The sequence below is a fragment of the Colossoma macropomum genome, unplaced genomic scaffold, assembly GCF_904425465.1.
Source record: "Colossoma macropomum unplaced genomic scaffold, Colossoma_macropomum, whole genome shotgun sequence".
Lineage (NCBI taxonomy): Eukaryota > Metazoa > Chordata > Actinopteri > Characiformes > Serrasalmidae > Colossoma > Colossoma macropomum.
The window spans coordinates 12237791-12293962 of NW_023494791.1; the positions used below are offsets into that span (position 1 = coordinate 12237791).

The 56172-nt window shown below is 41.0% G+C and overlaps 1 protein-coding gene across 1 annotated transcript; it reads left to right on the top strand.

Moving 5' to 3' along the window:
• The first annotated feature begins 306 nt into the window (after window positions 1–306).
• On the top strand, window positions 307–53758 carry kiaa1109 (KIAA1109 ortholog). Its single transcript, XM_036573915.1, is given in 89 exon segments — window positions 307–437; window positions 2846–2894; window positions 3020–3122; window positions 3313–3429; window positions 3516–3594; window positions 4974–5038; window positions 5825–5999; window positions 6260–6341; window positions 6626–6819; window positions 9629–9708; window positions 9917–10064; window positions 10171–10327; window positions 10433–10511; window positions 10655–10746; window positions 10829–10946; window positions 11064–11219; window positions 11492–11589; window positions 11740–11921; window positions 12034–12140; window positions 12749–12942; window positions 13129–13338; window positions 13473–13610; window positions 13706–13882; window positions 13968–14096; window positions 14233–14352; window positions 15429–15709; window positions 15810–16054; window positions 16157–16352; window positions 16441–17236; window positions 17329–17399; window positions 17485–17658; window positions 18335–18455; window positions 18601–18747; window positions 18838–18959; window positions 19668–19852; window positions 19988–20088; window positions 20090–20210; window positions 20361–20572; window positions 20655–20806; window positions 20924–21074; window positions 21162–21314; window positions 21404–21644; window positions 23131–23276; window positions 23371–23596; window positions 23717–23881; window positions 23985–24163; window positions 24707–24885; window positions 26232–26950; window positions 27609–27854; window positions 27934–28027; window positions 28605–28655; window positions 29694–29900; window positions 30065–30300; window positions 30692–30936; window positions 31061–31166; window positions 31329–31426; window positions 31675–31860; window positions 31947–32115; window positions 32212–32423; window positions 32604–32802; window positions 33499–33558; window positions 33651–33877; window positions 34589–34816; window positions 35685–35815; window positions 36343–36466; window positions 36555–36664; window positions 36760–36847; window positions 37986–38060; window positions 39494–39729; window positions 40351–40551; window positions 40703–40883; window positions 42197–42380; window positions 43996–44157; window positions 44301–44437; window positions 44917–45115; window positions 45465–45668; window positions 45794–45970; window positions 46313–46450; window positions 46550–46765; window positions 47548–47695; window positions 47878–48035; window positions 48163–48349; window positions 48602–48819; window positions 49053–49304; window positions 49532–49735; window positions 49839–50033; window positions 50278–50412; window positions 51235–51406; window positions 52619–53758. Coding segments are annotated over 88 exon segments (15129 nt in total). The 5' UTR covers window positions 307–437; window positions 2846–2864; the 3' UTR covers window positions 52839–53758.
• Window positions 53759–56172: the final 2414 nt, after the last annotated feature.

The following is a 56172-nucleotide window of genomic DNA, read 5'->3' on the forward strand; positions in this document are numbered from 1 at the left end:
GCACTGATTCTAAAATAGTTCATAAACAACTATTGATGTTTCTTCTGAATATTGTTTGTTTTTTAATTAATATTTTTAGTATTCTAAAATTACTTTGTTAAAAATGTAAAAAGTAACTGTATTCTAAATACTGCCTTTACGAAATGTAACTTGGATGCTTAATTTCTGTATTCTGAGTAGAGATTAAATGTGAATTGTGAAGTGACCCCTGCCGGTAGCGAATGGCTCTTCATACACTAATCCACATAACGGCCTATTGGTTGAAATATACACGTGACCAAAATAGGAAAAAAAAAACAGGAAGCCCAGTGGAGTCTATGTAAATATATGGTAGAGAGGCTCTCTGCTTGGAGATGTTGGTGCCGTCAGCAGAGAGTAAACAAGAGAAGCGCCTGTTAAGGACTGTTATGGCGACGTGACATGTAGTTCCACAGTCTGTAAGTCAAGGCGAGTTTGTTTATTATACGTTTTTGTCATGAGTGTCTGACACAGAGTGCGTGTTCATAAAGCGAGGCCTCAGCTACAGAACCAGGGCTTCGCTAGCTGTTAGCTAGCTGTGTGGCTCTGTGTGTTATGGCTGTGGTTAGCTGTTAGCTCGGTAGCAGTTAGCTTGTTGACTAGCCTGGATCTGCTGAGCTGTCAGACACTCACATCACGTCGCGACGACAATGAATCTGAACTTATATGATTTTGTTAGACGCAACGTTTAAATCACAGTCTAAAGGAAGCGCTGGCGGGTGGACGGAGAGGTGTGGTGTTGTTGACTCTTCTCTCGTTTTTCATTTAGCTACATCGACGTGACAGCTATCGTAGCTAAAGTCGCCCTCGTAAAGCTTTTGCACTGTAGTTGTTGACAACAGCTTAGCGCGCTGAAAACCTCAGAAACAATAAACTGCATTCTAGAGGTGGGAGATATAGCAATATGTAGCATCGCGATACTTCAGGAAGGTTTATTATGCACGATATGTCATGCAATGTAGCTATTGCTTGTGACATCTGATAAGCTATAACAGACAAAGTGTTGCCACATTATAAAAATATACCAATTATTTGTATTCAACATTTCACACATTGAAATGTTCAGTTAAACGGGGCTAGTTACGCTCTCCTTGTAATCAAACATGCTATTGGTAAGTATTTTTAACTACTGACAATATCCACAATATGCTCAAAAACATATTGTGATGCAGCTTATTACGATAATGATAAATATTATTGTATTGCCCAGCTCTGCTAGGGTCCATCAGTTGACCTCTGTGGTACCTTGACTCAAAATCAAAACAGATTGTTTTTGAAGTGCAGTTATGTGACAGTATCACAAACCTCGATATGTGTTGCAGCATTAAGCGTTGCCTTTATATGTTATTAACATCATAGCATGCTGTCGTAATGAGACATGTACATGATGTTTATCCCAAAGGTATTGGATGAACCTCGATCATCACAGAGAACAGAGTTCCACTGCTCCACAGCTCAATGCTGGGGGGCTTTATACCCCTCTAGCTGATGTTTGGCATGGGACATGGTGACCTTGTGCTCATGTGTGGCTGCTCCAGAGTGTCTCATTCTATTTGCTGTGCTATTCTATGGATATTATACAAGCTGTTTCTTTATTGCCTGTGTCAGTAAGTTATGTTTGTAGCAATTCTTCTGAAGCAACACTTTCCTCCTCGATTTCCTCATTATGCAGCAAACACAGGGCTTTCATACAGGCTAGTTTTGTGTAATCATGTATGCGATACTTTGTGTAATATTCAGGCCACATGTAACTCTAATTTTATACCCTTAATATGCATTACCTGCTAATGCATTTCTGTGTAAGATAACTTTTTATATTTATACTACAGCTAGGCATGGCAGTCACAGTGATGTCTGAGTTTGCAGAGGCCGCTTTTGCTTCAGCCTTGATCTGTCTGATCTGACAGTACTGTGTAATAGTGTACTCACATAGAATTCAGCTCTAAGCTCAGTCTAGTAGTTCAACGGCTGTTGCAATAAAATGAATTTGCACTGATTGAGCAGTTGCGATTGTATGTCTGGTGATCCCTGGCTGGAATTCTGCTGCTTCCCTTTAGAATTGGAATGTCTGTTATTCCCTTTCGGACTTTAAAATCAGCCTCTGCTCTCATACTCTTTATAGTTCTGTCATATTTGAGGGGATTACGCAAAACCCGTTATAGCACCAACTAAGTAGTTTACCAACAAACCAGCAGTGTACCAAAGTTACACAAACAGGCCTGTCAAGAGGCTCACAAACTCACATGACCACAGTGGGATTGTATTACTGACATTGCACATTGGTTATTTCTGTAATGCATTGCAGGTATTTAATGTATTTAATTTAAATACATGCATTTCATCTTTTAAATATTTGCTTTACAGGGCAATAAAGAGCAGAAAGTTGGCCCATGAGGACTTGATTTGGCCTGTCAGAAAGTTGCCCTAACCCTTCCCTCTCACCCAATAAGAGAAGAGGCATAATTTTTACTGTATAGTGTGTGCAAAAGTTTGAACACCTCTGGTCAAATTATATGTTTTGGTGAAAACATTCTCTGCAGGGAACAAACTTCAGTTTGGCATTTTCTGCAAATTTCGTTTCTATTTATTTTCTGAGAAAAAAACTTTATTCAATATTAAATGTATTATAACTTTTGCACCGACCACATTTTATGTTGATGATGATGTGTTAACTTATTTTCTAATCATTTTTATTTTGAAAAATCAGGAAAACATGTATGTAACATTTAAATTCTTGTTTTTTTAAGTATATTAGTCACAAAATATAATGTTGGTAAGTAAAAAAAATAAAACCTACCTACTTTCTTTACTTGCTTTGTCTTTTTAGCTGTAACCCACCACAAACAATGCGCTTTATATCCCGCCAATATAAAAAGGTTGAGCACCTGCTTACTACTACTAATAATAATAATAATAACAATAACAATAAAGAATCAACAACAATAATAAAATTATTCCTGTTATTTTTATTGATCATTGTTATATTAACTTCTACCTGCAGTGGGGTCTAACCATGGAGCCCAACAACAGTTTGGTTCCTAGTTTCGGTGACTTGGATGATTACCTCAACAAACACAATTCCAACTTAGTCTGGCTACTTGTGGGTAAGACAGCATTTACAGCTTTACTGCTAACTCATCCATATTTTCTGTTATAATATAACAAAATACATACAAAATACATCTAAATAAAGACCTAAAGACTCCAGGTTCCATGGAGCATGCCATCTGTGTTTTTTAACATGGAAATCAAAAAGAGACTGAACTTAACTTTTTTCCGTGTGTATTTTTTCAGCCACTATTCTGTCCTGTGGATGGATCATATACTTGACATACTACAACTCTCGGAACATTGGACTCGTCCTTACTCTTATTATCAACAGACTCTACAAAAATGGATATATACACATTGGTCAGTGAATGTGTGAAAGTGTGATAGATGTACTGGAGAGCCATGCTTTAATGTGTTTATTGAGGTATTTGTATATCATCTTGCAGGCTCGTTTTCCTTTTCTGTGCTCTCTGGGAAGGTCATGTTCCGAGATGTCTACTACATCAATGAGGACATGTCAATCAGGTATGTCTGCCTATGACACATTTTTTACCTTTTCATTCACTGTTCGCAGCTGTACGTCAGCTATTTTCCTTTGCCAAGTTGGACATGTTTAGTGAGCATGCTGTTCTGTATTAGCCTGTCAGTCCATTCTGCTCCATTAATTTGGGTTTTGTTCATGGCACAGACTGGGCTTTTATGTCTGAGATGGTCTAGGTTATTTAAAACATGCTGTGATGTTCTGGTTGTCCGTCATTACATCAGTGAAATTCTGAATGAGTCAATAGGCAAATGTACTTTTATTGAGCACTTTATTAGGAAGAACTGTAGGCCTGGGCGGTATCTAAAAATGATATTTTCTGGTTAGGAAATTGTGATAATCGATAATATCAACCACCAGCTGTTGATGGGGATCCAAAGAACTTTTTTCTCCTTGTCAGAGCTCTCTGCTCTATGGTAATATCAGGGATGTTATAAAGGAGTTCCAGATCACGTAGGCACTTATTTTCGATTCCATTAACTCAAGCTAAACTTATTATTAACTTTTAGACATCGCGGTGGGGTTACTTGTCCGTCATCGACAGTAACGATCGATTACATTGCCCTATTGCCCAGGCCTACTGTACACCTACAGAAAGGCAATGGTAATGCAGATAACCTGTACAATTATGAAAAGCATTCCAGAATACAGAACATGTCAAACCGTGAGGCGGATGGGCTGCAAAAGCAGATGACCACATTATTTCACTTCTGTCACCCAAGAACAGAAAGCTGAGGCTGCAGTGGGCACAGGCTCACAAAAACTGGACAGTTGAAGACTAGAAAAATGGTCTGATGAATCTCTGCTAAGGTACACAAATGGTAGGGTCAGAGTTTGGTGCCAATAGCATGAATCCATAGACCCAACCTACCTTGTGTCAACAGTCCAGGCTGGTGGAGGTGGTGTAATGGTGTGGGGAAAGTTTTCTTGGCCCATTTGGGGCCTGTTAGTACCAATCATTGCTTGAATGCCATAGCCTATTTTAGTATTGTTGCTGACCATGTGTATCTGTTCATCGCCACAATTTACCCGTCTTCAAATGGACCATGTCACAAAGCAAAAGTCATCTCAAACTGGTCTGATGAGCTTATTGTCATGTTCAACATTCTTCAGTAGCCTTCCCAGTCACTGGATATGAGTCCAGTAGAACACAATTGGTATGTGATAGAATTAGCAGCATTAAAGGACAATTAATGGACCAGAATATCAAAGACATGTTTCCAACATCTTGAGGAATCCATGCCACAGAGCGTTGAGGCTGTTTTAAGAGAAGTATTAGTATGGTGTTCCTCATAATGTGCACAGTGTGTGTTTATTATAGCATGAACGTTTTACTAATCACACCATCAAATGTTTTTCACAGAATTCAAGATGGCTTCCTTATATTTCGATGGTGGAAGATGTATAACCCCAAACAGAAGCAACATGGTAAATACCAGACACAGAAATGTGCTCATATATATATATCTTTTATATATATCTATTCTTATGTCATTTTGTATTTTTCTTTTTGGGTTCTTTTATGCACTGTAAAGCACTTTGTAAACTTGTTTTGAAATGTGCTACATAAAGGTTATTATTATTATTATTATTACTATTATTATTATTATTATTGTTGTTGTTATTACTATGAATAATAATAATAATAATAATAATAATAAACGTTCCTCAAAAGCGTGCACTGAGCTTGACTGTCTAATGAAAGGTAGAAGTCAAGTTCCACAGTTCAGAAGCAGAATAACCGAAAGAGGCCTCTTCACGTTTTCTGTATTTTACTGAAGGTATTTGCAGAAGGCCAGTATCTGCAGATCTAAGATCGTGTGCTCGAACATAAACAGACAGACACTCTGTAATGAAAGCGGGTGCTAGGTCATTTAGAGCCGTAAAAACTATTAGCAGAACTTCTGTCTATCCTGAAAGATACAGGTAGCTAGTGCAATTCTTGCAAAAAAGGAGTGATGCCAGCTCTGTTTTTTGATTTGTTAGAATCCGTGCTGCTTTATTTTGAGCTGTAGAAGATGGAATGTTTTCTTAAGAAGCCTAAAGAAGAGCATTACATAATCAAATCTGCTGTAACAAATTCATGAATAAGTTTCTCTACGTCTGCGTTTTGTTTATATGCTATTCTATTGGGTGGTATGCTTGTGTGTCCATATATGGCCCTTTTAGAAAAAATTCTTATGGTCAGTGATTTGTTTTCTTATTCATTTGCAGACCCAAAGGCTGAAACACGGCTGTATGTGACCGTTAATGGTTTTGAGTTCCACGTATATAACCGCACAGATCTGTATGCACGACTACAGGAGATCTTTGGCTTGGAGCCCACGCTTATCTCACCCCGACGAGATGAGGAGAAAGGCCGAGAAGAGCAAAACAAAACCCTTGACAGGTAGCAAGCAATGTTGCAGATACTGATTAGGGTTTTAATTTGATGGTCTAATGGGCAAATTTCCTCTGCACATAATACTAAAGCAACTTGAACTTCTTACTAAAATACGATGAATGCTTAGTTGATGTGATTAAAAGTGTTTATCTATCTGAAGTCAAAATCATTGTATATTCTGTTATGACCATTTGTTAGTTTGTTTCTTTTTTTTCTTTTTTCAATTCACCCCAACAGTGCTTCACCCTTTTGTGTGCTTTTTGTAGTGTTCACATCAAAGCTGAATCCCAGGACCCCTCTTCATCATGGAGGTCTCTCATTCCAGTCATAAAAGTCAATATCAGCACAGTGAGTACAGCAATAAGGCAGCACTGTTGTGTCCTTTCCCTCAAATTTGGAGCCCATATTACTCAAAGATACACAGTGGTCTGGGTCCTACAACCTAACCAAACTGAAGGCTTAGCTTTAGAGTCCAGAAAAAATGAAATGAAGATATTCGCATCGTTTTAAAAATGAATAAAAACAGTGCATCACTCTCTCTCTCTCTCTCTCTCTCTCTCATACTCACACATACACACACACACACACACACACACACACACCTTCTTCTTCTCTTACTCTGTCCCTCTCAGGGTCGGGTAGCGTTTGGTAATCATCATCTTCCTCAGACTCTGTGCATGAACTTTGATGACGCTTTCCTGACTTATGCCACCAAGCCTCCCAGCAGCCATCTGGACCAATTCATGCACATAGTGAAGGGCTCACTGGAAAATGTTCGCGTCATGCTGGTGCCCAGCCCTCGTTACCTTGGCCTGCAGAACGATGAGTGAGTTATACTTGTAAATAACTGCTCTGCATGTACTCTGTAAATAGGGAGACTGTTGTTTCCTTAAAGAACACCTGTGCTGGTTCAGTAGTGTAAAATTGTTGAGTTTTTTTATTAGGGATGCACCGATGTAAGAATTGTGGTTCAGTGTTGATATCTGAAATTTGTCATGTATGGTGTTATGCAAAATGTGACCCTGGTCAAATTACATGTTTTGTTGATTTTTCTTTTACTTCAAATTACACATTATACACAGAACACATTTCTGCACATTGTGATGCACAAATACTGTTAATTGGTTGAATTTAACATATCGGGGAAAAAAATACGGCTTGTGCAAAATATATGCCACATTTTAATATTTTATGTTTTATTTTTGCCGATATGTTAAATGCAGCAAGTAAATTTTGCAGAAAACTAAAATTTACAGAAAAATCCCAATGTGTTCTTTGTAGAGAATGTGTTTACTCATTTTCACTTAGAAATCAACAAATCAAATGTAATTTGACCACGGGTTTGCAAACCTTTGCATACATATCTGCTAATGCTGGTATATAAACATATTTCTAAAATATATGAATTGTGAAAAAATCTTTCAGTATTGACATTACAGTGAAATGTAATGTGATTTGTTTCTACAGGATTATAAATACAGTAAAATGAATAAAATGCAGGTATTTTACCACATTAGTTCAGTGTTGCTATTCTGGAGGGCATATCACTTTAAAATATCAGTCAGTTTTGTCACAGCCTCTGTCTGATGCTGATATTTTGTTTTTTAAGCAAGTATGTGCTGATGCTGCTGTGATTCTTATACCATTGTGCATCCCTAGTTTTTATAATGTTAATGCAAGAGTTAATCCTATTCTTATGTGGTCTTCTGAATTTGTAATGTGTTTTGCATTTGAAGAAAGGCTAATTCACATCTGAAATGGTAATGATAAAAGAAAAGTCACCAGTGAGAGATATGTAATTTAGATTACTATGAGAATTTAATAGAACATTTGTTCTTGTTTGCTTCAAGTTTCACAGTTTCAGCTTTATGAGGGTTTGTTTAAAAAAGGCGCACAGCTCTGTTCACAGCAAATGATAGTTAGAAATATCTAAAGGTTTAAAGTAAAAAACAGCCTCAGTTTATCTCTGTACTGAGGAAATGAAATGATGTGTATTGCTTGATTTGGTTTCCTGCAAGCTCACAGCTTTGAGGCAGAAAGTGCATGCACATGTATACGTGTGATTTTATGAAGTGTGTGTAGTAAGCAGCTCTTAAGAAAGCAAGATGGATTGTTGAAATAGGCTGAGACTTTCTTCATATCTGTGCGTGTAACTTTGTGCGAAGCCCTTTTTCATAGCTTTTTTTTAATCTTGAACTTTAGATATGATGTTGCAGTCTATTTAGCTTCTTGTGTCTTGGGCATGTGAAGTTTTTTAGCTGTTTCTATGATTTTAATCAGGTATGCTTGCAACAGTTAAATATTTAAGAAGTGAGCTTGCACGTTCCCCATTAGGGCACAAAAGATGATAGTGTTGGGTGAAGATTATGTTAATCAAACATTTGTGATTTAACAGAGCTATAATGTTCTTAGAAGAGTAAAAAAATTCTGAGGAAGTTATGTAGGAGATGTGGAAAAGTGGAAAAAAATATTCAAAGAGAATTTTCATAGAGAAAGACTCATAATAACCATGCAAGGCCATTGTAGACCCCCCAAACTGTCCCCATCAGATAAACAGTAAAGCTTTCATCTATAAGAGAGAGGAGAAAATCAAGCTCCACTCTTGCTTCTTCAGTTCTGAAAAATCCACAGGTGTTTCTGTCCATCCTTCCACTGAGAGAAGACAACTCAACACTATGAGTCTGAAAGGATGTGTAGCTGCCAAGAAACTGTTACCGAGAAAAGGAAATAGACAAAAATGATGAAAATCTGCAGAATAAACAAAGAAGCTGCTGGTGTTCTCAGAACGGTGGACTAACCACGCCAGAGTCCAGACCTCAGGATGATTGAATGTGTTTGGGATTACTTGCATCATGAGAAGCAGAAACTGCACTAGTAAAGAGATTTTGTGTGGATGATGACTGTAAATAATCTTAAAAAACGATTGGAGAGGAAGGTTGAATCATTGCACTATAGCAGACCTTAGCTTTTGTTTACAGTTACAGTATAGTTTATTTTGCAATGCTAGTGCTGCGAGGAAACAATTAATTACTTTATTTAAATTTTCTTGAACACTGATTAGTGTCCCAGCTCATCTCGGCCACAGCTTCTCAACAGTTATGTCAGATTAGAATCTGAACTTTAACAAGTAAGAAGAACGTAGCTTCAGGTAGAGTGTTGCGTTCTCTTGTTGCACAAATACTACATCTTAGGAACGTGTGTGGGTGTGTGGAGGCGCATGCGGGCATGTGTGTGCAAGCATGGAATCTTCTTAACAGTGGAAAAAAATGGTAGATATTCCCACAAACATCTAGGCAGTTGGATTCAAACTCAGCTGAGTTATATACATCTCAATAATAGAAGTGGCCCTGACAAATACACTACGTTGACAGAACTGAGCTGTCCTTTCTTTTTATCACCTGTCTGGTCTTTTACAATCCCCCTGATATTACCCATAATTAAGTGAGATGAAACGAAGGCAAAGTTAATTGAAGCTGACACTTTTTGTGTAAATATAATTAGTTGTGGTGTATTTAGGGTTAATTGAGGTTTATTATTACTGATGAAACATAATTGGTAAGGTAATGTAAGGGCTAATATTATTTAAGAATAATTATGTGTAAATTTAATTTGCTGAGTTTTTGCTTTTTTTTCAGGCCACCTAGACTCATGGGAGAGGGCTTTGTTGTCATGCAGTCTAATGATGTAGATATTTACTACTACCAGGATGAACCAGGTTTGGTTTTTATTCATTCATTGATTTATTGATTTATTTTTTGTTGTCTTGTTTGAAATGATCATGTGTACAATGTGTACACTTTAGTTAACAAGTGGCACGCCACAATCATTTTCTACGTATTATAGAATAATACAGAGGCATGTGGAGGTGAATGCTGCTGATCTAACTGAAGTATCTGAATTGTCTGTATGTGTGTTGTTTATAGGTCTGGTTCCTGAGGAGCTGGAGAATGGAGATGCCGAGGCCTGCACTGAGGGAACTAAGCTGCAAGATCTGCCTCCATGCTGGGGCTTAGACATAGTGTGTGGGAAAGGAACAGACTTCAATTATGGACCATGGGCCGACCGACAGAGGTACGCACACGCTTAAGCAAAGATGTGCTCATGCAAGAAAATTCCTGCTTAGTGCATTGCCTGAGTTTGCGTTGTGTTTCTAATTCTGATGATTATGTCTGCACAGGGACAGTTTGTGGAAATTCTTCCTGCCTGCAGACTACCAGGCAATGAAAATGAGCGATGTTCCTACGCCAGGAAAGCCCCGACAAATCCAGGCCTTTGAGCTCCGCATGAACATCATAGCAGACGCTACTATAGATCTTCTGTTCACCAAGAACAGGGTATGATCTGCCTGTCTGTCTTTTTCACTGTCTCTCTGATTATTTGAAACCGATGTGCTTTTCATGATTGAACACAGTCAACTTATTATTTATTTATTTTTACAGGAGACGAATGCTATTCATGTGAACGTTGGTGCAGGGTCTTATTTGGAGGTCAACATTCCAATGACTGTAGGAGAAAATGGTACATATATCTTTTCTAATTGAAAAATAAGTGGTTGTTGCAGTAACAGCTTTCAGTGATGGTAAAACTTCTGTAGGAATAAATTGATCAAACCCCCCTCATTCTTTATGCCTACCTATCTATCTGCTATCTATCTATCTCAGGTTATTCCCCCACAGTTAAAGGTCAGTTACTGCATGTGGACACCACCAGCAGCATGCAGTATAGGACCCTGCTGGAGGCTGAGATGTTGGCTGTGAGTTCACAATAAGAGAATGTGTGTGTTTGCGTTTGTATGTACAGTAAGGGTGTTAAATGCTCTTTCTCCTCCTTTTCAGTTCCATGTGATAGCAAGTTACCCACGTGTGTGGAATATGCCACAGTCCTGGCAGTGTGAGATTGAGGTGTACAAAGCCACTTACCACTTCATCTATGCACAGAAGAACTTCTTCTCAGGTAAACACATTTTACTGTTTGTCCTGCACCTGTGCAATATGGGTTTACTCTCTGTATTTCTCTTTTTATAGTCCGTTTAAATGCAGCCCATTTCTGCTCTCATGCCACTTTGTGCAGATCTGATCCAAGACTGGGCCAGTGACAGCGAGCCAGACATTTACTCGTTTGTGCCATACTCCTGGACATTCAAAATGCTTTTCCATCAGTTTGAGATGATATGGGCCGCCAATCAGCACAACTGGATTGACTGTTCCACCAAACAGCAGGAGAATGGTGAGGGAGACCAGAATTGTGCTTGTCATAGTGATGTATGAGCTGAGATTTTAAGTAAAGGATGCACCTGTTCTGATGGATGAACCTCAAGTTTATGAGCCTCAGAAATCACTAACACGCTCAGATAAGCTTCCACTAGTGATGAGCAATGTTATTTCAGGATTAGTACTCAGAGTTTATCATTAAGGATTAATGAATACATCAGCTTAAGATATGTTTCTTATGCTATAATTTGCATAAATCTTTTTCACCTTCTCCCTTAATCTATACAGTGTATCTTGCTGCCTGTGGAGAAACTCTGAACATTGACTTCACTTTACCTTTTCACGAGTTTGTTCCTGCCACCTGTAACACATGTTTCCGTTTGAGAGTGAGTATAAACAACAGGCATTCAAACCCTCGCTTAATGTTTGTGCTAGCAGACTTTGCTGATTAGTGAGAACGTCCTTGTTCTTCCTGCACCTGCTTTTCTTTATTGTTGCTGCATTAGTCCTGAATATCCATGATGTTTGTCTCTCAGGCCGAGGACACAGATATGCGGCTGTGTTTGCCTGACTGCCATCCCAGTCGATATCCCCTACTCACCCTTGCCAAGGATTACCAACACAGCAAGGCCCCGCCAGACAACGGCATGTCAGCTGAGCCACAAGGGGCTCCTCCAAAGAACAGCAAAGCTCGCTGGAGAAACATGACACATGCTGAGTATGAAGTCTCTCTGTTACCCTCTACTCAGTTTTTTCTTTCTTTACTTTCTTTCTTCCCTTTGTCCATCCATTGTTACTGAGTATTTATGGATTTATGGATTTTTCTCCAGGGCCGGGTGGGTGGACTGCTGGAGTGTTCCGAATTTTGGACTCATCATAGACTACACCTGGCATCCCATCTATCCTCAGAAATCTGACCAGCAGCTCAAACAGTCCTGTGAGTTTTTATAATGTTGCTGTTCTAAGTCATGTGGTCAATCAGCTCTTGGAGGCCTTGGCTAATTTTGCTGCATAGGAATGTTAAATGAGGTTGAACTCTGCAGTGCTGTGGCCACCACAAGTGGACTCTGACATAACATGGTCTAAATCATAAACATACTGAATGTTTTCAAGAGCGGTTTTGCAGTCTTGTGCAGCTTGACATGATTAAATGCAGCATTTTCCTATAACTTTAATTTTTAGGCCTGATCAACTGAAGGGATAAGTGCTCTTTATTTTTAAAGATAGCATTACTAGCTGTGCAGCTTGCACTGTGTAAAGCATGTGTCAGGCTCTGGTCCCTGCAGGCCAAAACACTGCAGACTCCAGCACACTGCCTCATCAAACACACCCGATACAGCTCATCAGCTAAGAAGGCCTTCATGAACTGAATTTAGAGTGTAGACATGGGAAAATGCTAATCTCTGTAATACTTTGACCCAGAAGGTAGCTAGTTGACATGCTTAGTGTAAAGTAATTGGTGAACAGAGGTACAACTTACCTTGAACATCATACAAGAGAATGACTTGAGTAGAACAGAATCTAAAAATTCTTACCTGTCTGCAGTATCTGAGATGGAAGAGTCCATGCTGTCAGCTTTGCGTCCCCCAGAGCATGTACCCCCTGTTCCTCCTCCTCCACGGGCGCCGTCCGACCCCAGCCTGCTACCTCCAGACCGGCTACATGTGGAGATGGAGCTTAGCCCTGACTCCCACATCACCCTTTATGGGCCCCTACTCAGAGCACTGGTGTCCATTAAGGTATGCAAGCACTCTCTCTGACCTGAACTCACTGATCTGAGCTCATGCTGGTTCAGAGAGAACTATGTGGAGCATACAGATAAGTGGTTTTACTAAACAACTTGACGTGCATGTAAAGTTTTTAAAAAGCACACTGTCTCACAAGTTAAAACAAGACAGCTACAACCAGTATGTTGGTTTATGCAGGAGAATTACTTTGGTGAGGACGACATGTACACAGACTTTGAAGAGTCTCTGTCCAGCCCAGTGCTGAGCTCATGCTCCTCCTCATCTGGCTGGACTGGAGTGGGACTAGAGGAAAGTAGCCACAAAGAAACACCCCACCCTCTCTCACTGCGCCCCTGGGACATCACTGTACTCATCAATTTGCACAAAGTCCATGGACGCCTCCCTACTGTAAGTACAATAAATGCATGCACGATTGCGAAACTATCACTATTTCTTGTGATAAACCGTGACCTTAAAATTGAACCCTGAGGAACTGTTTTCTTTTCAGTAATGCATATTTGATTTATGTCTTTGTGTGACAGCATTGCAGCAGTGACAGTCCAGAAGGTCCAACAGGGTATCTGGAACGGCTTTGTTTTGAGATGAAGAAGGGCTACAGAGAAACCCTGCTTCAGCTTGTCCTCTCTCCTATGCACGTGTTTGTCAGTGACAACTACCAGGTGGGCTAGATGTAACCTTACTGGGGTGGATGTATTTCTGTGTTCTGCTCATTCTTTCCATTCTTATAATGCTTAATTCTTTCATAATTGTGTAGAGACCTGCTGTTGATGGCGTGCTGCGTGATGGCCATCTGAGCCTATCAGGTTTGCAGATGCGAGCGCATGCCATGTTCTCAGCTGAAGGGTTACCAGCAGGCAGCGACACACTTGAGTATGCCTGGCTCATTGATGTCCAGGCCGGGGCTCTTACTGGCAAAGTCACGGTGCCACAGGTGTGTATTAAGATGTCCAAAAAGAGTAGAACAGAGCAAATCCATCTGGTGATGAATAATGATAAGGATTTTGTTTTTCTTCCAGTGTGCCTCCCTGCTGGAGTGGGGGGAGGCGTTTTTGTTTCATGTAGTGTCCCGGGAGTTCCAGTTGGAGCAGCCTAAACCCTCTGTCACCTGTCAGCATGGAGTTGACCGGAGAGTGTGTGACACCAAGGTAGAACATTTCTCACACACAGACAAGATCTCATGCCTAATAACAGTATGTGGACCAGACAAAGTGGTCTCTGCTTTGATGATGATATATGCTTTGATATGTAAACTTGAACTATCTGTGTAAAATGTGTTTGTAGTATGCAGCCATGCCTGGACCTTGCCGGACGTCTGAAGACTTGAAGTATACCATGACGCGATTGTCGGTAGATGGAGCCCAGGTTTTCATCGTGGAGCATGGCTGTGCAGCCAACGTTAAGGTCAGCCACATCAGTGTTTCCCCTAGAAAAGGTGCAACACTACGCTTTAGTTTCTCTTCTTTTATTATTCTCTTTTCGGGATGACAACACAGAGTTCAGTAAAACTAAAACCACCCTAAACTAATATCTCAGATTGAAGAAAAAAAGTGTTTTTAATGAAATTCTGTAATTAAACCCTATTGTGACTAGAGGCTAGGAGACTACAGTGCTCTTTTGGTGCACATCAGCTTGCTTCTGCCATGCACTGATCAGAATAAGTTAGCCAGAACTATTTAAAAATCGATTATTTTGCTCACTTGAGCAAATACCACATAAAAAACAAATGCCACAAAGCAAACATAGCCTGCCTTTTATATCCAAATGTCTGTATCTCGTCCAAGCTGGGTGGCATGTGAGTTTATGTTGCACATTGTTGCCTACATGAACTATCCCATTACTGATGGGGAACCTCGGGGCCTTCTAGGCCTATTAAGTTTTTATTTCATATAATCATTGTGCTTGTTGTATTTAAACTTTGCAAATATTTTATTAATACTCTTATTTTAATGTTAAATTTTGGTTGGAAACAAAAGGGTTACATTTTTAAACACCTAGTGGAAAATTAACCATTGGTTAGGACTTCATGAGCAGAGCTGAAGGCCTAATGTATCAGATTAACAACTAACATAATTAGAAACTGACAGCAAAATCAGCCACATTTTGATTTCCAATGGGTGGGACCAGTTTTGTGAGAAACTGCTACAAAGTAAAATGTATGTTAATATGTCTGTTCTTCAAATAAAATACAGAACTTCTTTTACATGTTGAAATTGTCTAGAATGACCAAAAATATTTGTGAATCACCACTAGCTTAGCACTAACATACTACTTGAATCCCATAGAAGTGCTAGCTCCTTGTTTTTGACTGCATTTTAATATTTATGGCCAAAAATTGAAGGTCTAGCTCTGATAGTCATGGTTTGCCACTGCTCATTTTTATATTGCTGAAAGAAAGCATGAGGCTGGGGCTTTTTTGCTAATGTTGAAGTGACTTTCATAAGATTCACACTAAATGTCAGTGTTTGTGTCCCCCTTAGACGGGTTCATTTCGGTTGGCTACCTGCAATCTGCACACAGCTGCAGTAGGGGAAGGCATAAGCGCTGTCCTCCAGGATGTTGTTATTGCTCAGTTTATTGAGCAGCAGGAGGTGGCAAGGCTCGGCCTTCCTCCGCCGCTTCTGCGACGATCCAATTGGCTCGAGGCTGGTTCTGTGACTTTTAACCTCATCACTGCTGATGTTGCTTTGGCTGCTGACCATCCAGCCAAATATGAGGTACAGAGACACTTCTTGGAGCTCCATGACATGCAAACAAAGAGGTAAGTGCACTTTGAAACAATAAATGTCATATACTCACATGCTAGATATCAAAGGCACATGTATGTTTCTGTAAAAAATAATTGTATGTGTGCCTATCAGGTTGTGGTTCTTGTGGCCAGAGGAGAAGTATAAGCGCAGCAGGAACCGATGTGGATGTTTAGGTGGATGCCGGTTTTTTGGGGGCTCAGCTGGTGGTTTGGATTTTTTCCGATTGGAAGAAATCACTCCCTCATCGAGCTCTGCCTTCTCGAGTGGCAGTGCTGAGAGTGACATGAGCTACGGCCAATCACTGTTGCAACCTGGGGAGTGGATAGTCACCAAGGAACCACCTAAACTTCCTGAAAGTATGTTCTCTATTTCAGTCTGGCCTTGAAATTTTGAAATGTTTTTTCCCTCACACAAAACTGCCTAGTGTAGATGCATGTTTTAGATGTATTTTCTTGCAGCTAAAGGTGTGGGCGTGCGTAGGGATACATGTTCTCCTGCTCCGATGACTGATGTGGAGAGACGTGGACAGCACCTGAGTCTACAGGTACCTCAGCGTTCTCACAGCTCTGCCTCTTCATCGGAGGAAAACTCCTCTTCAAGTGCTGCGCTGCCTCTTTTGGCTGCCGAGCGAGAGAGCCCCTCCCCTTGTGCAGAGTGAGTTTCTGTACAAATGTTTGTGGAAATATTGAAATTGACCACTTGTATGTTTTTGACCACACTATATTTTTGCATGTGTATACAGGTTAATGAGTGTGACCACTGATGGGCCTGTCCCTGAAGGCCCACCAATGCGTTCTCCTCTCCGCTCTCCCCTCAAGCGCCAGTCCTCTGTGCAATCAGCTCGCCTTGGTAGCACCAAAAGCCTATCAGCTGCTGTCTTCGCAGAAAAGGCCCCACCCCCCGCAGGTGTGCAGTTTAGCAGTGAAGTGTCTCGTAGTGATGAGAATGTTTTGGACTCGCCACGACAGAGACGAAGCTACGGCTCTTTCCCTTTCACTCCGTCAGCAGATTCCAGCACTTTCCATCAGTATCGCTCGGTGGACTCCTCCATGTCTGTCGCTGATAGTGAAGCCTACTTCAGTGCCAATGAGGACTTTGAACCAATTAGCAGTGATGAGGGGCCAGGCACTTACCCTGGAAGGAAACGGAGGCGGAGACAACAAGGACAGCCCCATATCGAACACAGCCGCACCTCAATATATCACAGTGTGGAAGGACCACTGTCAATCACAGAGACCCGCCCACCTCCACTGCCAAGCCACACTTCACAGGCATCTTTTGTGTCTGCGCTGGGATTGGAAGAAGAGGGTTCTGTAGAAACAGAGAGGGTGGAGCCTGGCCTATTAACAGCACAGCCCCACCTAATGGCTTGCTACCATAATTATCTAGCTCATTACCATGTGTCAAACTGGGCAGTCAAGCAGCCAACCAATAAGAGGACGTCTAAGTCGTCTCTGCACCGGCCTCTTGACCTGGATACACCCACTAGTGAAGAAAGCTCTGCATCCTTTGATCAGTTGTCTATTCCTGCTTTCAAGGTTCGTGTGTGTGTGTGTGTGTGTGTTCTAGTTTAAAATCATACGTAACTGTGTGTTAATGAATAGTTATATATTTCTCTGCTCTTCTGCAGATGGTGAAAGCAGGTCTGTCTGCAAGCTCTCTATTAGACAGAGGGGTTCAGCTCATGGGAGATTTAAGCAGGTAGCGTGAAAATGCCCTGTTATCTGCATTGATCAACATGCTCATTTTTAATTTAGCACTTACAACTGTTTCTGTGTATGTGTAGCACTCCCTATACACCCCTTGACAAGCGGGCAATGGAAAACACAGATGAAGACACAACAACAGAAGACTGGACAGTGGATCAGCCGCTGGCCCAGACTAGGACCACTGCTATCGTAGAAGTAAAAGGAGCAGTCAATGTTGTGCTTACCCCTCTGGTGGCTGAAGCACTAGACAGGTCAGTAATATATTGGTTACCCTTAACTCCACAAACTGCACACTGATTATTAATTTTCATCTTAAGACTTCAGTATCAACTATTAATTATTCAGTAACTGATATGAATTATTCAGTATCCACAATGAATTATTCAGTATCCACAATGAATTATTCAGTATCTACTATGCATTGTTCACTTCACTCTTCAATGACTTACTCATTGTCTACTATGACTTATATGGTACCTGCTATGAATTATTCAATATCTGCTATGAATTATTTAATAACTGCTATGAATTATTCAGTATCTACTGTCAAACTAAGTTGTGAATTGTTTTATAGGCCCATATACAGACCCTTAGAGTTGCTGGCAGCATACTTCAAATGAAAGCATTGTTTTGAAGCAAAGTATATCCTGACTCATGACATCCTGACAAATACTTGGCTCCTTATAACTGCATCTTTTTTCTGACACCTCCCTCTGGCTGTGATTGATCCACAGCACAAAGTGGGCTTCTAGTGGTGCAAAGAGATAGACAAGAGTTGTTTCTAAGTATACTCACGACATTATGTTCAGTGGTTCATTTTTTCAGTTCTTTTGTCTTTTGAAGTATACTGGCAACTTAATTCTATGAAACAAGCTTAATTGTTTGCAGAATATAAGCCATATATTCATGTGCTATGTTGTGTTGTAGGTACATTGAGTCCATGGTGCACTTTGCCAGTATTCGCCACCCAGCTTCCATCCTGGATGACCTGCATGGCAGAGTGCTGAATGAAGCTTACCAGATCAGCAAGTCTACTGTGACGGAGTCTGTGAGTAAACCTGGACACTCTCACTGGCACTTCCATAAACATGTGAAAGATAGGCATAGCTGTGCTATAGTTAGATGGAGGATGAAAACGTTGTATGTAATTCATTGTATGTGTGTGTGTGTGTGTGTGTGTGTGTGTGTTGTAGAGCACTGCAAAGCCTGAGCATAAAATCTCTAAAACTGAGGGCACCACTCCTGGATCCCTGAATACACCTCATGGACAGACTGACCTGTCTGTCAAACCTGATAATGTGAAAATAAAGGGCCTGCAAGCCAATGTTACTATCCCAAAGGTAGGTTTCTATAAGAGAGAAAGAGACTGAGCGAAATGGTATTGATTGACTTTTTGATTCGATTCTGTTTGTCTCTGTGGGTGTTTGCAGGTGAATCTGTGTGTGCTGCAGGCTTCGGTAGAGGAGGGCTCTCCCTCTAATAAGAGTGTCACACATGTCTCTCTTGTGGCCCTCTGCTTTGACAGAATTGCTACTCAGCTCCGAATGAACCGGTAACATAAAACCTATGCATCCGTAACCACTGTCTTTCCTTTTTAATTTAGTCATTTTCTTTCTACTCGTATGTTGATTGTGCAGCACGATTGTGTTTTTAAAGGAATCTTCCGAACGTTTTTTTCAACCTAATCTGTATCTTCCCTCAGCTGTAGCATAGTCAGTTACTGTGAAAAATAATTTTGCTATGTCTTCCTGTAAACTTGATCTGAAATACCCTTAATTTCTGCATAATTAAATGATAAAGATGTAAACAAAGTCATTCAGAGTGGTTTGATGTGAAATGGTCTTTTTCAGAGAAACTTACTGAGTTCCCTGTGGTCATGACAGGAACTAGACATCTTAAGAGTTTAAAGCCTCTAAAAGCTCCCTGACAAAGTTATATACATGAATAAAAAATAAAATGATTATATTTCCACTGTAGACATCACAAGCCCAGGTTCCTATCACCACGGTTGTAAAGATATTAGCATTAGGTTTCACACCAGACCAATCTGAATTACATCTCAATGATTGTAGTGCGATAATGTTGTTGAAAAATTGGTGGAATTCCCCTTTAATTTCTTTGATGATCAGCTCTACGACACAGATACTGCAGACAGGTTATGCTGGAGTATTCCTTTAAGTGAAGGCAAGGACTCTTCTTAAGATGTGTGTATGTGGTCAGAGTCAAAAGTGGATGTTTATGTGGTGTTTGTAATGTACAGGGGAATAGTGGAGGACACAGAGAAGCCCTCTGTAATGATGGAGAAGTTCTCATCTGCTTCCAAGATGGCTCCTCAGTCCAGTGGATCTCTGCGTTCAAACGCAGGGATAGAGAAGGGCAAAGAAATAGCAGCCAGACTCAACATCCACCGCATACATAGCCAGTTGCGTGGCCTTGATTCATCAGGTACAAGCACACAACCCAACACCGTGCTTATTTAAGCACAATTAACTTGACCAAAAATTCATATGATTTAATAACTTAACACATTTTTAAGTGATTTAACAGAAGTGTTGTGTGCTTGGATTGGGTGTGTTGCAGACCTGGGAGCCTGTGCTATAACTGCCATTCCATTTGAGAAGTCCAAGGTTCTTTTCAGCTTGGAGGAGACAGATGATTTTGCCTTGGTGGATGAGACTGAGGGCATCAATCAGCACGGATCACGTCCCAGACCATGCCTCTGACCCTGCCCGCTCTGTGGCGAGCCCTGAGAAATGGGGCTGGATCATGTTTGAGTGTGGGATTGAGAACCTTACGGTCAAAGGTATGTGAACTTAATTACATTTCAGTTTCAGTGTTGATCATTAGATTTAATTAAATTCATTATCATTAATTATGATGATTATTATTATTATTATTATTGTTATCAGATAGTTGTTAGATAATTGAGTGCATGCTTGATTTATTTTCCCAGGGGGGCGTCAGTCAGGGGCGGTACTCTACAGTGCATTTGGAGTGATGGGAGGAACGGACACTGGTGGTAGAGGCGGTGTTTCTAAATCTAATGGCTCTAGTGGCTCTCAGACCGGAAGTGGCTACAGCACTGATGTATCTGACGACAACCTGCCTAATGATGCTCATAGCCCTGCCTCTGAACCCAACAACAACTCCGACTCTGACGAGCAGGTACTGACACACGTGGTTTGTCTTTTATTTGGCCTTCTCTATTATCTCCTTTCTAACTGACTGCTAATGCTGGTGTATTCAGGATGAAGGGGTGGAGTCTGATGACTTGAAGAAGGACCTCCCCTTATTGCCCCCTCCGCCCGACTCCAGCAGTATGAAGCTCACTATAAAGGAGATCTGGTTCAGTTTTGCTGCTCCAACCAACATACGATCTCAAGCGCAGACCATGTCCAGGTATATATACACGCACAGGAAATCATAAAGTAAAGTAGATGTGTAAAGTAGACCCCCAACAAAGTCACTGAACTTACTGTATCGAAATGCATTTCTGTTTTGGTTTTGTTTTTGCAGGCAGCTCAATCTGTTAAGCACTGCCACTCCTGCTGTTGGTGCGTGGCTGGTGCCCATTGACCAACTGAAATCCTCACTTCAGAAACTGGACATGGAGGCCACACTGCGGGTGTGCGCAGTCATGGGCTGCATCATGACAGAGGCACTGGAGGTCAGAAAAGCACTTTTAAGATGTATATTGTAAGTGACATTAAGGGGTACCACTGATCTAATATGCATGTGTGCTTTATTATAACAGAAGAAGAGCATTCACATTCCATTCCGGAGCAAGTATAACCGTGTGACAAAGCGAGCACGGTATCTTCACGAGAACCCATCCTGTTTACTTTGTAATATTTTACACCGCTACCTTCAACAAGCTGACTACAGCATTATAGAGGAGGCTACCATGGTAAGACAGTAGATGGTACTGTGCATTGTGTGTATGTCTGTGTTTATATTCGTTTGTGCATTTTGACTTTTCCACTTTTCCTCCATTAGAATGATGGCCTGCCTGCCCTGGTAACACTGAAAAAGGGTTTGGTTGCACTTGCTCGTCAGTGGATGAAGTTCATCGTTGTCACCCAGGGCTTTAAGGCAGTTGGTCTGCTACGACCCAATCAGCTGCCAAAACCTAAAGAGCCTGCCCTCACGGATCCTGACCCTGGCCTCGGTGTGGACAGCGGAGCTGCCCTTCAGAGTGACACCAGTGCTGATGGTGTTGAAATTGAGTTTGATGCAGGTAAGACACGTACTTTTTCTCTTTACTTCTCATTGCTATTCTTGCACACACACACACACACACACACACACATATATATATATATATATATATATATATATATATTATATATATATATATATATATACTTTAACTACTTTATATGGTTCCTCATAAATTACTGTTTAATGATAGGAATCCAAATATATATATGAAAAGAAGCTTACCAGAGATGTTATAAGGGAGGAGACCAGTCACTAGTTAAAATATGAATAGGAGCACTTGTAAGGCTAAACATGGCGTCTGTTTGTGGAGAAAATCCCGCCCTTGAAGAAAAAGAGACCGTCAGCTCACTGGTTATGCCACAAGCGGAGAATCATTGAGGATATTGTGGCATGATCGGGGAAAGCCCCACCTCGTGGAGATCTGCGGCACAACCCAAAAAACATGATTTTTGTGCGTTATTGAGCCAAACGCTGCAAACTATATTTACAAGGATTTTGTCTTATTTTTCTTTTTTTTTTTTGGTGATTTCAAATATGTTTGTTAAACAGTAATTTGGCTGTCACTTTCGAGTTTTTTGGTCTCTCCTTATTCAGAGAGATAGGAGCCTGGTTTTGTATGTCTGAAAATAACTGCCTGGTGGCATTGCAAAGATGGCTGTTAAGGAGTTAAGGAGTCCATATGCTATTCCCATATCTGCAACTTGCGACCGACACCGACTTCAGAAGCTTTCACGGCCCATGAAGAAAGATTTAACTGGCCTAAATATTTCAAATGCAAATTGATGTATTCCACTGAATAGCATGTTGTATGTTTGTAGCCATTTATCCATGATGGAAGAATTCCATATTATCAAAAAAAGAAATGTTTTTACATTTACTCGCACTGAAAATATAAACATAACTAGCTAGCTTCGTCTGTTACATCAGTTGTGCATTTTGCCGGACCCATCACTGAGCTTGATTTTGAGCTTTATTTTTGCCAATAATTATCAAAACTGTAATTTCATATTTAAAATAATAAGTTTGGTGAAATGTCTTTATGTCATAATGGAGTGTTGTGGTTTTAAAAAACAAACAAACAATCAATAAAGAGTACCAGTGGGCCCCTTAGTAGTACTATTGTGGTACACTTGGGGGTCGCGGGCCACAGGTTGAAAATCACTGTGCTTTTCCATTTTAGGCAACGCTTACGCACAGGGGCTTTATTTGGGGCTGGAATTTCTGTCTGAACCCAAATCCAGCCTTTAATTAAAGAGAAAAACTAAAGCAGGGTAAATCCGAAGTAAAATCTGTTAATAGTGTGAATTGCGCTGCAACAATCCGAACGTGAAATTTAAACCTCACCTCAGCCTGATACATATTTAGGAAATAATGTCTGAACGGGAGAGTCGAGTTTGGACAGATGTAGAGCAAACACTGTAAAATCTTTCCTTGAGCAGTTTGCATGTTTGATGTTTTTTTTCGTGCTGTGTGTTGTACATTTCTTATTATTTTTTGTTTAGGCACTGTTAGTGAACACACAATGCTGTTGGAGGGTGTTTGCAGTCGACAAGCTCCCACTGGAACCTCTGCTCCTGTAAGTGGCGTTGAGATCATGAGGAAGCTGTCTAAATCTCACACCCACAGTGAGTCGGGTCTCAAGATCAAGGTATGTGACAGTGCTAATCATTATTAGTTTTGCATTTTTTGTATCAGTAACTTCTAAATCAGTTGATTTTGGTGTTGAATGTGTGTTTGGTCAGGGTTCGCATCCTTATCAGTCCTTGAGCTACACAAGTGGAGACACAGCAGCTGATTCGCCAGCTCATGTGAGTCGGACAGGGCTACAGTCCAATCATAGTCCACGAAAGGAGTCGTTGCTAAGCTACTTGACGGGAAGCTTTCCCAGCCTGCATAACCTGCTAGAAGCCACACCTCCTCGCACTAGTGAACAAACAGCAGCCAAGAGCAGCTCTCTGACACGCACAGGTACATACCTATCTTTCAGATGGAGACTTGAAAGTAAGATAGAATGTAACAATGTATTTTACCAAGTGCCAGCAAAGGTTCTATACTTTTCAAAATCTAATATTTTTGTGTGTTGCCTAGGCAACAGCCTGGGTACAGACATGCTGACGGAGCATCCGCTCCTGTCTGAGCCATCGTCCGTCAGCTTCTACAACTGGATGTCCATCGCTGTTGGAAACCGCCAAGGGGGCAATGTGCAAGAGTCTCCCCTCAACCGCTCTCAGCACAACAGCCTGCAGACTGGAGGTGTGTACTTGTGTCTGTTTGAGAGATTAGTGTGGATGAAATAAAAATGTGGCACTACAATACTTAGCAGTACAGTACTGATAAATATGTTGTCTCTTTCTAGGCGTGCTCCCGACCATTCCCTCAGCGTCAGACTTTAACACAGTTCTGTCGAGTGATCAGAACACAATGGACACACACTCTCAGCACACACACTCCCAACACAGCACCAGCCAAGATGACCTGCTTGAGCAAGATGAGACCAACCTCTGCCCTGCGGCTGTGCAACTAGCTGATGCACAAGTAACATACACATACATGCACCTACACATACATGCTCTTCAATGAAAGAGCTTGGCAAAAAACAAATTTACTCAATTTTCATCAGCCAAGATGGGTGTCCAGTTTGAAAGTGGAGTAGAACTACAAAGCAGGACATTATGCGGATGATAATGTAGCTCCAGTTTTAGCTTAAATGTTAAAGGTCTATCTGTACCCTTTTTTTCTTAAAATTGTATACATAGATTTTTGCTAGGTTTTTGAGATGAATTTGGTGATAGTGTAAATCAAGTGAATTTGGTGAGTGTAAGTTAAGTGTTTGTTTGCAGTGTTAGCCTAGGATCTCCTTGTATAAAATGATGAACGTCAGATATCAAACTTAACTAGATTTTTCACTGCCCTGTTCCTTTAATCTCTGTCTTACTGTCCCTTTCTACTTACTCTTTCATGAGAAGGTTTTTGTGAGTAAATAAATAATTTTTTAGACTGTATACTGTGTATGCAACACTGGAAACACAGTACTCCTCTTATGATACTGTGACCGCAGCTCTTTGTGTTTGTGTGTAGGTGGTGTTTAAGCCTCTACTGAGTCACATGGGGATTCAGTCTCAGGACACTCCTCAGTCCCTCAGTTATAAGATGTACTTCGGGGAGCACCTGTCTTTCAGCGGCACTCTGGAGTGTCTGAGGGCCGACATTGTTGACTCAGACACCAGCAAAGACAGGAAGAACAAACGAGCCCGAAGGTAGTAGCTCACCTCCTTTTTCTCAGTCGGCATACTGATGTCCATAGCCAGCTATGATACATTAGTTACCTTTGATCAAGACTGGGTTTTTGTTACACATCAGAGAAGTGCTACTGTACAGCTGTAAGTAAAGCATGACTCATAGTTTTGATGCTCCTCATCTGTCTCTTTCAACATCAGTCTCTGTAGCATGCATACAAGGAGCTTTTACATCTGAAGTCTTTAGTTTGGCTGGTTGAGCTGTAGCTAATGTCCTCTAAACCCAGACATACACATGATTTTTAGCAATCTTTTTCTTTGGTGACTCACACTGTATGAAAACGCTCCGTCCATGCTAGGTGAAACGCAGCCTGCGTTTCAAATAACGCTGTTTTGTTCAAAATAATACACTGCGTACTGAGTACTGAGCAAACAGGCTAAGAAACTGAGCAGCGCTGTTAACACTGCACTGAAGCTGAAAGACAGGCGTGGATGTACACGGTCTCTCTACAGCCCGTTGTACCAAAACACTTTTAAAAATCAGTGTTTATACCTTGCTGTTTCAATCAAACAGAGTAAAATCAGCATATATGGACTTTGGTAACAAATGTTGACTTTTTTCTCCGTCATTTAGCTGGCATGCATGTCTCCACTGTGGAAGCAGTTGTTTTTTTTTAATGTTTAAAAAATTACTTGACTTAGGTCATATGGTATCAGCTAGTATTGGAGTGTTGGTATGGGTGAATTTTTATGAGTATGAGTACATGAGCAGGGTACCAGCTTGATACTTGATACCAGTATCGGCATTGATGCTGCATTTAAGCATTTAAGGCAGCCTTTTGAGGTTTTCATTTTTGTGTATGATATGCTATTTGTGCATGATTGTGCTAAATACAGAAAGAGAAACTTAGATAGTTGCAAGTTTGTCATTCTGTACAGGATTTTTAATCAAACTCTGCACTTTCATGTTATTGGCACTGTTAACGGCGAATTGCCATAGCTTACTTTGCCTACATAGCCTCCTCCCACAGCAGTCAAGTAAGAGCTGAATTACTGAGATCCTCCATCCTTTTCTGAGATCAAACAGCTGAAGATATGTGAATTTTTGTCAATGAGGTTGGAAGTATTAAGCTCAGAGTCTAAAGTCTAAGTTTCCAATTGTCATAAACATAGTATGTAAGCAGGGAAAACACTGTATGTGCAGAGCAGGGATGCCTCTATATCATTGAGAAACCAATAATGTATCAAATAATAGAAAAGAATATTCAATTAACGGTTCAAGATAACAGACATTCAGCATGTGAAAACTAGGGCAGTGAGCAAGCACAGAAGCATTGTAATGTGTTGAGTCTTTGTATGTGTCACAGGCAGGGCATGGTGAATCTCCCACCGCTGGAGTTCAAGCCAGCGCTGATGATTGAAACATTCAGTCTGAATGCAGTGATCCTGGAGAAATGCATGTCATCACCACCGTCAGCCAGCGCTCTCTCCTTTCATGAGCTGAGCCGGCGTCCGCAGGCCAGTGTACACTGCCACTTCACACTGGCCTGCCAAGCCATCCGCCAGCATGTGGACATGGCCCTGGTGCGCCTCATCCACCAGTTCAGCACCATGATCGATGACATCAAGGCCACGCAGACAGACATCAAGCTCAGTCGCTACACTGCTGGCTCCGCTTCGCCCACTCCCACCTTCAAGGCTCGACCGTACCGCGAGTTCCGCTCCTCAGACTTTAGCCGCAGCTCCCGTGGCAGCCTGAACGGTGCCCCTCGCCTCAGCACGCAGAAGAGCAAGCGGGCTGCTGCTGGGCCGGGCCTGGACACGCTGACCCGCAACCGGGAGCCGCGGGGCAGGAGCTCGCTGGGCAGGTCAGAGAGACGGACATCCAAAGTGTCACGCAAGGGCTCGCGGGACGTGGCGGATCATATGACCATCCAGATGGACGACTCGGACTCCATCACGGTGTCTGAGCAGAGCGAGCCGTCAGCCGAGTGCTGGCAGAACATGTACAAGCTGCTCAACTTCTACTCGCTCATTTCTGACCCCACAGGCATCTTGGAGAAAAGCCATGACAATGCGCTCTCAGGTGAGTGAGACACTTCTGTGACTGCCCACGCTGGTTAAACTGTTACACCTTTTATTAGCTGCCACTGTATGGAATAGTTTTTATGGATAATCCGTATAGATTAGTTTTACCAGGGGCAGTCCAATAATGTAATTTGTAAGGAATTCGACTGGCTGATCTGGAATTTCCCCACATTACCTCAGGTAGCCTGGATCAAAACTTTACAGGCCTGATATTCACTTCAGCATTTGTTTGGATGCATTTAATTCAAATCTTCAGCAAGATTTGAATTAAATGCATCCAAACAAACAACAAAAACAAACTTCCAGTTCATACCAGATACACTAGCATTAGGCTAGTAAAGTGGGCCCATTTAACTTTATAATTGACACCCAACAGGGCTGCTTTTTTAGATTACAACACTCTTGTTTTGAAGTGAGAATAAAAGAACTGTGCAAGATCTCAATTTTAGCAGCTTCTACTCTCTGTCATCAAAACAACAGAGGTCTTTTACCAGGTTTTGTAGTAACATTACTGTGAGGTCGATTCGAACAGGACTGCCATTACTGAAAGAACTCCAAGTCTGATGAATTGCAGAAATTTTTTGCTCAGAAGGCAGATTAAAATCACAAATCTCGTCAGCTTTTCTTGTTTTTAATTTCCTCTTTGTTTTTGGCAGAGGGTGGGCGAAGTCCTGCAGAACCTCCCTGCAGGTTGGTGTTTGAGTCTGAGGCAGAGTCTCCGCCAAGCCGGCCAGGGCGTAGACGGAGCTTGGTGAGCTCTGAGCCTCAGCATGTGACTCTGATAGTGTTTGGTGTGGGCATGGTGAACCGTACACATCTAGAAGCAGACATTGGAGGACTGACCATGGAGGCAGAACTAAAGAAAATACACGGCAGCTTCACGCTGAAGGAGAAAATGAAGGGTAATGCCCACCAAAACACTGCTGCACTTACAAACTCTATAGTGATCATACACACATTAACATGTTTTGCTTTTCGTAGATATTCTTCATCAGAAGATGACTGAGACGTGTGCATCGGCCCACATTGGTGGAGTGAACATTGTGCTTTTGGAGGGAATTACACCAAACATTCAGTCAGTATCTACTCTCAACCCCAGCCTTACAGATTCTTCCTTCTGCGTTTTTACCTAAGCCCTAAAACTTTGAACAACTCAATTGCTAACATTTATAGCTCATATCCTTTACTTTTGAACTTCTCTACTTTTAAGCTGTTCTAATCTGTATTGAATAACTTTTAACACCTTACTCGTTGCAACCTACTATAACTACTTTTATTAAGCAATGTAATAAAAACAAACTTTTTGGGTTATATTGAAAGTTATTTTGATTTTGTTTCATTTGATTCTGACATATGTAAAGCTTTTGCTTGTTTTCAGGTGTTTTTTCTTTTCTTTTTGTTTTCTTCTTTTTTCTCTAACATTTTTCAGATTTCAGACTGATCTAGGAAACACCTTGGCTATTTTTTTTAATTATTTGAACTCACATATCTCTCTTTCTTTATTTCTTTCTTTTTTTACTTGTTTCTTTACTTCTTTGTTTTTCTTTCTTTGCTTCTTACTTTACTTCTTTCTTTCTTTCTTTCTTGCTTTCTTTCTTTGTCATGTTCTGTTTTCTCTCTTTTCTCTGTTTTTATGTCTCTCTCGCTGGCAGACTGGAGGATTTCCCAACCTCCCCTACCAGCACAGCCAAGCAAGAGTTTCTGTATGTTCAATTTTCCTCTGTAATTGTTTCATATTCCTCAGTATTTCATATAACTTAATGTTTCCTTAGTGTTCAGAATAGACACTAGTTACACTATAGAATTACAATTTATAAGACATCTCTGATATTTATTCCACAGTGGAACAGACCTCTCTCCCTATTGTTTGTCTGGGGCTTTTTACAGTCATTGCCTTACTTCATATTGTGCTCCACTAAAAGTCATCATGCTGTTAGTAATTCACCTTGTGAGGCCTGTCTGTGATCTTGCAGTGTGTAGTGGGACTTTCAACAAAAATGGGTAAAAAGGTTTCCAAACACTTATTTTACATATAGGAAAAAGATCAGTGGTTTGAGGAACCTGCAGTAGAAAAAGAACCAAAGTTCATAGATCAGTTCATAAGTACCAGTTTTAATTAATATGAAAAAGGGTCTTGCAAAGAGTTGGTTAATTTATCAATAGCTTAAAGCCATTATGTTTTTATCAAAAGACAGAAGAGATAGAGAAATTGACATTATTGCAGAGTCTTAATGGAGATTAATGGAGAGAGAGATAGAGAGCTCAGAATTGGTAAGTGATTGTATGGTATACTATATGAGATGGCTCAACCCATGGAAACAGCTATTTGGGGCCATTTCCAGGCAGGACTCTAGCAGTTGAGAACCTCTGGCCTTAGGCCTTTGGTTCATTTTAGCTCTGGGTTGGGTTTATTTATGGTTTTAGCACTTTCTCAGTACATCTCATTGTGGAGTGATTTGTTAGTGATCAAATGGTTTGCTAAACCCTCTATAGATCTGACCCACAATGTGCTTTCTTCTTCATCATGTACCATAGGACTGTTTGGCATTTTATGTGGAACTGTGAAACGCTTCTATGTTCTCATCCCATCCTTCTTTCCTCATTGGCTCTTTAGTTTCTTGCTGGCAAACAAATCCTAGAGCTTGAAAAGCTAGTTGCCATTCAGTCATATGTGCGTTTGTATGCATTTCATTTAAGTTTTGTCATAACTATTGTAATGTAAATGACTGTGTGTGTTGTAGGACGGTGGTGAAGTGTAACATTGCTAAGTCTCAGGCTCTGTACAGTGCCCAGCGTGGGCTGAAGACCAATAATGCTGCAGTATTTAAAGTGGGTGCCATCATGATCAATATCCCACAACACCCTGCAACCCTGCATAGCATGATGGTCCGCAGCTCCCATCAACTCTCCAAACAGATCTCAGACCTCATCCGCCAGCCTTCTAATCCGTGAGGCCAAAATATTTTCTTAAAACCTCTGTTTTTCTTTTACATGTAAGAGCACTGAATTTGATTAATAAGACCAGTGTAAAAGTCTAGCTTGTCTACTTACATTCTTCGCATTTGTTATTTGCATGCTATTGCTGATACTAACTGGGGTCTCTTTATTTTAGTCCACCCCCAAACAGAGAAGAGACGCCTACTCCACAGCCATCTGATAAGGCCTCAAGCGTTAATCAAACGCCAGTGGAGGCCAATGAGTTTCCACAGCTGCCTGAAGGGTTGGAGAAGAAACCAATTGTTCTGAAGTTCAGCGCCATGCTAGATGGGATCACTATTGGTGCCGCCCTTCTGCCGTCTCTCAAGGCAGAGTACAAGATGGGCAGAATGAAGAGCCATGGAATGACTGGTACTTCCTTTGGAACCTTACAAAATAAAGATGTAGAGTTTTCTGCAGGAAACTGCTTAGGCCCTGGGATGGCGGCGTGTGGATGGGTTCTTAATTTCTTTTTCCCCCACGCATAAATGCTTCAGGTGGATGTCATAGACAAAGTAGAAGTAAATTCTGTGTTTTGATTAACTGGCCAAGGTTAATAGGGAAACTATTCCTGTACCTCAGCCTTATAAGGCTGCATACCTCCAAAGTTGCAACAAAAAAACATATTTTATGTGGGCAAACCGTGTGGGTTGACACCTTTGAGTCTGTGGCACACTGAACGTGGAGTGTTGTTTACTGCTACAAATCGTAGCTGTGCCAGAGATCAAGGGAGTGAGTGTCAAATGAATGTCTTGTTTTGCAGGTGCCCAGACAAGGTTCACGTTCGAGCTCCCCAATCATAAGCTGTGCTTCCAGTCCAAGGTGTCTCCAGTGGACGTGTCAGCCGTGCCTCCCTCAGCCAGCCTGACCCTGCCGCAGGTCATCATGTCTGGAGAGTATATTATCCAGGAGCACGAAGGCCACAGTGATACCCCCTGGGCCCCTGATGACATGCCTACCAAGCATGGCAGCTATCTCCAGGGCAACTACCTGCGCTGCGTGGCTGAGGTGAATGAATTCCCTTAACAGCTTCAGTGTTTTGTAGTCACATTTATAGTTGTTTAATTTATGTTTTACATATGGCTAAATTGAGGATTGTGATTAAACATGGTTTTTGATTTGTCCCTTTCAGATTGGGTCATTTGAACACAACCTGACCACAGATCTTCTGAACCACTTGGTCTTCCTCCAGAAGGTCTTCATGAAGGAGGTCAATGAGGTCATCCAGAAAGTCTCGGGTATGCAAGCCTGGGAACCATTAAGTGATGCTGATGAGTGTTTTATCATGAATACTGCAATTAATCGATAATTGACTACAATTAAATCTCAGTGTATGAGTGTTTTGCAGTTTGCAGTTTTATGATGCTTACTCAGCTTTATGTTAATGTGGTTGTGTGTAGGGGTAGAGCAGCCCATCCCCTTGTGGAACGAACATGATGTGTCAACTGATGGAGACAAACCTAAAATCCTACTCTACTCTCTGAATCTCTTGTTCAAGGTGCTTAGTTTTTTTCTAAAATGGGAACTTTTCTGTTTGTAAAACTTTATAATTTGTGAAAAGTAAAAGTCGTTGTGGTGATGTTTTATTTTACTTCATAGCCCTGATTGAACTAAACCACACTGACATTCCTTCAGCCCAATATTGTGTATTATAAATGCAAATAATTTAATTAAGGCAGAATTTCCTAATATGGTTTTCTATTTAAACCACATAATTTAAAAAGGATAATTTGTGTCTAATTGTAGGGCATTCAGATGACCGCCACAACTCCATCTATGAGAGCTGTTCGCTTTGAGACCGGGTTGATTGAGCTGGAGCTGTCCAATCGTATTCAGTGTAAGGCCACGCCAACAGGAAGCAGCTATCTGAAGCTTTTTGGGAAATGCCAAGTGGATCTGAACCTCGCACTAGGACAAATCGTCAAACACCAGGTATGTTTTTGCACACACACTGTCTTTTGTGTACATGTAATTAATAGAGGCTGTTTACTTAAAAAAAAAAAATCTTATTGCAATAGGTCTATGAGGAGGCAGGATCAGATTTCCATCAGGTTGCATATTTCCGCACTCGCATTGGCTTGCGCAATGCCCTTCAAGAGGAGATCAGTAGCTGCTCTGATAAAGAGGCTGTCCTTATCACACTCAACCGGCCAATAGTATTTGCCCAACCAGTGGCGTTTGACCGAGGTAAACTATTGCTGTATCAGGGAAGTCTGTGAATGCATGTATACTGTATATATGTATTTGTTTATTATTAACTGTGTCTGTGTATGTGTGTTTCAGCTGTTCTCTTCTGGCTCAACTATAAGGCAGCCTATGATAACTGGAAGGAGCAGCGGCTTGCGTTAAATTCGGACATCCATGTGGCCACTAAAGAGGTAGTGGACAAACTACCAGCAATCCAGCAGACCAGCGTCCAAGCCTTCAGCACTCTCTTCCTGCAGCTCACAGTCAACGACCTGGGCATCTGCCTACCTATCACCGGTGCCTCTCAGGTTACAGTCCAGTCCGATCAGTTTTTCACACAAAGCCTTTTGCTTTAAGCTTCTGCTGCAGTAATTGATTAAACAAGCCTGAAGTACCTGTCTCCACCCAAGCGCAGCTTACAAGACTCAACAGTTGAACCGTTCATATATATAGAAAATGCTTTGTTTCTCTCTCCTGTTCTCTCTTAGGCCAATCACAGTTTGGATTTTGACACGGGCTCCGCACTGGTACTGACCATAGAGAGCACTCTGATCACGGCCTGCTCGTCTGAATCCCTGGTCAGTAAAGGACATTTCAAGAACTTTTGTATCCGCTTCGCCGAGGGATTCGAGACCACATGGGACGACTGGAAGCCTGAGGTCAGAGGAGACCTGGTTATGAATGCCTGTGAGTAATGCTTCAATAAGCATCACTAAAGTCTATTAAATGCAAGTTAAATTCAGAGCTTTTTTCACTTGCCATAGATTTAGTTGATCAGCCAGTTTTAAATTGGAGCTACAAGGCTAATGTTGTTAAAAAACACTAGAAGTCAATAGCTACCCCAAATATTTCTTTAAATACATCCATAAAACTTCTCTCAACCTGCTCAAACCGCATTCACATGTTCTTTAAGATTGAGCTTGCTAATGTGATTTTTTTTATAGTACTGTGTGAATTACTGTAGGCTATTCAAATGAACAAAACATCATGGCTACAGGCAGCCATTTCAGACAACACCAGAGTTGGTATTCACAATGTAGGACTGATGTTGGATCAGATTCCTCCGTATTTATGATGGTAATTTTCACAAATACTGATTCTAGATCAGCACTCCTGCTGAATATGGACCCTGTTTTTCTGATGCTTTCACACTTCACTGAACATGTGAACATCACTGTCATCCTTCAGTGTCTGCAGCATGTGAGCAATGGCTAATTTGATTGAAAAAAAAAAACTGCCAAGGGCACAAGTTCACACTTACAACAGATCTGGGTGACCTACAATTACAAACTTTGACAGCAACATTACATCTGAACAATAAGGCTTGATGTGAGCTTAGCCTGTGTAATTGGGTTAAGTGTAAACAAGATCTGTTTTTCTCAGGTGTTGTCCCTGATGGCACATATGAAGTTTGCTCAAGAACTACAGGCCAAGCCTCTGCAGGTATGTGTGTGTATGTCCTTGTATTTTAATCAGCGTCAGTGTTTCTCATTGTTGGTGTGACTATGAGTGCAAACAGTATGTCTATCGTACAGAGAGCAGCAGTGCAGGCACGTGGACCCTGAACGTTCTATGGAAGATGTGCGGGATAGACGTGCACATGGACCCCAACATTGGCAAGCGTCTCAATGCCCTGGGTAACACACTCACCTCACTGACGGGTGAAGAGGACATAGACGACATCACCGACCTGAACTCAGAAAACATGGCAGATCTGTCAGATGAGGATGAGAGTGACGGCATGTCCCCCACTATACACATGGTCAGTGCTCTCTGTCATACACCAGCTCTTTAGCCATAGAGATTGTGTTGCTGGACGCCTGTCTGTGTTTTTGTGACCATTAATTTTTGTGAAAGGAATACTCCAGCATTTTTCAGCCAAATTTCAAGTTTCAACACCAGCCCATAGAATTCTGAGTCAAAGGGTTTTCTGTTCTTGTCACAAAATATTTATATATACAGGGTGTCTCAAAAGTAAAAAAAACACCCTTATAAAATGAAAATGGTTTGGCAGACGGTGATCCAATTTTAATCATAACCTGTGGGGGAAGGGAGAAACCTGTTAGGCCATGTCGCCAACATGAAACGTTTCCTGATTTCTAAAATTGGATCACTGTCTGCCAAACCGTTTTCATTTTATATGGGTGTTTCCTTACTTTTGAGACACCCAGCAAAAACAATGCCAAATGTTGTTTCACGTCAGATTTTTTTATTGGCCAGCTTTTTGATCTGATTTTCTGTTTTACCTTAAATGGGGTAGCTGTTGCATTCTGTCACCTCAATGCTTGAGTATTCCTTTAAGAGTTTCAGTATCAGTTGTTTGACCTCTTTTTTTGTCTATGTATGTCAGTGTATAGAATTAAATGGAGTAATTGTTTTAGTGCTTCAGTATTGTGTGCCCTGTGGAAGGTATGTACATGCTAGATGTTTGTGAAAGTGTTTGGCTAGCTGTATGTGTGGCCGTTGTTTACAGTGTGTGGAAGGGGACCTGAGCCCCAGAGTCTCATTCAGGAAGCGGCTGGTGAACAGCATTCTGGGCCTTAGCCCCACACTGCCCCCTCGCTCACCCTCCACACACTCAGAATATCGGGATGTTTCTGCCGCGTCCTCGATCACTCGCTCCAAATCGAGAAGCGTTCGACTGCCTCCTTCTGCCAGTGCACAAAGAACTAGACACCCAAGACCCCTGTCCTGGGGCTGTGTATGTACTTCAGAGTTAAGCCTGTCTTCGTGTCTCTCCCTCTCTCTCTTGATCTCTTTGAAACTCCTTTCTTTGCATCTGCGTTGACCTTGGGTGAAAAACTGTGTGAAACTAAATTGAACCTGATCAACATAGGGCTGAACAATTAATTGTTTTTATATCGAATGCAATTTCAAAATCACAAGATCTTTAATTTTAATGATATCTTACATTATTCAACATTGCCAAAAGGTTTAAAATAGGAAATTTAACCTACCAACACCAGATCTTTAGGATTAGATATGTAATCAGATATGTTGCCCAAATCACTTAGCCCTAATCAAAAACGCATGTAAAACATTAACTTGTGATTGTTCCGGTATGTAATATTTTTTGCACTTTGGTTTGTAATCAATTCTGCTTTAGTTATACTCGAAGTCAGTGGCTGAGATGAAACAGAATGGACATGATTAGTGGTGTCCTGTCAGTGGTGGAGTTGTAGGGGCAGCTTGAACTTTTCTGGAACCTCTTGCTCATTGTCTGCTGTCTGATTCTTCTCACTATGAGAAATGGGTGACCAATCTCATTTCAGTACCCCTTTCCCCCAATCCCCAAGGGCCAAAAGGGTATGTTTCTGTGTGAGCGTGTGTGAGGATGGAAAGTGCTTCAGTAATCAGTGTGTGTGAAATGGGCTGCTGTTTGATTATTTTCACTATGGTGTAAAAAGCGTGTGAAAAACGCTCCTTTGGCATGCACTGCAATTCAATTGGAGCACAGCATTCTGCCTGGGGTTTATGATTTTTGGGGTTGCTGTTTGTGTGTGTACGCAGGTGGTGGGGCTGCATGTTTTAATAATGACTATATATTGACTTTCTTCTCCCTTATCCAGGAGTCCATTGACCCGCGCAGGCAGGTGGTAATGGGTAATCAGATCATCGATGCCCGGGGACGTAAATTCACCAAACGTCTAGTGGACATCAGAGAGCTCAATGAGCAAGCCAAAGTCATTGATGACCTCAAGTAAGACATCTGCAGGATCAATAAGTCAAGCCCACAGGCTAACTTGATGGATTAGTGTCTGAGTTTTCTCTCTCCATCTCTCTCTCTCTCTGTCTCTCTATTTACTCTCACTCTTGCACTCTCTCTTTCTTTCTTGTACTCTCTGGTTCTTACTCTTTTTCCGACCTCTTTTTCTTTTTTTCTTTCTCACTTTTGCACTTTTCCTTTTTTTTCTTATTTATTTGTCATTTACTGTTATGTTCTCTCTCTGTCTTTTCTCTGTCTCCTTCTCTCTCTCTCTCTCTCTCTCTCTCTCTCTCTCTCTCTCTCTCTCATTTGCACTTTCACTCTTGCACTGTTTTTTTCTCACTTTTACACTCTTTCCCCCCACTTCTTTTAACCGTTTCTCCCTCTTGCTCTTGTGCTTTATCTTTTTTCTGTCTCACTCTTTTCTTCTCTTGCCATCTCTTTCGCACTCTCACTCTTGTGCACTCCTCCCCCCTTTCTCTTTCTCTTTCTTTCGCTCTCTCTGTCTCTTTCTGTGTCAGAAAACTGGGAGCGAGTGAGGGAACTATAAATCAGGAAATCCAGAGGTACCAGCAACTGGAGTCGGTTGCTGTAAATGATATTCGCCGTGATGTGCGCAAGAAACTCCGCCGGTCCAGTATGAGGGTAAAGAGGCCTTTACCAGTGCTCAGTGAAGTCCTTTACCCTGACTGTGTGCTCTCAGAATACAAACTACAACCATGGTGTGTTTCAGGCGGCATCTCTGAAGGATAAATGGGGTCTTGGCTATAAGCCCAGCTACAACAGGTCAAAGAGCATCTCTGCAGCTGGCAGACCACCCATGAAGAGGATCGAGAGACAGAGGTACAAACTGTAATGAGTAATGTAACTGCTGAGTTGATTTGATTCTATATGTTCTAAATTCATTTGTGTGCCTGTGCATGTGTTTGTACTGTTAGTTCCAGACTGGGAGAAATGGATGACCTTCCAGACATTAAAGTGGATGCCGCATCTCCAGGACCAAGAGTTACCTTCAACATTGACACGGTAGTTTGTGTGTGATGTGTGCTTGTGTGTATGTGGGTCAATGACATAACGTGCATTTTTTTTTGTGTGTGTGCCTCAGTCCAAAGTTTCCTATTACATTATTTAATAAATACATTACTCTATAATACCTCCTTTATGGACATAGATTTTCAGTGAATCGAAATTCCTCCCAGAATCTAAAAATGTCAGGTGGTGCAACTGTTCAACCATGAATGCAGATTAAATGAACAATGAAGAAGATAATTTAGTGACATAGTTTGGCATGTTTTAATGTTTAAAGACCCCAAGTAACCTTCATAGTGCAACACCAAGGTCAAAAGCCCTTTTATTAAGTATTAAAAAAAGAATTTTGAGTGTTAGGCTGGTTCTGTTTACCAAGTCAGGTGGTGTGGCCCTCAGAAAACCATGAAAATGTGGTATAATTATATCAGTGTATATTTAATTGAAAAAGTATAATGTTGAAAATATAATATATAATACTTTGAAAATATAATATTTTACTTAATGTGTGGTTGTTCTACCTGACGTTTTCTGGGCTGTAAAATAGATTACACTGTACACAAATAAATTTATACTGTCGTAACAGCTAGGAACCAAGTATCAACACACTGAATAGATTCTTGTAGATAAAAAAAGTGCACATCATATCCTTTTTAATAATTTTTAAATTTAGAATTTCTAAAATTATCATTTTGAAGTCCCCTATTTTCATTGACCTATGTAAAGTATGTATAGATGTATGTATGGAGGCATGTATGGGTATGTGTGTGTTACTTTATAACTTTCTTTATTTTATGCATTGTTGTATTTATTCTTGTTCAACTCTGTTGCACTTTGTTTCATGTTTGTTTCTATATACCATATATACATTTCTGTTCATGTCTTACATGTAGTCATAGAGGAATATTTAGACACACAAGCACTCATGCACACACGAACACACATACAGATGTTTCTAGCTGCTTTGGTCTCTGTTTATCTGTGAGAGTATTCTCTTGCTGTGTCCAGTATGTGTCATGTCAGTTGAGGTTCCTTATTCTTCTGCTGTTAGAACCTTTCCTGCACATGCGCACACACACACTGGAACAGTCCTCTATCATATTTGGATGGGTTTTTCATACATGTATTTATGTTTAAGATGAGTAGTGTGCCGCTGGACACCCTACAAACTCCACTCCCACCCCCACAGAGTCCAGCCGATTCTATCTTCAAGGTACAGCCCAAATGTGAAAATCACTTTATGAAAATCACTGTATTTCTGGATAACCAAATCTGCCATTTCAAAACCCAATCAAAGATGGCTACAGAGCACGAATAGAGCTGCCGCACCTCTCTGTCCTGGCCTCTGGTTTTCCACTGGATCAGTTTCACTCCTGCGTGTCCTGTCATGGCCACACTGAAGCTGAAATGTGATGGTCTTCCTCTCTCTCTCTCAAATACACACTACCAGCCTGCTCGTCATCCTGTGGGCGTTTTTCTGGTTGACTGTTTTGTCTACAGCTCTGGAACCGGGTTTCTGTCCGTTGTATTTCCACACTGTTGACATTCACTGTAGCTTCCTTTTCATCTGTTCTTTCATTGCTTCATCTCTCCTCCCTCTCTCCTCCGTTGGGTTTTGGATACATGCATGTATTGGGGAAAAAAGAGAACTACTCTCTCCAAAGTACTAACTGGTTAAAAGCAGCTGGTCAACAGATTTGGTTACCATGAGCATTTAGTTGGTAAAGTTAGGACTACGTGAATGAGTTTCGATGAGGAACCTATGGGTTTGATGAGATTAATGAGGAAATGGGGAGGAAATGGGTACATTATTTTTACTTTAATGGGGAGAAGGTGCTACAAAGGACTCGAGTGATGCCATAGAACAGGGGTGTCCAGTCTTATCCGCAAAGGGCTGTTGTGGCCACAGGTTTTCACTCCAAACAAACTGGACCACGTTATAGTTATCAATAATAGTTATAGATATAAGCTCCTCCTTTGTTAGAATGAAAACTTTCAGCCACTTTCTAAAAAAACTTTCACTTTGCATTTAAGATTGGATACCCCTGCCTTAGAAGAACCACTTTTGCTTCCCTAAACGTCCATGTTTGAAAGAGATTTGTGAATGTGAAGAACCTTTTAAAGGTTTAAAGAACCTTCAGATAGTTGTATACCAATTTCAGGGTTCTTCCTAGAACCTTTACATTATATAGAGGTTCTTCAAACTTTAGAAGGTTTCTTCATGCATCCCATTTACAAAAGGTATCCTATAAAAAAAATCAATTGAAATATTCTTTAGAGAACAAAAAGTGGTTCTTTTGTCCTGTGCCCTTTTTAGCACTTTTTATGATTGGGTTAAAAACTGTAATAGATAGCTTTAGCTTTTTATAACCTCAGAACCTTGTAGATGGAGAATATATGGCTTTGTCTCCTTGAGAGATCTTAAGGTAACAGTTGGATCAGTGAAAAGACATGGCAAAATTCCCAAAGACTGTAGGATAGACAGAGTCATAGACAGAGTCATAGACAGAGTCATAGACAGAGTCATAGACAGAGTCATAGACAGAGTCATAGACAGAGTCATAGACAGAGTCATAGACAGTTATAGATAGTTGGGTGGTTGAGTAGATGGATGCTCTGACTGTTGACTCTTGCTGGTTGTTGAAGTTCCCGGAGGAGACAGAGATGGACTTATTGTCTGTCACCGTTGACGATCCTGCTCGCCATTTCCCATCATGCTCAGTGTTCAGTGCGCCCGCTACGCCTGAAGTCTTCTCACCAAGCATTCCCTTCCAGCCTGATGACAGTCGCCGTGATGACCTGTCCACCTCCTCGTCAGAGGACTCAGATAAGGATGAAGAATTTGACCGCGAGAGAGTACCAAGCTTCTACCGCCGGCCATTGTAAGCACCACACACAATATTCAGTTTACACACAATCAGTGAAATAGAACTGCAAGTGCAACTGGATTCAGTTACAGAGCCAATTCTGAGTTGAGTGCAAGATTAAAGGAATGCTCCATTGTTTTCCAACCTAGTCTCTATACACTGCATTTGTAGCATACTGTCAGTTGCACTAAAGAAAAACATTCTTTACCTGAACTAAATTGAATTTTGGAAAGAATTTCCACATAATTAATTAAATAGTGTTCTATAAAAGTAAGGCAATTTTGTTGATCCAGCATATTGTACTAAAATGGGCTAATCTTAATCTGCTATTACAATTCCACCTCAACAAAGTAAAAATGTTTTAACTTTATTTACTAGTGTTGAATTAGCTTGTGTTAGTCCAACCTATTTAGAATTGGCGTAAAAGTGGTCACTGCAGTGTCCGGTCCGTTTAGAACTACTCAATAGAGAATACGTGAATCCAGCTTTGTTGTACACTGCAAGTTTGGACCACATACATACATAGATGTATATTTACACTCCAGCTTGCCTGTTCGCGTTGTGTGGTCATATGAAGACTCAAGACACCCTCATACATGCTCTCCATGACTGACCGCATGTGTCTGTGTTTCTCAGATCATCTCAGAAAAAGTCCTCAGGATTGGCTGCGTTATTTAGCGAGCGATGGCCGACCACTCCTCAGCGTGGAGCTTTAACACCACCCACCGAGCGGAACATTGACTTTGAGCTGGATGTGCGTGTGGAGATTGACAGTGGAAAGTGTGTGTTACATCCTAGCACTCAGCCGCCGGAGCACGAGGAGCTCGCAACGCGCAGGTAACGGTTCATCCCTGGCCACTCATACAGATTCACTCACACATACAGTTCAACCTCACAGTCATCACCAACAGTCCATCCTTAGTGTGTACCTGCTGTAACGGGCACATAATCAGATTTGTGTATGTGTGGTGCTCTCTCCTCCCTGTAGGAGTTGTGATCGGAGCTCGCGGAGTCTGGATCAAGATTCTCCCCCAAAGAAACGGAAACTGCAGCCCAGCTTCACCTCTAGCTCCAACATGCTGAGTGCTAAAAGAGTGCCCTCTTCCCTGCAGAGCAAAAGCAGCGACATCGAGACCACAGTCTTTTACATCCCGGGAGTAGACGTCAAGGTCTGCAGCCACGCACTCAGGCGCTCATACTAACCTGATGCTTTATGTCAGTTGAAAAGCAGATAATCAGAGTTAAAGTAATGTCAGAAATATGTGTCTGCATGACATATTTCAGTTTAAGTCCTGCTCCCACAAGATGTCATCCCACCCCTGCAGAAAACCTCCACCATTTGTCGCGTTCATACTCATGAGAATCAAATGTATTTAACGGTTTGGTTATGTTGCTCATGGTCAGTGTATTAGCTCGGGGCTAGTGCATTAGTTCAAGGTTAGCTCAGCTAGCACATGAGTTTGTGGTTAACAAACTTTGCAGCTTGGGGCTATGGTACCATGTCCACTAGTCTGAAAAAGCACCCTTCTCTGACAGTCAGTTGAATTAAAAGAAAACAGTTAAAACATTTATGTTTAAGCTGAGATGTGAGAATGTTTTCTGTTTTGTTTTTTTTTTTTTCTCACACCACATTTTTTGTTTAAATCATTTTGAAATGCAGCCACTTTAAAGCTGCACTAAATTTTTTTTTTGTTAAAATATAAAGTAGTAGCATTACTGAGTTTATGAACTAAAATATGGTGCCTCTGTGCTGCTGCGAGTTGTCCTGTAAAGCCTGAAATAATTCAATAAGTCAGATAATAGGTCATCTTTAAAATGCGTTGACTTCTGTGACAAGTTAAAAATGTGTTTTTCTTCTGTAAACTTACCATTTTGGAGATAAAAAGTTTTGTTCTATCAGCGATGATATGTTTATACGAACAAACTGTTTCTGCAAGACTTGAAAAACTGCTGGTCTGTCATGACAGTTGACCAGAAGAAAGCATGTTGACAGTGACACTTTGGCCAGGCTTCGCTGTAGCTAAAGTGGCCCCTGTTGCAATGCTATGAATGCAGCTCACTCTTGCGTTGCATTTTGAAGTGCATCGTGGTGTCATTACACATCATTGTGTTCTAAAATGGACTCGCATAGCTCTGAGTGTTTGCATGAAGTGTGTACCTGCATGAAGTGTTTTTTCTGGCTTTGTTCATTTTAGCTTTTTTCTCTCTCACTCTGCCAGTATGTATTTATTTATTGATTCATTGAGATTGCTGCTGTGTACTATGTGCTGTGTCCCTAAAGTCTTGAAAGGCATATTTAAACCTTTCAACCTTCACCTACTACGTGACAGGTCAATCCTTCCAATGCTCGCCTCATTTGCTCAGTCATTTTGTTTATTTTTGCACAGTGTTACTAAATAATAAGTCTTAGGATGTGCACATAAAAAGCTTAAGGTTGTTGTTATTATTATTGACGTATTTAATGTGAATCATGTTTCCACAGCTGCACTACAACTCCAAAACCCTGAAGACGGACTCACCCAATGCCTCGCGAGGCTCATCCTTACCAAGAACCTTCTCCAAAGAGTCCAAGCTGTATGGTATGAGAGACTCTCCTGGCCCTGTGCCCACAGCCCCTGGCAAGACTAACACACTCCTGTCCCCACCTCCCCCTCCTCTGCCCTCAGGTACACATACTCTCTGTCTCTCTCCCTGCCCAAGTGCCTGCTCCTGGCAGGCCAGGCCAGCTGCATGCTCCCAGCCCAGCCTACATCCCTGGAACATGGCCAACCATGCACCCTCGGCTGCGCCCTGTTGCTTCTGCAGTAGCGCAGTACTCACCTCACTGTGGCTTTCTTAGCTCCGCCTGTGACTTTCTTTCTGTGTGTGTGTGTCTGTGTGTAAGTCTCTACATGGCCGCGATGCAGATGCCCACTCGGAGACATTTTGTTTGCATGGCACAGCGCTTTGGAATGAAGTTTGAGTTTCTTTGTCTGGGGAAATAAGTCTTCCTTACAGTACCAGGAGCACCAGTATTACCCACAATGTCACATACCTAAGCACTGCTGTTCTACATTTCTAATGAAATAGGAAATATTGGCCCCATTTCAGTAATTTTTAACATGCCCTCGCCGTCTTTGACTCACCATTTGGTTTTTCCTCACACCCATTTTACAAAAGTAACCATTTGCATTACAAGTCAGAACACACTCACCCTCAATAAGGCTAGCCACAGTGAGCAAACTGGCCAGTCATAGAGTTTCAGTGCAAAACGTTTTAAGAACTTTGAATATAACTTGCGTAAAATTTGTGAATAACTGCTATCTCGTGATAAACTTTACAGATGTATGCAAAAATGTGGGTGCCCCTGGTCAAATTACCTGTTTTTTTATTTTTTTATTTTCTAAGTTAGAATAAGTGAACACATCCTCTACAGAGAACACACCTCTGTACATTTTACCAGTACTGTTTATTTGCTGAATTTAACATATTGAGTAAAAGAAAACAAACATAAAATGTGGATGCAAGTTTGTTCCCTGTTCACTTTGAAAATCAACAAAACTTTTCATTTGACCAGAAGTATTCAAACTGGTGCATATGACTGTAGTTTAGAAACATGGTGTATTCCCTTTCTTTTTTATTGTTGTTAACCATGTACCATTTGGCACGCTAAATAGCAAGATAAAAGTAAGGACGTTGTGTCAGCAGTTATGCTTAACAAATGGAGTAGTTTGCAAAGTTCAGCAAATTGAATGTTAGGACTTTTTTAAGCAGATTGCTATTATGACTGGTAAATGGCTTATTCTGGGGTTTGAAAAGGGAATTATATCAGACCACAATGATTTCTGGTTCTTCTGCTGAAGTCACTCATTCACTCAGTCCCTCACCCCTCCAAGGACCCATCTAACACACTTCACTTGAGCTAATAAAATAATGAAACGACCCTTAAGATGGCAATGTGGATTCTCCTGAGTGGAAATGGTGAGGCCAGGGGCATATTAAAACCAGTATTGAAATGGGTGGGTTTTCATTCTAGTAGGCTTTTCAGTACTAAAGCTTATGGCATGTAGTTCTGTGTCCCACATGGTGCATTACCAGTTCTGCATCCCGCATGGTGCATGTATGCTTTGAGAGACTTGGCTACTTTTATATGCCTCCATAGCCTGATCTGATGTTAGCAAAAGAGCAGAATTTCTAAAATGAGTTTTTGTGTGCATTTTTGTCAGTCGACTGGACAAACACTTTTTGTAGTAATGAGCTGTGTTTGAGAGCTGCTGTCCTCATGACTGATTGTGTGTGTAGCTAAAGGCAAGGCGAGTGTTGGTGTGAAGACTGCTAAGCTGTATGCGTGGGTGGCCCTGCAGACTCTTCCTGAGGAAATGGTGATTAGCCCTTGCTTGTTGGACTTCCTTGAGAAAGCTTTGGAGACCATCCCAATTACACCAGTGGACAGGAACTATACAGGTGTGTACTAGATTTCAGTCAGCTAATCCATTAAATGAGAGATGTTTGGCATGTAGAGAAGTGGGTGTCATTGATGCTATTGTGAAGTAAGTGTGTGTGTGTGTGTGTGTGTGTGTGTGTGTGTGTGTGTGTGTGTATAACAGTGAGCGCTCCTGAGGAGGATGTTGGGCATTTTGACTCTGTGGATCCCCTGGAGGAGTCTCAGGTCTCTCTGGTGTCAGCCTCTGCCTCTCCATACTCCTCTTTTCCAGTGGATGTGGTCGTCTATGTCAGAGTACAGGTAGTTGTGTGTGTCTTTTTGGAAGTACACAGTTTAAATTCTGGCAGTATACATACTGTACTGTACAAAATTTAGAGACCACCCTTTATTTACTGAATATGGAAAAATATCCCTGCAGATTTCTTTCAAAAACTGATAGCGAGTCTCTTGAAAAAAATGGAAACTGTGGAAACTGTAATAGAAGCAAAGTGTGAACACACAAAAAACAAACAAAAAAAAGAAAAATGTATTAATATTACTTAATAAAATTTAAAGAACAACTTAGTTATTGAATGGCCATTTTGTTTGTAAATTAATTAAGTGAAGGGTGGTTTCTGATTTGTACAGTACAGTAAAAATTATAATATTTAAAAAATAGATTCTAAAACATGAAATAGATAATACACATGCTTATTATTTTGCAAGTCCCTTTGTTGTAGTACACACAGAAGTTTTTGAAGTGCTGTTAATGATTCAGAGTTTGTGTGTATGTCTTTCAGCCATCTCAAATTCGCTTCAGCTGTCTGCCCATGTCCCGTGTGGAGTGTATGCTGAAGCTACCCTCTCTGGATCTTGTCTTCTCCTCCAATAGGGGTGAACTGGAACCCCCCACCTCCACCCATCCGGCCGAAACACAGCATACACCCTCATCCACACCCCCCTCTGTGCACAATGCCCACAGAGTGCCTGGCAGTAAAGGTAGGATCTTAATTCTCTGTCAGGTTGTAAAAAAATTTAATTTAAATATTCATCAAAGTTTATAAAAAAGAAGAACGCACTTTGGAATGTAGAAAATGGTATTTTGAATGTTTAAACAGGGATTACAGCTGAGATCTGTGTCACAGCATAGTGAGGACATTACTGGCACAGTCACATCTCAGGCACACTTCATCCACTTCTATTTTCTAATAGCTAGCTTGTCAGATAGTGAGAAACATGAGGAGAAAATACACCATAAAACTGAATTTAGTTTCTGAGCTCAGCCCTAAGTTCTTTTAGACATTCTTTGTAAAGCTGTATATTCATAGCCAGAAATCTCTTTGACCAGGTCCATCTTCAGGCTTGGGCAGTCCTCTGGGGCGGAGTCGACACAGTAGCAGTCAATCTGATTTATCAGGCCCATCCACTAACTCTTCAGGGCTAAGCTTCACAGCATGCATGTCCGATTTCTCTCTGTATGTGTTCCATCCCTACGGGGCCGGCAAGCAAAAGTCTGCTGTAACTGGCCTTCCACCTGGACCAGGACCACTGGGTAAGAACTAAACCTGGAGATCCTCATAAACCTGTATTGCACTGTTGCTGTGAGGAGTCTTTTGAAGTTCTTCTTTCACTCTTAGCACTTCTTTGCAGTAAGGCTTGTGAATGCTTGTGTTTTAGGAGCAGTGGAGGAGGAGAGCACCTCTGTGACAGGCAGGAAGGACTCGCTCTCTATTAACCTGGAGTTTGTCAAAGTCAGTCTGTCCAGGATGAGGCGCACAGGATGTCCCGCCTTTATTGACACCTTCCTCGCCAGCAAGGGGGGCAAGATGGACACCACTCTCATTAACATCTCAGGTACATTTGTAATATCCAGTGTAAGTTGCTGACCTCTTAATGATTCTGTTCAATTAACGATACTTTAGGAAACAGCGACCTCAAATTTTACAATGATTTGATTATCTGGGTATCAATTTATTTTTAACACGGAAGAACTATAAAATAGTGAGAGGATGTTTGCATATATTATTGAATACAATTATATCATTACAGATTATAACTTTCCAAAGTTGATGCATTTGAATTGCCACCTTTAGATCGATGCGGTTTTTTTTTGTTTGTTTTTTTTAAACACCACTAACTTTTCATCTTCCGGGCACCTCCAACAGAGAGACTATGTTTATGTTTGTTCTTATTTAGCGGTGTGTGATATTGGCTCAGCCTCCTTTAAGTATGACATGAGGCGTCTCAGTGAGATCTTGGCCTTCCCGAAAGCCTGGTACAGACGCAGCATCGCAAGGCGACTGTTCCTTGGAGACCAGACCATTAATCTTCCAGGTCAGACATCATACCATGGGTCTTTTGCGTGTGGATTTCCATCTAAATGCTCCTGACCTGTTCTCAGTTTTGCTACTCTTGCTCATGTGTATGTTTCAGCGTCCGGCCCTGCCACCCCTGACTCGGCTGAAAGCGTAGCCCAGCATCTGTCTCCTGAGTCCAGCCGTAAAGCATACTGGAGGACGTGGGACGGCCAGCCAGCCCAGCACCCCTCCTCCAATGTGTTCAATGATTCCACACCCAGTCACACGCACCTCAAATCACCTGCTACTGGCCGCTCTCGTAGTGTGTCTGACTCCTCTGCACCCCGTCGAGGTACACACGCTAACACTTGGGATTATTATACACCGCTGAAGCTGATATACTCGTGACAGTTCAACACCCATTGACATGCAACTACCATGTTGGTGTCAAAAACGTTTTGATAATTGCCCACCAAATAATATCTGCTTAGTGATGGTCCCTTTCCACCGATGGTCGGGATAGAGACTGGCTGACGGGCTGTATGCCTTCTTTTTTCCATAAATTCGGGCTGGAGATTTAAATGTTTTTGTATCAAAATTGAAATGTCATTTACTCCACAGTCAGTACAGTCCACATATGGAAACCAAGCTGAAAAAACAGTTTTGAATTAGTTGTTTTGGTGATGACACAAAATCAACACAGTTACATATGCTTTTTTTAGGAACCAGGCATAATGCAGGGCTGCCGATCAGAACAGAGGTTATTTACATACATCAGTCTTAAAGGCACAGTAACAAAAAAACAGCTTGTTTAATTCTAAAAAATAAAGAGAGGTTTGGAAATGGTCAGGTACAATTGACTCATGACTGTTTTAGGCTTACAGAAGCACACAAGCATTGTAAGTGGAAAATATTAAGGTGAAAAATGTATGATATGGGACCTTTTAATCATTCAAGTCTGAAAAAATGGGACAAAAGGCCTAAAGCTTAATTAAATAATTATTTTTAAAAAATATAGAAAATAATTGCCTTTCACCATTGCAATATCGGTCCAAAAAATACATTCCCACATCATTACACCATACCATAAATACTCACAGAGGTGTTTAATTGATGTTATGTTGTCTTCTGCAGATTCTGTGACTAAAACATCCACCCCATTCCGGAATAATAAGGCAGCAGCACAGCAGGGGTCGCCATGGGAGACTCTGGTGGTGTTCGTCATCAACCTCAAACAGCTCAATGTCCAAATGAACATGAGCAACGTAATGGGCAACAACACGTACGAGACCAACCTGACACAACACCTGTATTTAAATGAACATACAAGCTAGATATTGTGTCATATAATCAAATACAACTTGCTCTTTATACAATTAAACCAAATAGAAGTGGCAGCTCTATCTAGCATATCCAAATGTGTAGTGCAATGCAATCAAACTTAATGGCTGTGTGTGTTTGTAGGTGGACAACGAGTGGCTTAAAGAGTCAGGGGCGTCTATCGGTGGGCAGTAACCGAGATCGAGAGATCAGCATGGCAGTGGGACTAGGTCGGTCCAAACTGGACTCCAAAGGAGGAGTGGTGGGAGGAAACATTGATGTGAACACACTTGAGATGGTTTGTAAGTACACCTTTTCATCCTTTACTGCCCATACTTGAGGATTTGCTATTCTTCAAATTTAGGAAACGCTGTATGTTTGTGATTTTCAACCTGGGTGGTATTTTTATTCATTTCTGACTTCTTATAGCCCATATCTCGGAGCACCCCAACCAGCAGCCCAGCCATAAGATCCAAATCACAATGGGTTCAACGGAGGCCCGACTGGACTACATGGGCTCTAGCATTCTAATGGGGGTCTTCAGCAATGCTGACCTGCAGCTCCAGGATGAGTGGAAGGTCAACCTTTGCACTGAGGCCAGCTTGTCAGAGAAAAGGTAAGGGGTTAAGAAGTACACCAAGAGGTCTGTCAGAGAAACGAAACTAGTTATCAAAAAGCTGGTCAGTCTTTTGGTACAACAAGCATTGTACTACCTGCTGAACTACACTTTAACAGGAAAGTACGTTCATTGGTCAAAAGTGAGTAGTGGATTTACCAAAACTGAAATTTTGTAATCTACTGTTGTTTCAAAGCCTTTTTTAAGTTCTTTCATTATTCCTTTACATATCTGTATATGTGTGTTGCACAGTGAGATCTTTGTGCACGGAGATCTGCAGTGGGATATCTTCCAGGTGATTATCTCTCGCTCCACTACGCCTGATCTCATAAAGATTGGCATGAAGCTGCAGGAGTTTTTCACTCAGCAGTTTGACACCAGCAAGCGTGCGCTGTCCACCTGGGGTCCAGGCTCCTTCCCGCCCCCCAAAACACCCGTGGCCAATGTGGAGAAAGGTGCTGCTGAGCTCTGTGAGTGTCTGTGCGTGAATGCATGCTAGTCCTGGTCTCTGTGTGCAAATCATGCATGTGTAAGATTCAGCTTTGATTACACTGTGTAGGGCTGCAACCTGAACCTTACTTAAGCCTGTAAAGTGAAACTGCAGCCAACTGATGGCTTTAGAACATTGTTCTCTTAGGTTTATTTTAGAGAATGATTAAGAATTAATGAAGAATTAATATATCTCTCTCTCTCTCTCTCTCAGATATGGATGCAGCTCATCACCGGCACTGGCCGGCTGTGCTGAAGATGGTAGCTGGCTGTCACATCTCGCTCTTCCAGATGCCCCTTCCTGAGGATGCAGTGCAGCTAGGAGGCTCCATGAGTCTTCATGGCAACCATATGACCCTTGCCTGTTTCCATGGGCCCAACTTCCGCTCCAAGTTATGGGTTCTGTTCCACCTGGAGGAGCCCAACATCGCCTTTTGGACCGAGGCTCAGAAGATCTGGGAGGATGGTACTGACACCTGCCTGACAGTCCATACTGACACTGACTGCAGCAAAAATGGTAGCTTTGTTAAACAGTTGCGAATACAGCTATGTAATGTTTGACCAAACTGCTTGCAATTGGAATTAACCTACTCTTGTAATAATGTTGTTTTAAAGCTAACATCAACTTGTTACCAAAAGTGTAACTAACAGGGTCTTCTCTTGTTCTCTCTCTCCCTCTCTCTGTGTGTCCAGGATCCAACGATGACTCCACATACATTGTACAGACTCTGGATTTTCACCTAGGGCACAATACCATGGTAACCAAGCCTTGTGGAGCACTAGAGAGCCCTATGGCAACCATCACCAAGGTTTCCCGCCGCCGACATGAAAACCCACCTCATGGAGTTGCCACAGTCAAAGAGTGGTTCAACTACGTCACAGCAATGAGGAATGAAGGTAATGTAGATAAAGGCACACGCTATAGCTGCTCTGACTAGTCGACAAAGTTAATAACATTGATTATTGCGTCTCTGTCTCTTTCTGTCTGTTTCTTTCTCAGAGCTGAATCTGCTACGGAACGTGGATGCAAATAATTCGGAGAGCGGAGCTGCTGCTAAGAGCTCCAGCTTGCTGAGTGGCTTCCGAGGCTCATCTAGCTACAACCATGAGACTGAGACCATCTTCGCTTTGCCAAGGATGCAGCTTGACTTCAAATCCATCCATGTGCAAGACCCGGAGGAGCCTTCTCTTAGTGGTACTTGCAGTGCAGTGTGAATTGGAACAGCAGGCGTCTGATTTAACCCACTTAGCTCATCTAACCCACCAGCTTAACAGTGTCTTGTACCATCATTTAAGAGAAGATATTGTGGTTGTTTTGTGAAATTTTAACAAGATACTTGTTAATAGGCACTTTTTTAACAGCCTTTAGGAGAAACAATGTCACATAATTTAGTTTCCAGAATAGCATTCTATCTGAGTGTGTGTATTTCTGTCTGTAGATGCCAGCAGCAAGCCCAAAGTGGAGTGCAGCGTGGTGACTGAGTTCACCGATCATATCTGTGTTACCATGGACGCTGAACTCATCATGTTCCTGCATGATCTGGTCTCTGCCTACCTGAAAGAGAAGGAAAAAGGTAAAATGCATCCAAACCTGTATCACCTCTCAAAACCTTCTATTGTCAAGCGGTTATTTACTGATTAGGACCCAACAACTTTACAGGCAGATATTAGCCCTCAGTAAATATACTGGTTTGGATTTACAGCAGTGTGCATTTCACTCGGGCAAGTGGTTAAAACTGAAGCACAGATGTCTGAAACCCAGGTTGCCCCTGAGTAACAATAGCTGGACAACAGGAACATATTTCACCACAATTCTGTATTTCTATGTCTTTTTATGCATTATTATGCAATACACTAATACAAATAGATAGTACCTTTTCAGTGCACATGTTTGTGTCTCAATTGACTAAAGATAATCATATATACATACCTGTATATACTGGGGAGTAGTGCAGTTTATAAATACCAACAACTTCAGATAAGACAAGAAATCAGATTTTTGTTTGTTTTCCAGAGACAACAACTGTGCAGTGTTAGTGTGAACTGTAACAGGATTGTACTTCAGCATTAAAAACATGAAAGGCTGGCAGCAGTAAGCATGTCAGGAACATTTTGTATAATCCTAGAATACATTAAGAGATGCAAAAAGACAGTTTTTATTGTGAAATTGCTCTTTTAAGGTGCAAATGTTTAGTATCGGTTCCAAAAAGATCTGCTTTAGTTACTGACTTATGACAGTTTAAATGGCTAAATAATAATAAATATTTCAATTAAACTTTTGCTTTACACACTTAATATAACTGTATAAATTTTAACCTCTCCCTCTATGTTCAGCTTCTGTATTTGTCACCCTGGAATTTTATTGAAGTGTGTTTTTGCATGTGAATTTGCTGCAGCCCTGTTTGCCCCACGGATGTTTTCATCACGGCCTGGTCAGAAGAGCCCCACGGCACTGCAGGAAGAGGGCTCAACTGAGAAGGAGAAACCCAAAGAAGATGGAACAAACTATACCACTGTGGACTGGAGAGAGTTCCTCTGCAATACCTGGCACCTGGAGCCCACACTGCGGTAACAAACACAGAATACCTGCTGCTCTCTTTCTAAAGACAGCTGAGTTTCAGTGATTAAATCTGGACTGTCTTCATGAATTAAATCATTACACAGTGGTAGGTTTTGTAATATCAAATGACAGTTTATACATTTCCAGGTCCTGTCTCTTGTAGTTACTGTTGCTGTGCTTGTCAAACTTTCAGCTCAGGCCACCTGATAGGATCTGTTGCACAAAGAAACATTTAGAATTTTGGAATACATTTTTTGGAGCAAACAGACATTTGGGAATTGACAAGATATGGATGTTGGCCAATTGAAATCCAAACAAACAATAGAGAGAGATTCTAGAAACCATGTTCACATTAACCTAACCAGAGAAATCTTTTAGCTGCTGGCTGTCAAAGGGGCAGATTTTCATGACTAGTAAGCACTAAGCAGGAGGTCTGACATGTATACAAAGGCCCAATCCCATTTCGCTCCTCACCTCACCACTTAGCCCTTACCTCTCCGTTTTGCACATTCACGCCTAGGGGTAGGGTGCCCTGATTTTTGTTGAGATAGAGGGGTAAGATGGAGTGTTACAGCTACATGGCCCTCCAAACAGAGCTTTTTTCCAAATGTACTATGAGGGGGGAAAAAAGAAAAATTGGTAAGATGGCTGCGCAAGCATTTTCTCCGTTAAAAAAATTGTGATAACCTTTGTATTAGTTTAAAGTCATTTCAATGTATTAGGATCCTTTTCTTCATAACGAGCATAAAAAATAGCTAGTAGTGTGCTGATGTCCCCCACCCCCACCCCCCACAGTGATTTGTATACAATTTAGCTTACCTTAGAGCAATCGGGTAAACCAGTGAAAAGTTTTGACATTGAGCTTTGACTGTAGTCGCTCACAGAGTTTAATCCAAAACTTTTTCAGCTTTGGGAATTAAATAGAAACACCACCACCCTCCAGGTGATCTTGATGGTGTGTTTGAATTACAGGTTCTCCAGTTAAACATCTCTTATCCTAATAATTCTAACCAATTTGCTGCCAATACCGTTCTCACTCTAAATCAGTTCTGAGAAATTCTGTCAGTTTTTCCTTTCTGAAGTTGTGCTGAGAGATTACTGTGACTGGCTGTGAGAGTAGTACATAATTATTTTGCAAATGGTCAACTGATAGTGGTTTAAGTAATCTGTAGTTTTGTATCATGTAATAATATATACAAATATATGTGCGTGTTTCTCAGGTTAATTTCGTGGACAGGCCGAAAGATCGACCCAGTGGGAGTGGATTACATCCTGCAGAAGCTGGGCTTCCACCATGCAAGAACTACAATTCCCAAGTGGCTTCAAAGAGGAGTGATGGACCCACTGGATAAAGTTCTGTCTGTTCTCATTAAGAAACTGGGCACTGCACTGCAGGATGAAAAGGAAAAGAAAGGAGTACGAGACAAAGAGGAGCATTAACACTTTCTCTCACAATCTCATCCTGAGACACATATGCACACAAACGTGCGCTTAAATGTGAGATCTAGATCAATGTGACTATAAGCTAATCTGAAACACTGGAATTATCAACACTACTGTACAGTTTGCTCTCGCTCACAAACACAGTCACGGCACCATCCTGGGTGAATTTAGTGTCAACATAGATGCTTACTGTGGTGCATGTGGCTGTTTTGCTTCAGGACTGGTTGAAAGTTGCTTGTTTATTGTCTGTATATTTTGAGCTGAACTTGCAATCGTCCGTGACCTGCTGCTGAATGCCAATTGGACTTCTTAACATGGATTATATGCACTTATACATTTAAGGTTTCATTAACGCTTCACTTAGACTGACTGCCAGTGAAACCTGAAGCTGTCCGACTGTGACTTGGAGCTGCACTTTACAAAATGGCTTCAGAGCTGTAGCATCTTTAATGGCACATCATGCTCTCTCTCCAGCAGTTTTAAAATTCCAATCAGTTTTATTCTTAACATAATTTTAAAAATTAAAGGACATGTGCCAATTCTTCTGCTTTTTTTCCTACCACCGGTCAAACCACGTGTCCACTAGTTTGTTTAAAATCGACCAAATGTTGAGTTGTCCAGGCTAAGTTGGGCTTGGAAAGTCAGTTGTTACAACAGTTGTTATAACAAGATCAAACCTAGGATTGTATTTTGTGTAAAATGTGAATTTTTATTCTAATACTATACATGATTTTTATTGGCATTCATGACATTTTACTATCTTAAATGTATAATCTGTAACCCATGTTAGGCCTGTGTGATGATTTAATATTTTTTTATGTATAGTTAAGTGAAATAGACCTGTCGTGTGTGTGTGTGTATATACTGAAGTGAATAGGTTTAATGTGCTTTAACTGAATAAAATCTTTGCAACTGTGTTCAATTTTCTGTCTTGAAATAATCACATCTCACATTTTGATATCAGTTACTCTATGTTGTTGCTTTTTTCATACAAAAGACTTAGTAAAAATACACAGGAGACCAATATTTTCATTCTTTACTGTCTATTTTGTAAGTGCTTTATCATTTTATACAGATATCTGCTCTCATTTTCTCAACACAGAACAGCATAAACCATAATACTGATATTACTGAGCACTTTTCAACTCCTGTTAGTAATACTAGTTATATGAAACATAGTAAAGTATATCCATATTGGTCAAATTCAAATAATATATTGGTATAAAGCTATTATTAAACATATAGTATAAAAAATATTGAGGGTGAAATATCCTAGATAATAATCTAGATCAATGCTCTTCTCCATACTTGATTGAAGGGGAATAAAAGGGAAGTTTTTGAGATGTAAGTAGAGTAATCCAGAGTGGCTTGATGTGAAATGGTTCATTGCAGAGAAACTTTTCTGTGCAGTGGTGATGATAGGAACCAGGTGTCACAATGTCTCCCACAGAAATATAGCCATTTTATTTAAAACCCAAGACCACCCTTCATGTAGTCCTTCACCATGAATGGATTAAAATAAATCGATTACACACGTTTTAGGCCAAATCCTTACAACAAACTACCGTAAAACGTTTCTGACATCAGGCCGTGTATTCATAACCATCTCATGTAATAACGCCCTGTGAGCAGCTTTTAGAGGTGGACGTCTTGTTCCTATCACCACCACTGTGAACAATCCTGACTCGGTGAATTTCCCTAGAACGGAGCATTTCACATCAAACCAGTCTGGATGTCTTTGTTTACATCTTAACCATTATGCAGAAATTTTGAAAAATCGGCTGAGTTTCCCTTTCACGTGTGCGTTACCGAGAAAGGCAGTCGTTCAAGCTGCAACGGGTATCATTCGGATTTACGGGGCCGAAGTCCGGAGATCCTCCTCCCTGCGTAGTACACTGCGCAACTCTCATAGTACTCGCACATGCGCACAAACAGCGCAAAATAAACGAACAAAGAGCCGTTCAGGATTCAGCCAGTTTCACTGGACATATGATGCGCTGTTTGCGGAAGAGGCCGAAATTTCACCTCTATAGGGCTCTATATAAGGAGTGAGGAGCCATTTTGAGATTCAGCGCTTAACTGGGCGAAATGTGAAGCCACGAGGCTTTTTTCTGTAGACGTACAGTAGAATGTCAAAGTGCATAAACATAAAACAATTATAATCTAATATTTTAATGTTAAATAATTTTAACCAATAGAGAAAACGAAAGGGAAAAGGGAGCCAGGGGATATAGCACGTTTTTACAAAAAATATATTAAATAAGGTGCATATACTCACTGGTTTGAGGGTAATACAAGTTATTTATTGTGTAGCTTCTATTTAGAATTCAGGAAAATCTGGTTTGGAATGAGTAAATTTACATTTGTGTATAAAATGTTGCCAAAAGGATGATCAAATTAATAATCCAATATTCTTTAATTTTATTACTTTTATAATTACTGAAACCAAACCATAATCCAGACAGAGATTAAATTCAGGGTCAAGACAATGATACCATGATAAATCCATATCCATCCTTTCAGAGCTGTTTTGTGAGGGTGCAGCGCCAGAACACGTGTAGAAGAGCGTCTGGGTTTACAGGTAAGTGGCCAGGCATAGATATATCTATGTGGCCAAGCTCGTCATAGATGGCTCGTCTACCCCCGGAGATTTGTACTAGCAAAACAAACGGCAGAACTGAAATTTAACTGGCCAATCAGATTGCAGTAAAGAAAAGTCATACTAGCCATTTAGCCAGTAGTCTAAATGCCGTAGATGTTGATGTAAATGCATTGAACACCTCAGTGCCGGAGGTACTCTGGGCATCGTTGCTTCCCGAGTTCAGTCCTTCGTGAATGACTCCAGGACACGACAGCAGCAGCTGCCCAGTGGGCATGAAATCATATAAAATAAATATCCCGATAATGACCTAACCTTTTAACACCGTTTATGATATCATAATATTGTATTAAGAAAATAAATCATTACATACATATACTACATACAAGCTAGCATTCTGGTTATATTTTTAATAATAATGATGTGTATACATTTTAGGGATTTTTATCTTTGGGGTTTAAAAAAAAAAGTTCCTTATAATAATGGCAGAGCAGTCCTCACTCAATTCTGAAACCCTTTTTTCTTTTTTTTTTTGGAAAGACTTAAAAGGCATCATATCTGTGGTTCCCTCTAGATTTTTCTGGACCTTTGGTACTCCAGATAGCACACGGAGTATGAAAGGACAGCATAAACTTTACCATGAGTTGTGAAGGCGCTCAGACTGTAATACCCTAAAACAGCTGTACAAACACCAAACAAAGCCTGAGATCAAGAAGTGAAAGCACAGTGGGA